Below are 60,948 nucleotides of genomic sequence, written 5' to 3'. Positions count from 1 at the left end.
TTCCACGATGTGGTTGAAATAAAAGGCGGCATCATCGCACAAATTCATTGTTCATAGAAGTGAACGAAACCAGGAGCTATGAAGCACTGAAACCAGTCGCCAGCAAACAAAGTACTGATGCTGACTGCAATGCGGCTGTCCTCGAGCAGGAGAGACGTGTACTGGTTGCCAGACACTGCGTGTTTAAAAGTTAAAGCTGCGGCTTTACCCCGCCAGAATCCGGATGTGAAAAACGGCTTGGCGTTATCCGTCCGCGCGGCTACTGGTGCATCCAGACGAAGGACCGAATCTGGATTTGCAGGGCCGGACGGCGCGTCACGTGACCTCACATCAGCGATTTGCCTCGTCCGCGCCTCGTCCGGGAGCCGCGCGGACGGATAACGTCAAGCCGTTTTTCACATCCGGATTCTGGCGGGGTAAAGCCGCCGCTTTAACTTTTAAACACGCAGTGTCTGGCAACCAGTACACTTCTCTCCTGCTCGAGGACAGCCACATTGCAGTCAGCATGAGTACACTTGGTTTGCTGGCGCCTGGTTTCAGTCTTTCATAGCTCCTGGTATGAACAATGAATTTGTGCGATGATGCCGCCTTTTATTTCAACCACATCGTGGAAGCGTTTCCCACTTTGTGGGACCTCAGCCGTGCAGATTATGCGGACACCGTCACAATCAGGGAATAGTGACTCTCCTGCAAAGAAAAAAAAAATCTCAGTCAACTGCTCGCTAGCAGACTACAAAAAAGTAGGACGTGTACAACTACATCTGATATCTGGTTGTTTCAGAGCAGTAAATGAATAGAGTAGCAGCGAAAACCAATCACACTCAGTGGTGTAGTTAAATGTAAAGAGATCAATATTATCTTATGCATGTTGATGCAGAAAGTCGGTGCCGACAGCAAGGCCATACAAAACTTGTGCGCACTCGTGATACCCCTTCCACGTGAACCCTCTGGATCTGCGTTACATATTTCGGGCGCGATTGAGCTTGTACACTACCACACGAACGTACTTAAAGACACTTGTGTAGCGGCCTTCGATCTCTGTAATAACTTGGAAACGTGTGATACTTACCTGAAGCAATGTACCGCAGTGTGACCTGCAGCACGGTGTAAGAGTATATTTCTTACACCGTGGTTTCCGCTGATATAGAACGCCGCATAACGGTATCCTCCCTTCGTATGCGGGGCCCCACGCGCGAAAGCCAGTTGCAGAAACTTCTCTCAGCTTACACGAAGCAGCCTCCGGTATTCGTCGAGGTCACTCTTCAGGAGCTCTTCGTAGAGCAGGTTTTGGACCCCCAATTATTTCCTTCCCATCCAGTCTTTCCGCCAACAACGCCGTTTTCGTGGAAACAAATCAAGGTCCTCGTCCATCTCGAACAGAACAACAGCCATCGCGGCCAAACGTCGCTCTTTGCTGGCCTCCATTTTGTAGGAAGAAACTCTCAAACCAGTCTGCTGCTAGCCAGCGCAGAGGCTGCGGTCGAGAGTAATCCGGCTCGGTGGCGCTGTCGTCTGCTAGGGCTTCGTCCGCCGTGTGGATGCGCCTGCAGCCGGACGGTCCGTGGTATAGTCGTCCGCGTCCGCTAAAAATCCGGATTCGGTCCTTCGTCTGGATGCACCATACCGGACGAGGCGCGGACGAGGCAAATCGCAGATGTGAGGTCACGTGACGCGCCGTCCGGCCCTGCAAATCCGGATTCGGTCCTTCGTCTGGATCACGGAGGAAGATTATTTAGGAGTAGAAACTCCCGTCAGCGCGGGCGCTCGCGTGCGACCAGATAACGTCACATTATTATGCGCCGACGGGGGCGCATGCAGTGGCGGCGCCTTGCGGCACGTCATGCAAGCAGCAGCGAAAAAAAAAAAAAAGAGCAGCAGCCCGGCGGATCGGTGGTGCCGCTCCGGCGCGTTCTTTGCGGCGGCGCCCGCGTCTCCCGCGCTCAATGTAGACGACACAGGCGTTCGGCGTTCGCTTCAGCGTGCACGCCGTAGCGTTGTTTTTGTGGGCCTTTAAGTCAAACAGTAACTGTTCTTGTCGGTGTCTGTTCGAGGGCCGTAATACTAACAGCGCTGATACGTGCAGTGTACCCTTGTTCGGAAATTTCTAGCCTAAGATGGAATGCAGGTGGGATGCGTGAGTGCCCTCAGTAGAAGTTGTGAGGCGCGCGCCCGAACGGGAGCAACGCGCGCGGCCGCGAACAAGAGAAACACATGTGACCGGTTGCCTTGGCAACCAAGACGGCGGTAATTTCTTTCTCAGTCGCCAGGTGCCGCCAGCATGATAGTGGCTCCGCGGGCTTGTGACATTATCTGGTCGCCGCAACTGGCGGAGTTTCCACTCCTAAAGGTTTCTTGCTCCGTGGTCTGGATGCACCATAAACGTCGCCTCCCTTCCCTCCCCCTCCCCCACGGCCTCTCGCGCGTTGGAAGAAGGCGCGTTTGCTCTACATATATGGTGATTGTAAAGGAGATAAGAGACGCCTACTTCTGCAGCCCTTAAGCGAGCACGGCGCAGAACGCGCGTTTGTTCTCCGCCGTGCGTTCACTCCCCGTGAAAGACGCGCCCCTCGCGCCCTTTCACTCGCACTTACAGCGTTCGGCACGCGGCGACGATTTCTTCTCCAAATTACGTCATACGGAACCTCACGGCGACGGCGACGGCAGAAATCTGCTTCTGAGGGTCCATATAATTGCTATCGCAATAAAAATATACGGTATAACTCCTCTCAAGCTGACTTTCGACAGTAATGTGATCAACATTCGAGCAATGTAGCCGCACGCCGTGTTTCTGAAGTCACGTTTATTGAACAAATGTAGTAGTCAGTCTGAGACTTCCGTTACTTCGGCTAAATGCGACGTACTCTGGTATCGTCCCGTTTTGCAATGGCACTCTCTTGCCCTAGGTCGCCCATGAGCATGGCGGCATGAAAACAACTGCATTACGCTGAAGCCGGGACGACGATGGAATGACGGCGGTATAACAACGAATGAATGATGACGATGCAGTGATGACGATGGCATGATAACGACATGAGGAAATTGGGACGACGACGAGTGTATGGTGACAGTGGAGTGACGATCATTGCATCACAAGACCTGTATGGCAAGATGGCAGGACGAGAGTCGGATGACGAAGCTGGAGTGAGGAAGATGACACGTATACAACGGCATTACGACAATGGTCTCACAATGAAGGCCCGATAGTGACTGTTTGATGATGACGGCATTACAAGGGTGCCAGAATCATTATTGTATGGCGACAGTAATCAATGTAAAACAATGACGACGAAAGATTGACGTCGATGAAATGACAAAGGCATAATGACGACGGCATGACAGCCGTGCGATAACGTGACCGAAGTGATGACAATGAGAAAACAATAGTGACGTCAATGACATGACGACGGCAGGGTGACAACAATGGCGTGATGATGACGATGCAACGACCACAATGGCATCACGGCCCCGAACCAAGTGGCCCAAGCTATTGGAAATGTGTACCGATTCGTCGGAGTAGAAGGCATCACGACGACAGAAGGAGGATTGTCAGATCACGAAGCTGGAACGACAACGATTGAACTATCACGACGGTATCACTGTGGTGGTGTGACAACGAATGAATGACGACTATGGCATGGCGACGACGGCATGACGAGTGTCGGATGACAAAGCTGGAATCACGGCGATGCAATGACACCGACTGCATCAAGACGACGGGCCCACACCTAGTGGCCAAAACTATTAAACAGCTTGGGCGACTGGGTCGTGGCGGAATGTGTGATGACGACGTCATGACGAGAGTATGATATCCCGAAGCCGGAATTACGACAACGGAAAGATCACAACTTATAACCACCAGGAGCACATTCCTAGTGCTCCGAGCAGGTAGGCAACTTGGGCCATTGCGTCGGCGTAAGAGGCTACCTAGCTAGCTAGCTAAATAGAAGATAGACTGATAGATATGTAGAGAGGCTCAAAACAGCTGAAGTATGCAAACAATGGTTTTCTTATTAAAATGTAAAGTGAAATCGTCGCTTAATTTCGCCATCGCAGTGGCGCACGCCAAGAAAGGGCGGCCAACAACAACAAAGCAGCGATTGCGCCTTATCCACGATATCGAGGTGTGTTCCGCATCGTCCTCGCACGAGTCAAATACGAAAGCGCCGAAGGCGCGGGCGTGACCCGTCGCTTGGCGGCTTTGCCGTCTCGGCTACGTTGCAAGCGCCGATCGGTCCACCAGTGCTGCGGGCTGAAGGCGATTGCGATATGGTTGCCGCCCTCCGGAGCAGCAACCTAGTCAAGGTTCCCAGTTACCAGCAAGGAATTCCGCTGCCTCCCCGGCCAAGTGGGGATCGTTTGGTCAGACCGGACAGAACGCCCCCTCTCATCGGGATTTGCGTCCACGGCAGTCTATCTGCAAAATTGTGAAGTCGTTCTCACGTGATACGCACTCACCACGGCGACAGCCGGAATTTCTCCCCAGTGTAAATACCCCTTTAAGAACGTACATTGGACAATAAAAAGGCTTCTGAATAAATATTTATCAGAGGGAGTGTAAGAATTAATATAGAATTGCAGTGGGAGAATATTGAACAACTGTGTATTAAAGTCAGCACGAGAAGCCAAATTTAAGTGCAAAAAGTATTCTGCCTCGAAATTGAAGGCCAGCCCACATGACAGAGAAAGAAATAGTTCGAATGGACAATAAAGCGAAGTACAGAATCAACTTAGACTGATAATGTATTCTTTAAAATCCAAATTTTATTCATTTCACCACTGTAGGCGGATTATAACAAGAAAATATGAAGGAGAAATTTACCACTTTATAATTTTGCGCCGAAATCCCTGGGCCGGTACTTCAATCACGAATAAAGGATTTTTTTTTCATATTTCAGCCACTATGGGCACAGCGGAAATTTTTGTAAGCTTGCTAAGTTTAACGTTTGTTTGATTTAAAATACAATGTCTTTCATCGAACCCAATAAAAAATAACCAGGCCAAATCAGACGATGGCCCAATTCATGACGTCACGGATAGTTGGTGCGGGAATTTCAAGACACCCTGTTCGAAAACAGGGGGACCATCTGTTTTCGCAGACACCATTTTTTCCCACAATTTGTGTTTTGCGGCACATGAAAACGGAGCGAAATGTGGCGCGATTTTCTCGCTAATCGGGAGATCACGAGAAGCAGTGCGTGGTGGACCCGTGGGCGCGATTCACAGCAGCCGCCCGGACGACGCGGGCTACTCTGGCGCCATCTCGTAGCCACCGTCGCTGCAGTGCACGTCTTGCGCGGCACTACGCTTTTCTTCTCACGCTTTCGCCATACCCTCTTCCTCCGCTTGCAGCCTCATGCTCATGCGGCACCCTCCTCCTCGGCCTTCCTCCTTGCGCTCTCCCCGCTCTTTTCATCCCCCACTGCGCTCCGCATTCGCTCTTTCATCCACTGCGCTCGTTCGCTCGGTTCATTCCAGCATAGAATTTCATTTCTCTTCTGTCGTCGCAATGGGGAGGCCGCGTTTACGGGGTTATGAGCTATTGCTTAAAGCAGTATGAACCCATTAGCGGTGCATCACTGCATACTTCGCACTTCCCCTGGTTTCACGGTAGTAGAGCTGCATTTCGCTCAATGGGTCAGTTGACATTTACGCATAAAATTTAATTCACCGCTCAAACTGAGCCTACGATTTAACTCGTGCTAACTGTAATAACTATTAAAAACAAAAACAGTAAGAAAGACGTTCATAATGGCCAAATTGCTGAGGGAGTTAAAGAAAAATATGATGTTTTTGCTAATACTTCATGGTAAAAGATATCATCAAAATTGTCCCAAAATAATACTAGTGACGGCTTTGCCGAGACGGCGAGTTTTTAAACACAACATTGTCATAAACTTTGACGAAACCATCAAACTAAACACATCACTAGTTATTTCCATACACAGATCATCATGTATTAGCATACATCACTTCACATCAGCACCATACACCAGCATAACATTTTATTACAACGTTCGCATTGTAATAGTTGGCGTGCCGTGATCCGTCGGTGTGCCGTGATCGTATTGTGTCTAGTACCTTGCGTTGTGGTCGCAATAAGCTAAGTTCGAATCCTGGTCACGGCAACATATTTTTTTTCTTTCAGTCAAATGCAGGCATGAGGAACGCGCCTCTCAGTGTTCGTCACACAGCTAACGGTAGTACGACAACCGGGTTTCGCAGTGCGAGCACGCTGTGGCATTTCTTCCACCTCCCGTCCTTCGGTGCGCCGTGATCGTATAGTGGTTAGTACCCCGCGTTGTGGCCGCAATAATCCAGCTTCAAATCCTGGTCACGGCAGTATTTTTTAAATCTGTAAGCATTTCTATGATTACTCCACGAGAAAACTGTCCGAGCGTCTGTTCGACCTCCGCGTAAGACGATCGCTCTCAATATTGACCCTTTTCGCGGAGCAGTTTGTCTTCGAGAAACGAGACGGTGCTTTGGCGGCGCGCCATAGTTTGTCTCAACGAAAGTGCAACAATACGAAATCGTCACCGTTTCTGCCCTGCTTCTGTGCCATCAGTTGTCGAAAATGCAACTGGGTTTTCGCTCACGCACTGTGCTCCATTCATGCTGCAAAATGATGAGCGGTGGTTTGAAGACGTGTGCAGTAGTTCACTGCAAAACTAGCGAATGGCATAATAAAGAATAGAATGAACATGTGTGACCAAGTTCACGGACTGTTGCTTCATACGGACAGCCTCTGTTGCCGGCCCTTCTCAATGTACGACTTTCCTCGTGGATAAAAGAAAAAACACTTATCCGCCAGCGTTGTATCGCTAACCTCGAAAGACAAGACTTCAACCTCGGGACGTCGGCAAGAGTGAGTACCGCTCGTTAAACAATGGCAAAGGGAGTAGCGCTGCTTCCTGGTATAGTAAGTTTCGCGCACGTTATCTACACACATCTACCGCTACTCGCACGCAAACTTACGCTCACTATATCGTCAACGTATTAAGAATATGTGAATGGGCGCACACTTGAATCAGTGGGCCAAAGCATGGGTGACAGCGACTACACCGACAGCACACCAATGACTGAAGGTGAATGTTTCGTGACGGTCCACAGGAGTAAACGAGTTACCAGCGATACTACATATTTGCTACATGCTATTACAAAGTACAGAACAGCTACGTTCCAAGTCTTGTGTGCAGCAAGAACAAATCTATAGCAAGTGAGCACACCAGCGAGCAATTAGGCAGAAAATAATCAGACAGTGACCGTTCCGACGAACTTCACTGAGTCAGAAACTTGAGAAGCCGCTGCTTCAATGTATTTGCCAAATAAAGAACGAAAAGCAAGACACTGATCCTGATTCAATTCATAAACGGAAAGCATGGAATACATTTTAGCCTCGCTTTTAGAACACGCACCATATACGCTGCTCGCGCCATTTGGACAAAGCTTAATAAGCTCCGAAAGCGCTTTTACGTGTCCTCTGAAGCTCTGGCCAAAGCTTCGAGTCGTCCACCCAGTCAGCGTCTACGATATCTCCCGAAACAGAGGTTTACTGAGCCACGTCGGGCTTCATGTACATCCATTGTAAACACGTAGGCAACGGAGGCAGCTGAGGCAAGCAATGGACGTGTCTCCACGTGAACAAACATGGCAGCGCCCACGGGACAGCCGCGCAAAGGGTCAATAAAGCCAGCTGTGGAAGAAGACGACGAACGCGCCAGCAGCGGCACCAGCGCGTCTCTCTGTCCTCGTGACGATTGCAATCAGGCACGCACTATGCACACCTTTAGCAAGCCAGAACTGCGGAGCACCCGTGGCTTCGGATTGGAACGTCATCAGCGCACCTAGCGCCACCAGTAGTTTGCTTGCCTCATCAGTTAACGTTGCGCCGCCTTCCGCAGTATTTCGTGTCGCTGCAGCGCTGTCGCATTTACTGTAAAGGTGCCAATACGACCGCTGCCGCTCAGCATTGCTAGGATTACAAGTAGTGTTGAGTGTGAGCACAAAACACCACGTCCTTACTACGAACTGCTTACGCATCATTAAAATAAATCCTTGGGGAGATTCGACATAATTTTTTGCTTTCATTCAAACGCATGTATAACTAACGCGCCTTTCAGTGCTCCTTACACAGGTTACAGTCGTAACGCAACCGGTTTCGCAGTGAGAATGGGCTGTCGAGCCTGCTGCAGCAGTGTCGCAACACTCGGTACATATCCCCGCATGGGTCGAAAACTGGCACAAGAGTGAATGCGAACGGGTCAGGGGCGTAGCCAGGGTGGTGGGGGGGCTCTTTATTTCCGTTCTAACATGTGCCCTACAGCAAGATAAAAAACAAATTTATAACAGCATACAAACATTGACAACGACATATGGGTGACAAGAATGTAAGAAAATTACAATTCATGACCTGCTTCACACTTCAAAAGATGCTCAGCAGTCTGCAAAGTTGCAGCCCTGATGTTTCTTTTACGTGTAACTATGCGGATTAATTTTTAATTGCACAAAATCGTCATAACACTATTGAAAATATATTTGCCCTGGACACACCAAAGATGCATGGGCCCGCAAAAACAAAATTGGCGTGCAAGTTGCAAGTTGTAGCAGGTAAACGTATACGTACCGTAAGGAACTGCACCGTATCTGCGGGCGCTGGTCAAGGCTTTAACGTAACCAAAAGAGCCACGAGCGGTGCACACGCTATGCAGACTCGATAGAACTTGCGAAGAGAACCATAGAGAAAGGAATTCGACCAGAGGGAACACTCCCATAGGGCCCAGCGGCCGAATTGACTGCAGCGTGCCAAGCGGTCGGTGTCAATCACTTACATCACTTCCGGTTTCGGTTTTGGGCGCGCGTATTTTGAACGCAAGCTAGCACGCCGGCTGCGCCCCCCCCCCTCCTTTTTTTGCTCTTCGTGCAGAATCGGTTTATTATTTAGTAAAAATGATTTCGAACGATCTCGTAAAGTCCCATCGAATCTGTGCCACGTGCAATTTCACAAAGTAGACGCAAGACCTTTTGTGCAATGAGGGAATATTCATTTTGCTCTATATAAAAGCTCGTTCCGCGCTTTTTGTGCGTTCATCCAACGTTGTGACACCAGCAGGTAAGGCAGTAGTTCCTGTATGAAGCTTCACCGGACGGCACCAGCTGAAAAAAAAGTAAATTACAAGCATGTTACATTTGCAAGCACGTAACAGCATGTTACAAGCATGAGTCATTTTGGTATTTAGACACAGGAATACTGCGTGTAGAGGCGAAACGTGCGAAAGCGGTGAATGGACGGCATTACAAAACAAAAGCAATTCGCTTTTACATACATGGCGTAGAAAATACCCGACTCATCCCAAACATATATGAAAACATCTGATTTCCAAGTGTTCCCCCATTCCCGGGCATTATTTCTTGCACTTTGGCTGCACAAATACACGAGCGACTTCGCGTTTCCAAAACTTGGCCTCGGGCGACGCGACGGTACGCTACATACATAGAGACGGACGCAACAGGCACTCAAGACAAATGCGTGGGTGCAATGCCTTTTTTCAGTCCTCTAGAAGACGTAATTTTCGAATTACAAGTTTCTGATATGTTCGTCGTTCGCGCGTTCTGCCGGCGCCAGCAGCACACCCCATGTTATCACTCTTGGCAATCGCCCAACGCGTTTTCAACAGGCGTGAGTACCGAAATGAGGTGTATGTTGTTGCGGAGCCACAAAAACGTCACAGACTTGTCCCTCTAATGGCATCTTCGAGTGGTCGTTTCAGAGCGCTCTGGCCGTGCTACGAAAGTGGTGAAAAACGACTTTAAAGCTATATTACGACAATAACCGGGCATAGAACCCAGTGAACCATTAATGTACCATAGATGTCCATAGAACATCATGTTTGAGACATTGCACACATCCTATAGATATCTATATTTCTCCAAACAACGTTACAAATACGTACCATGGATAATCTAAGTCCCATCCAGATCACGTTGCTCTAACGTTGAAAGGATGTCGCAGCTGGACATAAGTAACCTCTAATAGATGTTATTTTTGGGGACGCAGGAGGTCCATAGAACCTCTAGTGGATTTTTCCTGCTGACGCTATAATGAGCTGTATACCTGCGAGTGCCACAGTAGATGTACTATTGAATACAAATGAAATGCGAACAGCAGAGTGTGTGGCCAAAACGTAACTAAAAGCAGAGTGTGGCGTCGGTCAGCGATGATTGTACACATGCATGTGGTTTCGATGCGGAGTGCAGGGCTGCTTGTCCTAGTGTGTATTAGCTCACCTGTATTTTGTTGGAAGCTTGTATTCTCACCCCGCCATTGCAGTGCCATTCCTATCTGTGATTACTTTTAAGGTGGCTAGCACTGTTGTTGCGCATCCAATGCAATACATTTTTCGTGCTATTCAAATTACGATTAGACACTGGCAGCTTTGATGGTGGTAGCAAAAGCAAAGCAATGCACGTTAGCAAGCTGGCTGCATGCCAGCTATATCACGCTACAGATGTAGCGATGGTGCTAGTCACCATAACACTGTACTGCCAGGTGGGTATGGCACTGCCCGAGGAGAGATGAGAAAACAACTTTCGGACAAAATACGGGTGACATTTATCGCAATAGGGCGAGCAGCGCTGCACTCTTCCTCGAGAACTACATCCCCACGCACGCGCACAATGACTGGCCGACGACATGCACAGTATGCCTTAGTTATGCTTCGGCCACACACTCCGCTGTTCGCATTTAATTTGTCCTCGATGGTACATCTGCTGAGCCACACTAATGGCACAGTCGCCCCCATTGTCGGCATGTAGCTGGTGACTTTGCTTGAAATGTTTTGTTAACGTGTAAACGTGTGAATGTGAAAATATAAACTGCAACACTTAAGGTGAAATCCTTAGATGGCTCAATGGTCGAAAAATCCGATGTCCAGCGTCGCAGCACCAAAATTCAATGGCACCAAAATTGGGGATTGAACCTTCGACCTTTGGTGTTAATTAGGTCGAAGCGAATTAAGGCACAGTTCATTAAGATAGAGTTAATTGAGGTACTCTAACCCACGGCCTTTGTTGGGAGTCGAAACCACTTGGAGATATGGGCAAACCGGCCACATCTCCAAATTATCTCCAAGTTGGATTCCAATTGACATGGTGAAGGTAGAGTCGAACCCACTACCTTAGGTATTCATTAGAGCGAAGTTACTTAAGGCAAGTTAATTACGGCAGAGTTAATTAAGGCACTCGATCTTTGGTGGAAGTCGAACCCACGACTTTTGGTGTTAATTAAGACAAAGTTAATTAAGATACAATTAAGGCACTCAAACCCTCGACCTTTGGTCGGAGTAGAGCCCGCAACCATTGGTGTTAATTATGACGAAGTTAATTAAGGCACAGGTAATTAAGGCACTCGAGCCCACAACTTTGGGTAGGAGAAAACAATAGAAGTAACAACGCATGCGAATGACAAATAATTTAATTAATGCTTCGTGAGTGCGCAGGCTTCTGCCTTCATCCTCTTCAGTGTTCGCTAAAGTGACTGTCAACATTTATATATAGTTCTAGCGCTCATCAAAATGCGAAAACTGTGCTAAGAAAACCGTAAATCCGCATTTTGATCATTATGCATCATTACAAATCCTGCAATGGATAATTGAAAAATAGTGAGTTCAGTAAGCACTAGGTAAAGCACACCAGTGAAACTCACAATGTCATACCAATGTTACTTTTTTATTTATACAACTGATAAAGCTTTATTACAAAAATGATCGGCCCCCAGCCACGCACATGTATGAAATTATTCATTACATGTTCTCGCTGTATACAAACAGGTTAAACGCGGATCTAAAAAAACACGTAATCAAAAACAGATTCTTGAAAATTAAACTTTATTAAAACACAAGTAACGAGTAGGCACAAAATGACTAGTAGGCACAGTACCACAATTATAATTAAAAAGAATAAAACTGATTAGTAAGAGGTAGTATCACATACTAATTACTGACCAAAAGTGCATGGCCTGCTTGCCAGCACCTGCTTCTGGGGCCATCGGATTCAAGATAGAAAGCCAGTACTTTCTCGCTGCATTGAAAAATATATGGTAAAATAAATTCCACGCAAGCAGAATCCAGAGATGGAATGTTCATCTTGATAGGCAACTTGGTCAGGCAGCTTCTCAGATCAACAAAAGTGCCAATAACATAATGCTGCCAGAGACTTAGAGGTAGGCAGTGCAAATGAGAAATATCCCTGACACTTGATGAGGAACGCTGGAGACCAAGCGATACAGACGTGTGCGAAAATTAACCATCAAAACATTGCCTCCAGAACATTCCCGTAAGCGTTCCGCAAGGCGAACAAACGTACCACAAATAGCAGTCAGAAGCACAGCTCTAAATTGCAGCACGCAACTGTACAGCTCTGCCTAGTATATACGTACTTGGGCCATGGTCAACGACACAAAAGTCGAAAAGACACAAATAAAGCACACGCTGCTCTCGCCCGGAAGCGTATTGCTGCGCACTTGCATCGAGGCGCGTGTTGCTGAATTGATATCAGTGGCGATGCGAAGTCAGAGCTATTGCGAGTTCAAGCTTCTTTTTTTCTTTATAAACTGTCGCAATACATCAGCAAGTTAAAGGTTACGTATTTTCAACAATGTATTAATAGATATAACTGAAAAATAAAGCATCTTTGTATGAGAAAGAAAATGACGTAACCGAGACCGAAAGCATAGCGAAAAAATGGCGAAAGTATTGGCTTTTGCGCGCGATGTCCGGCAGCAACGTTACTAGACCTCCAGCAGTGCGTGCAAAGGTCGTGCTAAATTGCAAAATAATTAATTTAATGCTTTTGCTCTCCTATCTTCCCATTGTTAGGCATTAGAGACAATTTGCTTGTATTTCTGCGTCAGAGTGCGTGCATCGACTCATAACGCACAATGTACGATCAATGCACGAGAGCTTTGAATGTGCAAGAGATGTCCGAATCATAAGGATATTCGACGTCCTCTGGATGACCCTTGACTGCCACGTACTAGTCGAACATACTATAGATGTAAACTGGACGTCGTTAAATGTCTTGGATATTTGGTCTTTTGTGGTACATCCAATGGATATTTCTGGTTCACTGGGAAGTGATGATCCTGCTTCGTTATCATCAGAGGGACCCGTTTCGGCAAACGATAACGCTTAGTAACCGTTTTACACGACCTTTGTAGCGCTATCAGAGTGCTCTAACACGACCAGCCGAAGATGCCATAAGATTCATTACACGCCAAACTAACCTTATCACCACGACCGAGCTGCTTATCGCTAACTGCGTCACAGCACGCTGTGCGGCCAGCGTGCCTCAAAAGTACCCCAGAAAGTAACGAAATTACTTTTCAGTAATGTCTGGCGTCAGAGAAAGCGGCACAAATTTCTCCTAGCAAGATGCACTAGACTACACACCACGGCTGAGTTCTCGCTAACTGCGACACGGCGCCCTGTGCGGCCAGTGTGGTTCAAAAACCGAAATAAGTTACAATAATCCCATAGGAAGCGTCGGAAACATGTCGCAGCACGATTCATTACCTCAAATTACCTGCGCCAGGATGGCCGAGCTGTTTTTCGCTAACTGCTTCTCAAGTCTCGGTCCCGTGCCGTAACCCTAATTGCCTCGTAGACTGTGAAACAAGATTCCTTACCTTGCCGTAGTCCAATAGTGCAGTGGTGTCTTGTCCCAGTGCAGAAGGAACGCAAGAATACGCCGAGAGCCCAATAAACCAGGTTACATTAAAAAAAAAAAAAAAAAAAAGAAGGAGACAGACGGGTCGCCGCGCGCGAGCGCTCAAACGCGCGCGCAGCCATCCTCGCTGGCTTCGGGGGAGCATAGAGAATGGAATTCAACAAGAGGGACACTCCCATAGGGCCCAGCGGCCGAATTGACTGCAGCGTGCCAAGCGGTCGGTGTCAATCACTTACATCACTTCCGGTTTCGGTTTTGGGCGCGCGTATTTTGAACGCAAGCTAGCACGCCGGCTGCGCCCCCCCCCCTCCTTTTTTTTGCTCTTCGTGCAGAATCGGTTTATTATTTAGTAAAAATGATTGCGAACGATCTCGTAAAGTCCCATCGAATCTGTGCCACGTGCAATTTCACAAAGTAGACGCAAGACCTTTTGTGCAATGAGGAAATATTTATTTTGCTCTATATAAAAGCTCGTTCCGCGCTTTTTGTGCGTTCATCCAACGTTGTGACACCAGCAGGTAAGGTAGGAGTTCCTGTATGAAGCTCCACCGGACGGCACCAGCTGAAAAAAAAAGTTGTCGCAGTTTCACCTTAAAGGCGAAGCATCAATTGCGATAGCAAAATTGTAGAGAGCTATACGGATTAATGATAGTAGCTTAATCAGCTGTATAAACTTGGACATGCAGCAGCACCGGCAACACGCAGAACTGTTGTCGACGCCGTCGGCGTTTTGCCCGCGTTCGCACAAAATGGGTGCGGCGTTGGTGACTGTTGCCGGAGCCTCTGATATAAATAGGCACTTGGTGCCGCAGCTAAACGTCGCCCCCCCCCCCCCCCCCCGGCCTTTCGCGCGTCGGAAGAGGGCGCGTTTGCTCTACATATATGGTGATTGTAAAGGAGGAAAGAGACAGAGACGCCTACTTCTGCAGCCTTTAATTGGCGCTGAGCCGTGCTCCCTCAAGGGCTGCAGAAGATAGCGCCAACCCTTTCCCTTTCCCTCAAGAACCACTTATCATCATCATCTGCAGCCTTTAAGGGAGCACGGCGCAGAACGCGTGTTTGTTCTCCGCCGTGCGTTCACTCCCCGTGAAAGCGCGCGTCCCTCGCGCCCTTTCACTCGCACATACAGCGTTCGGCGGCGCGCGGCGTGCGCTGAGCCGTGCTCCCTCAAGGGCTGCAGAAGATAGCGCCAACCTTTCCCTTTCCCTCAAGAACCACTTACCCCGCGCGGCGACGATTTCATCTCCATTGACGTCATACGGAACCTCACGGCGACGGCGACGCCGACGGCAGAAATCTGCTTTTTAGTGTCCATATAATTGCTATCGCAATAAAAGTAAATTACAAGCATGTTACATTTGCAAGCACGTAACAGCATGTTACAAGCATGAGTCATTTTGGTATTTAGAGATAGGAATACTGCGTGTGGAGGCGAAACGTGCGAAAGCGGTGAATGGGCGGCATTACAAAAAAAAAAAGCAATTCGCTTTTACATACATGGCGTAGAAAATACCCGACTCATCCCAAACATATATGAAAACATCTGATTTCCAAGCGTTCCCCCATTTCCGGGCATTATTTCCTGCACTTTGGCAGCACAAATACACGAGCGACTTCGCGTTTCCAAAACTTGGCCTCGGGCGACGCGACGGTACGCTACGTATACATAGAGACGGACGCAACAGGCACTCAAGACAAATGCGTGGGTGCAATGTCTTTTTTTCAGTCCTTTAGAAGACTTAATTTTCGAATTACAAGTTTCTGATATGTTCGTCGTTCGCGCGTTCTGCCGGCGCCAGCAGCACACCCCATGTTATCACTCTTGGCAATCGCCCATAGCGTTTTCAACAGGCGTGAGTACCGAAAGAAGGTATATGTTGTTGCGGAGCCACAAAAAACGTCACAGACTTGTCCCTCTGAGATTCATTACACGCCAAACTAACTTTATCACCACGGCCGAGCTGCTTATCGCTAACTGCGTCACAGCGCGCTGTGCGGCCAGCGTGCCTCAAAAGTACCCCAGAAAGTAACGAAATTACTTTTCAGTAATGTCTGGCGTCAGAGAAAGCGGCACAAACTTCTAGAAAGATGCGCTAGACTACACACCACGGCTGAGTTCTCGCTAACTGCGACACGGCGCCCTGTGCGGCCAGTGTGGCTCAAAAACCGAAATAAGTTACAATAATCCCACAGGAAGCGTCGGAAAGATGTCTCAGCACGATTCATTTACTCAAATGAACTGCGCCAGGATGGTCGAGCCGATTTTCGCTAACTGCGTTTTAAGTCTCGGTCCCGTGCCGTAAGCCTAATTGCGTCGTAGACTGTGAAACAAGATTTCTCACCTTGCCGTAGTCCAATAGTGCAGTGGTGTCTTGTCCCAGTGCAGAAGGAACGCAAGAATACGCCGAGAGCCCAATAAACCAGGGGCCGTATTCTGTAACGCTTCGGTTTTCGAAGGCTTCGGTTTGCGTGCAGCGATTGGTCGCCGCCTGGGTGACGCCATCGCCTCAGGGCGTGAACGCATTTTTTGATGACGTCATGCACATGTCAATCACGGGGAAACTGAATTTGTCGTCTGCTACAAAGCGAAGCCGCGCGCGCTGCTTCATCTGATCCGAAGCGCGCTGTGCCGTGTGCAGAGCCTGTGCGTGCCGTGTGCACGGGCGAGATCGCGGCACTCAGAGCAAAATGGCAGCGTGTCCGGTGTCTGTGGCGCCTGTTCTCGCGCTTTTAGCGAGCCTGTGTGAGAGACAGCGACGACGTCGACACCGACAAGAGGCCTTTGAGATGACGGACGAGGAATTCAGGCGACAATTCCGACTCTCGAAAGAGACAGTGCTCCGCCTGTGCGAGGAACTTGAGTGTGTGTTGGGGCCGCAACGCGCTAGTGGCATTGACACTGTGACAAAAGTGCTCTGTGCGTTGCGTTTTTTTGCGACTGGAAGTTTCCAGCAGTCCGTGGCCAACGAGGAAACTGTCGCCCTGTCCCAGCCCTCAGTTAGCCGCATAATTTTTTCCGTTGCTGAAGCCATTGCAACGGTCGGCAAAGCAAAGGGATGGGTGAAGTTTCCGACGGACACAGAAAAGGTGGCGGTCAAGCAACGCTTCCTTGAACGTGGCAAGCTCCCTGGTGTCGTCGGCTGTGTTGACGGAACATTAATTGCCATCGTCCGGCCGCGAAAAATGAGCCCCGCGGAAACCGAGGCGTACTGGAGCCGCAAGGGATTTTACGCTTGAATTGCATGGTGGTAAGTAAACAATTTCAAACACAGTCCTTGGTCTGAATCGTTAGCGGGTCCATTTAAAGTATACAAAGAGCACCTGTGACGCGAAATTAGTTGCGTGGTGTCGAGTCCCCATGGATGGTGCGAGACGAACGATGTTTCTTAGGCTTGAAAAAGGCGCGGGGAAAATAACCCCCTGTCGCATAGCTAGAAATGTAGCATACCCGAACTTGTTTGCGGTTCAAATGTTGCTGAGATTACGGTCAATGCTATCTAAATAATGCGTTTATGGTCGTGTACGGACGTCAATTCCTGACGAGTAGCTGTGTAGCTTCCGTGGTAGCAGTGTGTAGCCTGTGTGGTATCAGTAACTACATAGTGAAGTGGCATGTGATGCGGCTTGTGCACGTTAATGTGAAAATGATGGATACATGCTTTAGCGTATCTTTACGAATGCGTAGGAATTCCACACAGGCTAGCATATCTGATCACTAGTGTATTTCGGCATTTACTTTGAAATGAACATATCCGTGCAAGCAGCGTTCTCTAAAGCACTCTGTTTATACGTGTTATCATCCTTAAGCAATGGGCAACAGAAGGTGAACGCTGAAGAGACCGTTTGACTCCCTCTCGCAGGTGTGTGATGCGGACCTAAGGATCGTGGCCATAGACCCTCGCATGCCAGGATCATGCCACGATTCCTTCGTCTGGAGGCACTCAGCATTGCGCCGCCGCCTGACGTGTGGCCTCCTGAATGACGAGGAGTTTTTGCTTGGTAAGTGTAGCAATGATAGTTCACATTTCCCTTATGTGTTGTGTAGGTTCAATACGAACAGGATTTTTCATATTAATCTACAAATAGGAACTTTATGCCGTGCGGAAGACACACTATTAGTTAGCAATGCGTTTGTTTACCTTTCATTTATACCCTGCATCAGGCAGGCATTTCTGTGCTGCAATACATTTTTTTTCTGTTTGCAGCGGTTCCTATCAAAATTTCGCACAATGAATCATTGACATCTCAAAACATTTTTTGTAAATGCAGGAGATTCGGGGTACCCTCTGGAGCCCTGGCTTCTCACTCCTGTGCCCGGACACCCGACACGGCTGACAGCAGAGGGGCGCTACAATGAAGCACACGCCGTCGTCAGGAATGCGGCTGAAAGATGCATAGGCATCCTAAAAAGCCGTTTTAGGTGCCTGCAGAGGTACCGTACGCTGCACTACTCACCCCGCAAAGCAGCCACCATTGTGGCGGCGTGTGCTGCGCTTCACAACCTCTGTCTCCAGGCAGGGATCCGCTGCCAGATGATCCTGAAGATGACGACACAAGCTGTACGAGTGATGCAGCAACAAGACAAGTGCAGCCACCACAGGCCCCATCGCTGCCCTTGGCACAATTGGTGCCGCCTCCACGCGCTTTGTTCGAGAGCGCCAAGCAGGCTCGCTCTGCAATAATTAACATGTTCAGGTTGCCTCGCAATCTTCACATTGCATATTTGCAGAGCGTGCGAAGACGGATGCGCCGGCAAATGAGGCGGCGGCAAACATGAATGCACATATTGTTCACGTCTCCAACGGGGTGTGTGCCAATTAGCAATAATATTCCCCCGAGTTTTCTAGGCTTTGTGTTAGCCTTTTGGCAAACATTCATTGACAACATGTGCCACTGGAGAATAATGGAAAGTCTGCGAAATTCAATGTGCTTCGACAATCTCTTTAGCTCTTGTAGATGGTGCCGCTTGCATTGATGTTAGCGAAGAACACTATCCATGCAGGCAACATTTTGCAAATAGAGGTTACATGGCACAGTTGGAGACATTTTTCCTTGGAACTGCCTCGCTCAACATAAACTTGACGCACTCGATCGTGCACATGCCATGTGTTACGACGGAACAACCCTTATGGCATGAAGGTGACTGCGTGACGATGATTGAATAAAGACGAAGGCGTAACAAACAGTAAAATCACTACGACGAAATCAACAGTACCGCGGAGAAGGCACGACGGTGATTCATTGACGATGCAAACGTGGCAGTGGTAGCAAGATGACTCAGTGAATGTTTGTGCATAGCTAACTTTCTCAAAGTCGTGGGCATGACGACAGTGGAATCACTACGAGAGACCGTCACGACAAGACAATGCAGAAATGACCTAAGCGCGTCCTGCAGGACCTAAATAAAGTTTTTCCAGTCTATTCCAAGTCCAATGAAGTGTTTGCTCATCTTGACAACAGACATCGCTCCGAAGACCTGACTAAATCATTCAGTTGGCAGTAGTGACATGCGGTGTCTACGAAGGGCAGGAACGTAATCAACGCGAGCTTATGACTCTCGCTTACTGGGGATACCTCGTTCAAGGGGATCAATTAATTGGAAGACCGTTTGCCAATCACGAAAGAAGTTCCACGGGTTACCCCATCTTTTCAGTTGGATGAAGACGCGTATGTGTCCCCGGACATCTAAAGGCATCACATACCTATTAGTACTGTTTCATGCAGCTTGGGGCGGCTTGTCTAAGAAGGTTGCAAGGTGCCGGTAACCTCACACCTATTTAATAGGCAGCAAGAGTCTCGTAATCGGAATTAACCAGACAAATCGCTCCACCAACTAAGAATGGTCCATGCACCACTACCCACAGAATCAAGGCAACACAGCCAGCAGCACTGGCAGAAAAGTTGAAGGAACCCTCGCTTTAATAACTGGTTCCCGTTTGGCAGGCTCTGCCCACTCGCAATATGCAACAAGTGCTCCCAGTGAATTGCGAACCTAACTCAATTGCATAACTGTCCCCAACTGGCTTGTTGGGTTATGTGGTCACTGACCACCGTGCTACCGTAAGTGGTGGCCGCTGCTGTACTTTCGATGTGTCTGAAGTACACTGAAAGAGATTGAGCATTGTGAAAATATATTGAAGAGCATGGAATGTTGTTCTGTAAACTTTATTGCTTCTTTATTGTACATATAATGGCATAAGACTGATGTATTACAAATAAATTTGCTCTGTTGCAACCACAGCACAGGCCATGGACTGAATACATTATACTCCCACATGAAGCACCCTTGTATTAAGAGTTGGTAAAGCTATAAATCCACATCACAGTCGAGTATGCATCATGTCGTAGGATACCTTGGCAAGAGATATTGAAGTCGTTTCACAGTTGAGTATGAAGCATGCAGTGGGATACTGCAGCAATAGATACTGAAGTCTTATCACAGTCAGATGTAAAACATGAGGTAGGATACCGCAGCAATACATGTCCACGTCGCATCACAGTTGAGTATGAAGCATGCAATGGGATACTGCAGCAATAGATACTGAAGTCTTATCACAGTCAGATGTAAAACATGAGGTAGGATACCGCAGCAATACATGTCCACGTCGCATCACAGTTGAGTATGAAGCATGCAGTGGGATACTGCAGCAATAGATACTGAAGTCTTATCACAGTCAGATGTAAAACATGAGGTAGGATACCGCAGCAATACATGTCCACGTCGCATCACAGTTGAGTATGAAGCATGCAGTGGGATACTGCAGCAATAGATACTTAAGTCTTATCACAGTCAGATGTAAAACATGAGGTAGGATACCGCAGCAACAGTAAGCCCTACACGTCGTCATTGCGAGTTTAAACCTTTGTGACCCCATTACTGTGTGCGGCACATGTTCTCGGCCAACAAAACAATGCAGCTTCGCTTGCACACACTGTCAAGACTAGATGAAAACAAGTTTCCTTTAGGAACAAAAAACTGCTTGGCACACTACATGCCAATGGTACAAAGGCAATGGTACAAGCGAAGAAAGCCATGTGGCTTTACATATTTATGGCGCATTTCTCTCACTGCTGGCCGCATTTCCAAGCGACTGATGCAACAGTACTAACAATGCTGGGGCCATCCTAGTCAAGGTGCGGAGTTCCTGCAGCATCATGTCATTCTGCTGCACTTGTCGCTCTGCAGCAGTAGCCAGGCGTTCCTGGGCCAGAGTTTGGCGGAGCAAGGTGTCTCCCACCTGAGCGATGTCAGCAGCCTGCTGAGCTATAGCATCGGTGAGCGCCCGGACACCAGTCGCGAGGTCCTGCAGAACCTTTAGTGTAAAAGGTGCAAAGAGTTAAAATATTTGTGAAACAAAAGCCTCACGAATAAATTTTAACGTTTTCTTCACTAAAGTACACATCACGTGCACCCATGTGCAGCTACACAATAGCAATACCATGCAAAGCTTAACAAAAAAGTGCTCAAAGATATGCGTAGTTAGACTAAGGCTTGCCTCAACGTTTAAGCGTTCATGTAATGTGGACACACATTTGCGCAATGCAATTTTTGTTTTGAACAGGGCCATTACATTTACTTTCAATGCTCGAAGATCAAGGTTTCCCACGACGTACACCCACGAGCAAAAGTGTACAGACCAGGGATTCCGCGACACAGCCCGTTTCCTCCTTGTTAGGTTATGCAGGTTAATCAGGGAGAAATTGTAGTTGCTTTCATCGACCGTGTGGTATGTATACTGATGCTAACGGGTCTACGTGCATAATTTGTTTCCCCTGGATGTAATATACAAGGCTGCAGTGCAATGGTCCAGTGCATACATTCGCGCGTAATCATTGCTACACAACCTAGTCGCCCTCTCTGCAATAAAAAAGTTAATAAGGTTTTTTTTTTCAGTGTAACTGTGAGCATTAAAGTCATATCCACAGTGGAACCGTTATAAGAAAGTTATATGAAATGAATGAAGCATTATTGTTACATTGTTGCCAAAGGTGTTACTGAATTTCGACACCACTGTTAAGTGGAGCAATCACTGCAATAACACAATGCTGTGCATTTTGGAATGTGTATCAGCAGTTCAAATGCAAAGAATGTTTGCACTTTTATCTCTCTACATAAGGTGATCAGTGTGGCAACACATATCAGAAATTGTTCTTACAGTTAGGTTCTGGTCATACAGGTCAACTGAATGACCGTAACTCGCAGACAGATCTGCCACCACCTCATCCATTCTGGGGGACCTGCTTCTGCTTGGGACACCCTGCCGTGGGCCTGTAAAAAATGTTTGCGGTGACGTCACCAAACTGTACAGTAAAAAAATGGTGTCGCGTAGCCAAAACCATTTACTTTTTCGCTCGTGTGTCTACTTTCCATGAGGCCCATCCTCATTTTAAAGAAATCCTGCTAGCAGTGTCAGCACCTCTTAAGAAGGAATGTGCATTCAATGTCCAAATAAGAAGGAACATAGTCTCTTTCACATGTAAAGGAAAACTCGGAGCACCTTGCAAGGCGCTCCGAGTTTTCCCCTTAGTGTGAAACAGACTGTACATGTTTAAACAAAGCATTAAAGGAGCCCCATAACTAAGACAGAATCCGACATGTTCCAAGCTGTGTGAAAATAAAAGAACGAAGACGGTGTATGGAACCCTCACACTGCACTTCCATACTGCGCCTCTCCACCCCTTCACTTTCGAATCCTGCTGCTATCGCTGCCTGCCGCATGGGACGGATCACATCTCGGGTGGCATGGTTAAACGCATAATTTTAAAATTATTTCAGTAAATTTCTACTATTTCTACTAATCACAAATACAATTTCCTCTGGTATAAATTGGTAACATTTGCATTCCTGTCTCATCAGTACTGAGCTGCACATATTGTACACAAGTGTCATCAGCATGGTGACTTTTAAATTGTGATGTTATTGTAATGCAGGCTGCACGCAACCAATTAAGTGTGCCATAAATTATGCACACATAGAGGTTTCACTCACGTTTCCTACTACCGCCATCTTCGCCTTCCGAAGGCGCGGGTCGCTTCACGGGCTGCTGAGGCTGCTGCTGCAGGCGTGCTAGGAAGAACCAAAAGACATTGCGACATAAGGACATCAAAATTAACGCTCAGCATCAAGTACAAACTTGTACAACCATTGTCACGCTAGTTAATTGTACTAAATTCTCTTAACAAATTATTTTACCTTGAATCCCACTCGTACCCGGTTGTTCACCAACGGACACACTACCGCTGGGCCGGCTCTCGGCAGCTCTTGGCTCTTCGCTGACCTGTGCAGATAGCATTGTTTACTTCTCATTGGTGGAAAAAAGCATTAAAACGCATTTCATATGGCTGAAAATGTTGGCTTTACTAAAGCTCCTTTGGCTGCCTGGTACACAGCTTTTCGCCGCACCGATAATTATAACTTCTCACTGTTTTCATGAGCTGTCTGATGTCGCCTAGGGAAAGCGCGTTCAATGTCATTGCTACAATAGTGAAAGCGCGTTCTCGCTTATACAACAATATCAAAATCTTTAAAAATCATAACTAAAACAAATATCACTCGCAATGAACACACTGCTTGATGGCGAAAACGTGCATTGCACCCCTGAATTAAGTGATTACAACGCCTCCGGTGCAATTCTATGCGGCATCTCGCGAACTGTACGGAATTTACTCGGTAAAAGGTCTGAAAGAAATGCAACACATTACCTACCTCTTCGGCGTCTTCAAAAAAATTGGGGCATACTCCAATTGCACTGGCTACCCCTACCAGCGAAAGGATACGCCCGCGCAGTCCAGGCAACTTGCCACCCCCAGTGCCCCTGCAAGAAAAGTCGTTAGCGCATTCACTGCTGACCACATTACCCGACCTCACCTGTGCTCTGCGGCGTGAACAGCGGCGTCGTGGCGGGCGTCGTGCGTCTCCTTGTTCCAGAAGGCGCGCCACTGGTGCACAGTTTTCACGGCTGGGCCTTCATTGTTCAGGAGCGAGACGAGTTCCTTCCACAACTCTTCTTTGCGCGCTGCCGTGAGCTCCGGGTTCAGAGCACACGACGGTTTGACGAGGTAGGGGTGACGTTCCATGAACTCCACCAATATCTCCCGCTGGCGAGCAGACACACGTGGTCCGAGGCGGCTGCCTTTGTGCGAGGACATCCCGCTTCAAAGGCCACACGAACGGCGGAAGAAAAAGCCTCACTCCGTCAACACTACGTAGTATACGGCAAACACGCAGTTCGTTTCGAGGCACTCTTATAGTCGCTAGCACGCAGCAAACAAAAGAAAACGGGGGCACAAAGCTCTTCGTTAAACCACGACGAAAATCATTGACGAAAATGGCTTCTCCGATGGCTCAAAACTTCTGGGAGCAGCGGAACGACAAGTTAGCGTACGACGTCCCACCTAGCGGCAGAAATGGGTTAACCGAAGTAAACAAAATTTGCTAAGTCGTTCGCCGCCAGTACAACTCACACACGTTTCATAATGAAAAATGTAAACCTCATCAATACCATCAACAAAACATTTTTTATTTACCACGAAGCGTACGTAATTTGCTATATTTTCCCTCGGTTTGTGACGTTCACTCTCACAAAAAAACCTGCGCGCCGATTGGGGTCTGTCCTTCCACACGTTTTCAGTACGTCAACGGACCGCCCCAATGTGACGCCACCACCAAACCGAAGCCTTCGAAAACCGAAGCGTTACAGAATACGGCCCCAGGTTACATTTAAAAAAGAAAAAAAAGAAGGAGACAGACGGGTCGCCGCGCGCGAGCGCTCAAACGCGCGCGCAGCGATTCTCGCTGGCTTCGGGGGAGTGTCTGGCGGAGGACGCATGTATCTGGCGCGTCATTGACCTGTGGCTCGGTAAGGCAAGGAAAATGAGTCGCAAAGCTTAAGTTCATTTATACGCAAAACGTTTTAGTTTTCGCGGCAAAGAATTAAAAAAATAAATCAATGCCTGTTAACTTAAGTTCACTTTCTTTTTTTTTCGATGCTCGCGGCAGCTAACGTTCGGTGTCAAAAGTATAGCGTGACGTATGGTGACGTGTTTCCTGTTGCCAGTTTTTGCCAAATGTCCCCTCTTGTCGAATTTCTTTCTCTATGGGGGGAGTGTCTGGCGGATGACGCATGTATCTGGCGCGTCATTGACCTGTTGCTAGGTAAGGCAAGGAAAATGAGTCGCAAAGCTTAAGTTCATTTATACGCAAAACGTTTTAGTTTTCCCGGCAAAGAATTAAAAAAATAAATCAATGCCTGTTAACTTAAGTTCACTTTCTTTTTTTTTCGATGCTCGCGGCAGCTAACGTTCGGTGTCAAGAGTATAGCGTGACGTATGGTGACGTGTTTCCTGTTGCCAGTTTTTGCCGAGTGTCCCCTCTTGTTGAATTTCTTTTTCTATGAGAGAACCATGAGCACCGGCGACTGAAGGCTTGCGAGCCATGAGCACGGCCCTTTGAATCGCTCGCGGTTAAAGTCCCGGAAGCTCTACTCGCGGTTAGGGAGCCTACGTGCAAGCGCTGGTAACTTCAGCGCGCCCCCTGGTGCGGTCAGATCTGTCGCGCGCGGCCAGAGATGTCGGCGACGATAGCTGGTATCGCAATTCCGGCTTCACCGCTAGTTCACGCAAAGGGAAAGGGAGGCGCGGCTCTGATAAGGACGGCGAACGGGCGCGCACGTGTGCGCCCGGCCGTTTTTCTTTTTTCTAAACTTTGACTAGAGAGTTTTAGTTTAGCGTTTTTACGCTCTGCTTAGCTGCTGAGCAGAGCGGAAGCACGAATGCGCATGCGTCCTCCGCTTAGCCGCAAGCGGGCTAGCGGAACGGGAAACACGGTCCGCTTGCTGCGTAGGCGGAGCGCGGAGCGTCACCGCTAGCGAAGGTGGTCGATGCCCGCGCCCTCTCTCGCGTGTGCATGGAGTTGCTCATTCAAAGATGGCTGCTTCCAAGGAGATGTTGACCATGCCGTCGGTTTCAACTACGCCATGTTCGTCTGCGCAGCGCACGGCAAGAAAGCGGTTTCGTATTGACGAATATTTGTGTTTGTTAAAAGAGGTCGTTTCTGCCGACCCATACGGAAACCCCGCAGCGTGGGAAGATGTGCTGAGAAATGTGGTGCGCGCTGTGCTGCGTAACCTGACCATTCGTGCAATCAAAGAGCGCGTAGACCTGCTCGTCGGGTACTTCAGACAACAGGACACAGTCAACCTAAGAAAGTGAGTGTTCTGCTTCTTGTAGTATTGTATGCACCGTTTGTTCAGTACACCATATATATGACGAATAGCCACAGCGTAACCTGCTCGTTTTCTCTGTAGATCCGGCACTGAGGAACAGTATGGGGAGCGCGAACGTCTGCTCCAAGAAATGTCGGATTTAATGCGCAACGCAGGGTTCGTGCAGAGGACCATGCCGCGAAAAGGAAACGGCAAGGGGCGGCGGCGGCCTACAACATCCATGCCGTCAGCAACAACTCGACAGTGCATGGCGCGAGAGCTGCGAGATTCGGCCATGGCATCAATGGCCGAAGCCTCGGACGACGGGCAGATAAATGGCAAGTTATCTGGATGGGGCACAGGCATTTAGGGATACGTTTTTTTTTAATTTTGAAGTCTGCAAAGTGCTCTCGGCTTCAGTACATTCTATTACTTTCCGATTTCCGGATCGTGATTGACGCCGTGCAAGTTTTGGCTAGTGCTTACGGAATGGCGTATTTCAGGCCGCCTATATTATGAGTACTTATTTGGGAAATTTTCATTGCAAGTATTGCATTTTTGGTCACATGCTGGCAATTGTGCTTCATCATTATGTGCCGTAGGGCCTCTTCAGGCCAAAATCTTAATCCCCCATTATTTTGTACTATACAAACTGTTGTTTTTGGATCAGTCATTTTATTCTGCCTACAGAGAGAGATGAGAAGAATGAGGTTTAAATGATTTAATTTGCTGCTTCGTTATGTTCATTAACTCATTAAAAATAAAAGGCTGCTTTAACAGGCAGGGTTCAGAAAATTTAATTTGTGCTCCTGAATTTCTACTTCGAATACCCTTTTATACTGCCCATAAGAAAGTTATCCCTGTGCCTTGCTTTCGTGTGTGCAGATGAGGATTCTGCTTCAGACTTGCTGCGGTCTATGTATGACAGCGAATGCACACATCCATCAGCTGCAGAAATGGATGTTCGGGGCAGACAGGACCCTTCTCCAGACGGCAGCTGCGTGAGCAGGCTGACTCAAGAAGCGGCAGCCATTCAATCACGTATGTGCAAAGTACACTGAAAGCACAATATTTTATTCTCTCATTCACAATGTGTACAACAGGCAGGGTGTTTTTTTTTCTCTATGGGCAGAGGACAAACTCACATGAGAAGCAAGTGCAATCTTGCTACTGTGCTTATTTATATTCATGAAGGAGATAGCATCACTACAGAAGGAGTTTCTCACATGACAGTGTTTGTGCATGTGCAAAAAGAAATTACCAGGGTGCAACACAAGTTAAACAATTTAATAATTTGTGTGCAAAAGCTCTAGCACTATGCAACATATTCAAGTAGCAAATAAAAAAGAAAACCAAAAATAAAACAAAACACTAATTAATGTGCATGTTGATTAACTCTGCAATGAATAATAATGCCCTTGTAGCACTGGACAACACACAAACAGAGGAGGCCACAGAAGACAGCGATGCGGACCAGCAAGCCCAAGGACCCAACCACATGCGCAAAAGACGGCGACGCGTACAGTCTGCCCCAACAGGTATGGCAAATCAAACTTGCATGATTTGTTAAGGTGAATCTTCTGACGCCTAGCTTCCTTTGCATTAAGATTGTATACACACACTACATCCCTGTTTTTTGTCATTTGTATTTTTCAGTTTGAGTAGAGGCTTAACTTTCATTAGAGACGAATGTGATAAGGCGTTGGTGAACTATGTGATAGCCTGCTGCTGTCGCATTTGTGGGACAACTGTGACAGCAGCAGGCTGGGACAAATTAATGGAGAAGTCTGTTAGCATGAACGCAATTGGTTTGTTTTTCTTTTACAGGAATCAGAGGCCTCCAGACTATGGGGCTGGAACTTCTGAGAAGAAGAGAGGAGCATGACTTCCTACTCCGCCAGAAAGAAATTGAACTCCAGCAGAGAAGGCTGGAGTACGAAGAAAGGTGCCTGGCCCTACAGGAACGCAAGCAGGCGTCGGAGGAGGGGCGGCAGAAACTCGATGCTGAGCGTCACGAGGAGCACATAAAAATGCTTCACAGCATTAAGACTACGCTCGAGGCGCAGGAAAAAAAAATCTCAAGCCTGTTTAAATAAAGTGGTCGCACTGTGTGGAAGGAGGTGACTCAGTTCTGTGGCCTCAAATAATCCTCCAGCTGTGGGGGTTCAACTCCAAAATACTGCGATACCTGTGATCCATACATACAGGTGTGACAATTTTCCAGTATAGTACCAACTTTGTACATCCGTGAAACATTTTGTCGGTTCAGCTTCTGTTTTTTTTCGAAAATCCAAGAATGCAAACAGACCTGCTATCTTTCCGAAACCCCATTCAACTGCTTGCCTTACTGTGCTCATTTTCTTGTTAAAAGCACACTGTGACACGGTTATGTTAGTCCCGCCATAAGGTTTCAGCAGCAGAGGTCGCAAGGGATAAGCGGGATCACCGTACAGGCAAAAACTGTGCCCTTTGACAAGCTTTTCGAGCTTTTGATAGGTCTTGCTTCTGCGGAGGATACCTGGAAATATAGGAACACATAAAAACATTTTACTACATAATATCACTGATGGTACCTTTATAGGTGTTATTCCTGATGTCAATTTAAATTGTAAACATGTTGCAACATAACAAAGAAAACTGGCTTTTAGCATTAGAATGCTAATTAGAACACGTCAGTTTTTTAACATTTTGGCCTTCCTAAATTCAAACACGCCCTTTTCAGCGCCACATTGACAATTGCATCACCACATGATACAAAATAGTTATCTCACGACGTCTCTCGTGTGATGAGTAGCAGTTGAACAAGGAGTTTAGCTAACAGAGTGTAGCTTCAGCTAACAGAGTGTAGCTGAAGCCGTTTCAACAAGGGGACTAGTCAGCAAGTCTGTGCCTTGTCTCGCACGGGTGTGACTGCATTATGCATTTGAGTCACAGCATGCAGCAAGTGGCGCTACATAATAAAAATAGCCAACACCATGAACTTACCTGCATCATGTCGACTGACCACATATGGGCCGTTCAGCTGGCAGATAATGCCATTGGGGCACATGATCGACTGGTACTTAAAGGCATGAAAACGTTTGTGCCCCGAAAAGAACAGCTTCTGGTCCTTCGATGGACGACAAATGGCCCGCGCTGTCCCGTCGATGAAGCCCCAGCAGTTGTTGAGCGGCGCCCCTTTGGAATAGACGGCCTGCGAGTAAACGTGATACAACTGAATACGAGCACACCTTGGCAGGTAATTGATCGCTTACCTGGGAAAAAACTTCCAGTTTAGGAACGTCCAGCCATAAATGATTGTTGACATCTCGTAAAAGGTGGCCGAAAGTGCTCTCAATGTGTGCGAGCACCGCATTAGTTGCTGAGGATATGACGGAATAATGTCGCCCGAAGAGCGGCTCCAGTTCCCGCAGCCTGTTGGGATATGCCAGCCGCCGCAGCGTTAGGCACAGACTCTCAACTCCGGGAATGTTGACGCACTGCGGCGTAGACACAGCTTCCGGCAGTCGTAGTGCACGATGCCGCCTTCGCACATCATGTTTATCGAACCGAAAGTACGTGCGGAATTGCCCGCTGTCCATGCCGTCGATGTCGAGGAAGCCATGCAGTGACAGCGGGTCTCGGCGCGTGTACTGGAATACTTCTAGGCACAACAGATCTTCTATATCTGAGAATTTCAAAGTAGACATAAGAAAATCGTCCTCCAGCACACTTCTGAGCGGCATCACTACTCGTGCGAGCGCGAATAACTTCTGTAATGCACCTCCAACTGGTTATTTAAGCAAATAAAGTGAACACCACAGCTAACAAAAACACCACCAGCGCATTGGCATCAGAAAGGATTGGATTGGATTCGGAATGCAACCTCGCTGGCTATCACGTGGGGTCCACCAAGTCGAAGCTTCATTTTCCATTCGATAAAATGGACCGGTAACGCATTACAAGCACCCGTCTAGATAATTCATGAAGAAATAAGTTATATATTTTGGTTGTACTTTGTAAAAGTGACAAAACGGTTTTTTTATTTTGTTTCACTACGCTGAATTTGTCCAGAGGGCGCTGCAACTACGAAAGGTCCGCTCCGCTACGCTACACGCACAACTAAAACGTGAAAATCGCCTGCCGCTCCGCTGTGGCTTAGCGGGGCAACTCGGAGCGGAGCGGACCGTAAAGACGCTCAACTAAAACACTTTACTGTCGCGACAGACCACGGTGTAAGATATACCTTACACCGTGTGACAATCTCACGCGTATCATGCATCGCGCCGTGGCACGGGTGAGTTTTGCTGGCCGCGCGGCAAACACGTTGTCGACGCGGCGATCGGAAAGGAATCAAATAACCCCGCAGGATTTTTCTGCTTATTTACCCAAAGGGGGAAAGGAGCGAAAGGCTATAAGATGCGATGTTAATGGATTGCATATGGCTTGTTAAAGTCGCGCGGAATGTAACGTTGCGCGTCAGGCACGCGCATTTTAAATCTTTTTCACTTTCACAGCGCACGCCCATGCATGTCGCACATTTTCAGACAAAATACATCTAAAGAAGTTCTTGAGTTAGACGCTCTCAAGACGTTAACCAATGTATAATCCGGTGACGCCAGAGGTGGGATGTTACCACAGCTGAAACACAACAGCATATTTGATCAACCGTACTTCCTGCTACATAATGTTTCCAAGAACATCTATTTAACGTCTTCGCGTAGACCAAGACGTCTTTAGCCGTTTTAAGCCGTTCCGAGAAGTTTTTAAGACGTTCTGTATTTCGTGGGACCTCTAACCTAAGCTGCTTCGCATTATCGCGGGCGGAGCCGCCGGCGTTGCCATTCGTTGTGCAATCCGGAGAGGACAGGAGCGTCGGAGAGGAGAGGAGGATTGCCGAGAGGAGAGGAGATGAGACAAGGAGAGGAGGGGGAGGAGGATGCGCATGCGCAGAGGAGAGGAGTGTCGGAGAGGAGAGGAGGAATGCCGAGAGGAGAGGAGATGAGACAAGGAGAGGAGGGGAGGAGGATGCGCAGTGCGGGTGTGGATGCCTCACGGCAGATGGATGGATGGAGGGTGGGAGAGAGTGACATAGCCCCGACCATAAGTTACTTCGCATCTAAAAAAACATTACGCGTTCTTGCACGTATCTAAGTTTTCTAGCGCAAAGACGCAGCGAACAAGCTATTGCTATGGAAGTAGGTATAGCCTGGTCACATGTGCATTTTTGCGTCTATATCCGTCCTTGACTTGTGAAACGCACTTCGCCGCGACGAGGACGCGCCATCTACGCTTAACGGAGATTAACGATTCACGTCTTCTCCGATCGGGCGGGTCGTCTCAATGATGCGTTTTCGAAGACTGGTCCATTCAGTGGTGCGACGAGAGGCCGTTGCTCCAAACGCCCACTGTACCTGTCGTACTTACTGTGTTTTACTGCTCTTACTTTACTTTTTACTTAATTTCTTCAGAAGCACACGCACACGCGAGGGGGGGGGGGGGTCCCATGTCTGTGATATCCATGTGTAGAGTCCGCTGAAACTACCGATATTTATTATCGATCACGTCACGTAGAAGAAAGCAGACGCTTGCGCCCCCCCCCCCCCCGGTCGGACCGGTGAACCCCCCCCCCCCCCCCACCCAAAAAAAATTTCTGGCTACGTCCCTGGAACAGGTAGAGGTGGCATAATATTCCCGTGACTGAGCGACCTGGGCTGAAGTCGGGGATGTACTTTCGGGCCATGTCAACAGGATGAGAGAAGCGTGACTGGCGTTGGCGATAAAGAAAATCTAACGGAATGATCGGCGCAGGCCGATCATTACGAGCTACGATCTCCGTCGGAACAGAAAAATGCTCGTAGCATTACTGCTTGAAGATGACACATGGGGAAAAGGACACGGTCGAGAGAATTTGCGGGCAGGAAACAGACCCCGGCTCCAGTATCGACAAGAAAGTTGACTCTGCTGGTGGTGTCGGTGACGTTAAACGAGTAGTCGCCATTACTGCTCCCCGTCGTAGTTTTCCGGCCAGGGCCACGGGCATGTACAGCGCTCTGCGGCAACGCCGAAACGCTTATGGTACAAGGAAAAGCGATGGCCGCGTTGCTGGCTGAGTGAGCGGTTCGGGAACGAGGATCGAGTACAGCAGCATCTTTGGCGAAAGAAGGATCGCCCGAACTACACTTGCCATTTGGATTGCTTTGCGGAAGCATGGATGCAACAAGTCGCTGGAGGCTGTTCTAGTCTTGGCGCAGTGCCATGATCGCGTTAGGTGAATCATCGGACTGACATGGGTCATGCGGCGAAACCACAGAAACGTCAAGAACGCGCGTAGGTACAACAGCTGGTGCGGCGGAATAATGTGATTGTCCTGCAATTTCGATAGTTCTGTCAACGTGGGCAGCGAGAGCTGACAGGGAAAGGTCTGACGCCGGGCCAGGATCATCAAACAGAAGAGCTCACTCCACTGGCAACATACCAGGAAATCATTCAACACTACAGACTCAATCGCAGAACACTCCCATCACCACACCCACAGCTCACGAAGACGAAAGCGACAGCACTCAGATTGCTGTAATCCAACGCGTTCCCACACCCAACGAGACTACAACTCCTTTTCCGAACTATGTCAATACTGCGAACAGCTGGGAACACTCCACTCGATCGTTTCCAACCTCCTCTTTTTTTATTCCTTGAATTTTTTTTCGTGACTGCTTTTTCTGTTCCTTATTCTTCCCGCATTTCATTTCCCCTTCCCCTTTCCCCAGTGCAGGGTAGCAAACCAGAATCTCTTCGGGTTAACCTACCTGCCTTTCCCACCACGTTTCTCTCTTTCTCTCTCTCGGAACGCTCCGGCACATTGTTATAGAGCGTAAGAAAAACCCAGACTTGCCTCCTCTGCCCCCTTACCCCACCCCCAAGAGCAGTGGGAGACGTTGCTGTCCAGGTCCCGTCACTCTTACGAGATCGTGTTGGTTGAGAGGGTTGTCGTAGCCAAGACAGCGCATGGATTCTCGTGAAGAGGGAACCACTCCAGCAAATTAAGCCATCCTTGTGCTCCTTAATGTTGTCTGCTCTCTCTCTCTCTCTCTCTGCACGGATGCTGGTAGACGCTGCAGGAAAACTACTACTACAACAACTACTACTACTGCAGGAAAAGCTCCCACGCAGGCTTCACGGCAGCGCCGCTAGATAGCACCGAGATTTCTTAGGCAAGCGCGAAGGAGGAGTCCCGCAGCAGTTCACGCTTCTCACAAAACTCGTTTCGGTGATGGCAATACCTTGTTTCGCTATATTGATGCAATGCTAAACTCATTACTGTCGATAGTCATCAGGAGATAGGTTTCATGCATTTTTATTCCTTTAATGACAGCACGCATATATGCCCGAAAAAATCTTTATTTTAAATATAAAGGCGGAAGACATATGGGAAATAAGCAAACTCAACGAAAAAAAATGCCTTGCAGAAATTTTTTTGCCAATAGGGGTTCGAAAACCCCAAGAAGAAAACTGGAAGTGGGCTTCACCGCAAGCTGACTAAGACTTCGTTTGAGATTTGTATAGACTGCACTCTTCGTATGTGAACAATAAGTGTACATTTCATTAGACAGCTTTAGCGGAGCGTTGCTTACGCTCCGCTCCGCTAACATTTCACGCACTCCACTGGCTGCATGAACTGCGTTGATTTCGATTATTTGACACTCGAAAACCTCTCTCAAAATCCTCCAAAACTACCCCGAAAACCGGGGGGACGCGGAACTGATCTGGGTACCGGCTCACTCTGGCAACCCTGGGAACGAGGCAGCTCACAGTGTGGCTCGAGGATCTATCGGCCGAGCCGTGAGCAATGACTCGGGCCCGGAACGCACAAACGAAGCTCTCATCAGTTACCAAGAAATCACCCAGTACTTTAAGTTAGCTAGACAAACGCTCGCGCCACCTCACAAAAGTCTTACCAAAGCTCAAGAGGTTATATGGAGACAACTCCAAACCAATACTCTTCCAAACCCAGTCCGAATGCACCACATCAACTCAGACGAATTCAAACCCGAGTGCTCGAAATGTGGTCAGAGAGCCACAATGGAACACATCTTTTGGAACTGCCCCGCAGATACCCACCCCCCGGAAGAACTCCAGAAGCTTGTAGGCTCGCAAAAGTGGGAGACCCTGCTGGCTAGCTCTGATCCGGAAGTACAAGTCCGGGTCGCAGCGTGAGCCCAAGAGGTCGCCTTCAACACAGACTGAGGGCCATCTGGTGGGGTCGCAGAACCCATCACTCCCAGTATCGAGAATAAAGTTTTATAACTGACTTGACACGCGCGTCTTCCAGAGACGCCGGCCACGCGCTCTCAGCGTGGCTGTAAAACTAAAAAGCAAGCAGTAAACGCACCCTAACTATTCTAGTACGCTGTAGCCTAACGCTCCGTTCAAACCAAAAGTCTAGGAGCGTTGGCTCAAACTGCTTCGTAGAGGAGCGTCGGTAGCGTTCTTTGTTCCGCTGCCGATTTGACCGTTGTGCACCAGCGCATTAGCGTTCCCGCTAGCGTTCCGCTGAGCAGCTGTGCTCAAATCGTTAGGATACTCCGGTCTGAGCGGAGCGGACCGTGAACGCTCTGCCAAAACTGTCTATTTGCTTTACATCACAAGTGTGACACCAATGCAGCCAGATATTTGGATCGGTCTGTCTGCTCTGAACTTGCTTTCACAAAACCGCCGAGTCGCGTGCCAAGCTTCATCTTCCTCGTCCAGATTTTCTGCTCTAAACCAACAAGTGACGCTTGCTGCCTGTCATTCAATGTTTGCGGAAGAAATTTAGCCAGAAACTTCGTACTCAGTACCGCAACTCGGCAAGATAAAAAAAAATCAGGTATGTTGCCTGCGGGTAGCACGTGTCAATGAAGGCCTAAAAATACGTATAGTTATATATATATAAGTTGGCATCCACAACCGCAAGCGTGACCCACCAGTCTTCGCTGGTCTGCGGGGACATGACTGCCAGGAATGGCGAAAAAACTGCAACCTGGCAAGTGACTTCAATAAGTAGGGCAACTCACAGAAGTTGCGCAATGTCCCCTTCTGCCTCACCAATGTCGCGAGAACCTGGTTTTGGAACCATCAGCCTGATCTCCCCGACTGGGAAACGTTCACGCAGCAACTTCGTCAGATGTTCGGTGCTTCCGCTGTCCGTACTGAGGTCGCGAAGAAGAAGCTTGGTGCGCGCGTCCAGTTCCCCTGGGAATCGTACACATCATACATTGAGAATGTGCTAGCTTTGTTCAAACGTGTCAACGTCACCATGTCCCTAACCGACCGAATACGGCATATTATTAAAGGCATAAACACCGTCGCCTTTAGCGCACTCGCTACACAAAATCCTGCCGCCATCCAAGATGGTATCGCCACTTACCAGCGCCTATAGAGAGAGATAAAACTTTATTTTGTCCATGATGGGGTCTGTGGGCGGCGGGGGTTGGGAGACTAACCCCCAGGCCTCCCCTTCCTCAGACGGCGGCTTTCTGGCGGCGTCTTCGGCCATCCGGACGGCCCAGAGCTGCTCTTCTGGGTCCAAGCTGAGCAGCAAAGTCTCCCAGTGCTCGGCCGTAGTTATGACGTGTGTAGTGTTAGTGCGGTGAGTGTTGGTGGGTGTAGCTTTCGGGCATGCCCAGATGATGTGATCGAGGTCAGCGCGGGCCTCGCAGGCTTTGCAGAGTGGGGAGTATGCATCGGGGTAAATTCGGTGGTATAGCACGGAGTTTGGCAAAGTTCGCGTCTGAAGAAGTCGCCAAGTGGTGGATTGTGATTTATTCAGTGTTTTGTGTGCTGGTGGGTAGCGTAATCGCTCTCTGCAGTAGTGGATGAGGATTTCTCTGAATGTGACCATGCGGTCGCGCGCGTGTCCGCGGTGCAGAACTAAGGGCTCATCAGGACCGGAAGACGCAGGACACGGATGATGCGCCTGGTGTGCGAGAGCTCGGGCGGCATCGTGGGCGGCTTCGTTTCCAGCCAGACCCGAATGACCAGGGGCCCAGATGATCTGTGATGACCAGGGGCCCAGCGCCTAGAGGAACGTTAATCTCTACGGCTATGCACGGATAACACAGACCTTCATCTGCCTTCAGCATTAGAATTGCGCACGATCATACGTGATATCGTTGGGGCGAAACTCCACGGGCGGTGATCTTCCTGTGCGACAGAACCTGGCGTCGCCCCTTCTCCGACAGGCTTACGCGAGATAATCAAGCAAGAGATCGCCTCTGCGTCGCGTCTAACGTGCTCCGACGGCCCCTGCGTTCGACAGGTGCCAACATATGCCGACAGGTGCCAACATATGCCCCTCTGCCAACGGACCACTATGTCCCTGTGGCTTCATTGTCGCCACCAGTGCGCGTACAGCCCTACCGCTCCGCTTCCTACTCGACCCATTTGCTACTACTGTGGCTACCGAGGGCATATCTCCCGGTTTTATCGACGGCGTCAACAGGATGAGCAACGTGGTTATACACCCGAAGAGCGAACAGGCGTCCGTCCAGCAACGGGCTGCCAGAGAACCTCCTACCGCTCTTCATTTCACCGATGACCCTCTCCTCCGTACCCTACCAACACGTTGTCGTTCCGTATCACCTCTCCGACCTGCTTCTCATGTCTCAAACGCCCACTCGGAAAACTCTCCAATGCAGTTATAGGAGGGGAAACTGCACCCACCGGACAGGCTACAATTGCTCCAGAGCGACCGTCGAACTTGATGTCAGTGTTTGCTGAAGGTGTGCCCGTCGAAGCTCTCGTTGACGCAGGTGCCGCCATTTAGATTATTCGCGCAGACTTTTGTTCCCGCCTCCGGGAAATGATGACGCCTTATTGCGGCCCGTATCTTCGTGCAGCGACCAACGTGGTTCTTCGTCCCATCGCGCAATGTACAGTTCAAATATTCATTGACGGAATACGTCATCACATTGTTTTTGTTCTGTTTCCCGAGGGTTCCCACGAAGTTATTTTAGGGTGGGATTTCTTGTCTTCGGCGTCCGCTGCTATCTCTTTTCGCGAGCGACTCGTACAACTGAATCCCACCGGCTACTTTCTTTCTGATTATGAAGAACGCATGCGCCTCGTCACCTCCTCCGATTATGTTGTTTCGTCATCTAGAGAAGAAATTATAAGTGTCAATTCCAGTAACATTTGGGATGGCGACGTTCTCATTCCTCCCTATGGTCACACGCTATCTAGAGGAATTCTTATTACTTCTGGCCTTATTCGCTTCTCTCATGGCTCTGCATTCCTCACCACCTTAAACAGAACTGCCGAACCTCTACCTCTACCCTATGGATCAAGTGTCACTTGCACTGTTGAAATACAGCCTAATGGAGTTGGTGCCCTTTCGACTGTGCTACCAGACTCAATGTCATCGCCACTCACTGCCTCTTCCTCCCCGCTGTCGGCAACCATATGCCCTGACCTGACCCCTGCCCAGAGTCGCGATCTGATACACTATTAGAAAAAACATCGTTCCTTGTTCGACATCAATTCGCCAGCCCTCGATATGAGAGCTGCTGTGACTCATCGCATACACACTGACGGCTCTCGCATTGTTCACCGGCGGCTATATTGTGTATCTCATAAGGAGCGCGATATCATCGAGGAAAATGTATCGGACATGCTTCGACGGAATATAATACTACCTTCCTCGCGCCCCTGGTACTCTCCAGTTGTTCTAGTCAGAAGAAAGACGGTTCAGTATGTTTTTCTGTCGATTACCGTGCCCTGAAACAAATTACGCGCAAGGATGTTCACCCTTTGCCACGGATCGACGACGCACTAGATTCTTTACAGGGTGATAAATATTTTTCTAGTCTTCATCCGGCTACTGATAAATACCGGTGTCAGAGTCCGACAAGTAGAAAACCGCTTTTGCCACCCCAGATGGGCTATACGAGTTTAATGCGATGCCCTCTGGGCTCTCCAATGCGCCTGCCACCTTCGAACGCATGATAGATAATGTCTTGCGCGGTTTAAAATGGAATTTTGGTATCTCGATGACATCGTAGTGTATTCAAACACGTTCCCAGAACACCTGCAGCGTCTTGAACATGTGTTAACCTGCCACGCAAACGCTGGCCTACAGCTCAACGCGAAAAAATGTTCTTTCGCAGGCAAGACTATAAAAGTTCTGGGGAAGTTAGTGAGCAAAGAAGGCATTCGATCGGACCCTGAGAAACTTTCCGCCGTCCTTGCGTTTCCTCGTCTTCTGCGCCAAAAAGACCTGCGCAGTTTTCTCTGACTGGCTTCGTACTTCCGGCGCTTCATACGCAACTTCGCTGCGCTTGTGTCTCCGCTCCAACTCCTCTCAAATAACGCGCCCTTCGTTTGGTCCGCCGAATGTGAAAGTGCCTTTTCGACATTCAAGTAGGCCCTGAAGTCCGACCCGCTATTGGGCCACTTTGACCAAAGTAGAGCTACTATCATTCACACTTACGCCAACAGTCATGGTCTCGGCGCTGTTCTCCTGCAACGTGACACCCCCTTGCATGAACGAGTCGTTGCTTACGCCAGTCGGGCGCTGACTGCTGCCGAGAAAAATTACGCCATCACCGAACAAGAGTGCCTTGCAGTTGTTTGGCCAGTGCAGAAGTTTCGGCCATACCTCCATGGCAGCAACCTTACAGTCGTCACCAACCATAACACACTGTGCTGGCTATAGTCGCTAAAGAACCTATCGGGTCGCCTTGGTCGCTGGGTGATCCGTTTACAGGAGTATGATTTCGATGTTACCTACATGTCTGGAAAGAGTCAATAGGATGCAGATGTTCTATCTCGTGGCCTTTGCGGAGCAATAAGGACTCGGCATCACCTAGTCGTACTGATGTACAGCCCGAGTCCACTTCATCACCCTTATCCGCCTCAACGCTCGACTGGCTGAAACCTAATCCCCAATTTGTCCTTGTTTTCCATCGACGTGCCGACCCATACTGCCGAACTATTCTCGACCGCATGCAAGGTTCTGCTTCACCTCCGAACGCCCGACTTCGTCGACAACTTAAATAATTCAAGCTTCACGATGGGGCTTTGCATCGCTATATTTATCACGTCGATGGCAACAAATGGGTACCCATCATACCACGTTCTTAACAACGTGAGGTGCTTGAAGCCTTTCATGATGATCCGACGGCAGGTCATCTCGGATACCACAAGCCAGAATACGAAGTCGGTGCTCTTGGTCTGGCCTCTCCTCTGCCGTAGCCACGTACGTCGCATCACGCGTTCTTTGTCAACGCCGCAAACGACCCACGACTCCTCCTTCTGGTCTTTTGCAACCTCTTCTTGTCCTGATTCGCCTCTCTAGGTCATCGGAATAGGCTTGTACGGTCCTCTTCCCAAGACCTCCAATGGCAATCGCTGGATTGTTACGGCCGTAGACCATCTGACACGCTACGCCGAGACAGCTTGTATTCACTCTGGGGGTGCCACTGAAGTCGCCGATTTCTTTCTACGCAACATCCTCTTACGTCACGGAGCTCCGTGCGTTCTCCTCAGCGACCGCGGCAAAGCCTTCTCTCTTCTTAACGAAGTTCTGCGCGCCTCAAACACCGTTCTCAAGACCACTTCGAGTTACCTCCCGCAGACCAACGGCTTGACAGAGCGTTTTCATCGTACCCCATCGGATATGATTGCAATGTACATCAGCCCCGGCCAGACCAACTGGGATGCAATCATGCCGTTTGTGACATTTGCTTACAATACGGCTGTGCAACACAGCACTAGCTTTACTCCATTTTTCCCCGTCTACGGCCACTCACCTAGTTTCGTTATGGACGTCTCGCTCCTTACGGCTCCCATGTCCTCATAAAAGCCCTTCTCAGTACAATTTTTGTCTCACCTCGAAAAGTACCGTCATCGAGCCCGCATTAACACCGACATGACTCAAGATGTTCGGAAGCATCGCTACGACTCGACTCACCGTGTTGTCACTTTTTCCCCATGGAGACGAAGTTATTCTATGGACTCCTGTGCGCGTTCCCGGTTTATGCGAAAAATTCGCCAGCTGTTTTATTGGATCCTACACGGTCACTGAGCAGACTTATCCCGTTATTTACTGAGTCTCGCCCCTTAGAATTTCTTCCAACCACCGTTGCCGTGGTACAGAAATTGTGCATGTATCGCGCTTAAAACCACACACTCACCGAGTTTCGTCATAATTCCGCGCGACCAGACGGCCGCTTCCACCGCGGGAGGGAATTAGTGTGAGCACGACCCATGACTGACTCTTCTGCATCTATACACATCATCATCACTTGTAAAAATTCCTCATCTGTATTTATCATCATCAGCCACACAGCTCGTTCTTCGTCATAGCACGAGCTCGGCTGAAATAAACGGTTCCTTATAATATATATATATATATATATATATATTGCTACGGGGACAGAGGTTTAAAATACATTTACAGCTATGATATTTACAATGCGGCCACTGGCATACCAAACATAAAAGATGGATACCCAATCCACGCGACATCAGAGAGCGTCGTCGCCTTCTGTACTGTCCTCAGCTTCGTCTCTAGCAGCGCTTGGTAACATGACTCCCGGTGGCGAAGGCGCCGTCTCGATGCTGGCTAGATCGTCCGAGTTGTATCGCTTGAGACGCAAAGGCCAACTCTCCGTGACGGTGTCCAAAGGAGGACCATAGCACCAGGGTTGAAGTGAGCATCACGGTGGCGGGCATCCGTCGTTGCTTGGCCTGCGAAGTGGTAAGGCGCAGGCGTGCAATTTGACGTGCCTCTACAGCTCTGACGATGGCGTCACGGGCGTATTCTGACGACGAGCCAGGAACGGCGGGAAGGAGGGTGTCAAATTGCAACGTGGGATTTCTTCCATACAAGAGATAAAACGGAGAAAAACCAGCAGAGTCATGTCGGGAGGAATTATAAGCAAATGTTACGAAGGGCAGAGTGGCGTCCCAGTCATGATGGTCGGCGGAAACATACTTAGCAAGCATGTCTTTGGTAGTTCTCTTAAGACGCTCTGTGAGGGCGCTGCTCTGAGGGTGGAACGCGAACACGAGTGAAGCCGACGGGAGCGGACGTGTCGAGTTGAGGTGCCATTTCAGCGCAGCAGGAGCAGCGTGCAAAAGAGATAAGTTTTGTTATTTATATTTCACTTTTTGGTTTTTTAGGAGGGTTAGCTTAGCCAAGCAATCTTTATAAATTATTTTAATGCTTTTTCACTTCCTTGGTCTTCTCGCTTAGATAAAAGTAGGTAAAGAATTTTTTTTTCGCCACATCTACGCCTCGTTAGTGCGAGATGATGGTTGGTACTAGGGGGAACCCACGCGTGCGTTGTTCTGAGTGCGAGCGTTCCTACGGGCTGGAAGAAACGCGGTTTAAGTCAGCACGCGAAGCGAATGGTGCAGATTTTATCTGTAGGATGTGTGTGCTAGGGTCGCGGCTAGACCGCCTAGAGCAAGACAAGGATAAGTTAGCTAAGCGGGTTGGAAAGCTAGAAAAGGAACTTAAAATCGAGCAGAAGCAGAGGAAGGAGGCAGAAGAAAAGCTAGCTAACGCAGAAATCCAGCTGAGCGCCACCATTCTGCAAAGCAATGATGAACGCATCGAGGCGAGCACCGCGAACGGAGCTGGCTCCGATGCGAGTGCAGAGACAGCCGAACCCTCCACGCCGGGAAGCAGTGGCGGAAACGTCAGTGATAGTCACGAAGGGGATACCACTGACGCGGCCGGGGAAGAAAACAAAGCCAAGGGCAAGGATAAGAAAGGAGGGGAGGGCATTGTGACTTCGGGGGCAGCTTTCGGCGGTGAGGGGGAAGGAAAGCGTCGAGTTGTCTTTGTTGGGGATTCCAACATGCGTAAAGTAGAACCGGCGATAGCAGAGAGGGTAGGGGCAGACGAACGAGTCCAGGTTAGCGCGCTTCCGGGAAGGCCGATTAGAGAGGTGATAGCGAAGGCCAAGGAACGCATGTGGGACACAATGGAGGAGAGACACTTAGTGGTGATAATGGGCGGAGTGATTGACGTACTGAGCGGACGAGGAGCAGGGATCACAAAGCAAATAGCCAAAGGGGTCACCGACCTGCGGAATGTTTCAAAGGAAGTACAAATCGCGGTGTGCACGGTGCCAGAGGTTGAAAGGCAGGGTTATAAAATTGAAAGGGCAGTTCTTGCAGTAAACAGGGAAATTTGGACTCTAGCTAAAGCAATGAATTTTACGGTCATTGACATCAACCGAGAAGTGCACCGAGCCGGCCGCGAAGGCGCTTTTGTACGTGACGGGATACATTTTAGTGAAAGTGTAGCAACACCGGTCGGACGTCGATTCGCGGCACGAGCTGTAGCTTGTTTAGGCGGGCCCCAGGCAATCAGGAAGCAGGATTGAGTATTGAACATAGCGAAACACCAGCAAAGGGCAGGATTAGGCGACCAGGTGTCAGGAAAAGACGCAGAAAGGATAAGAATAGAGAGGGTAAAATTTGCTACATTAACATGCAGGGTGGTCGCAAGCAGGAAAAATGGCTGGAAATTCAAACGCAACTGAATGATGAAGCGATTAGCGTGTACGCCTTGACCGAAACGCATCTACGAGATTTGGAGCAGCCGCCTGTTATTGACAACTTTGTTTGGGAAGGGTGCAACAGAATGACCGGGTCAAGGAAAGGCGGAGGCGTAGGCGTACTAATTAGGCGAGGTCTGAAGTGGCGAAGGGTAAACGAGACATGTAAAGAGCATTTATGGATTAGTGGTACATGGCAAGGTAAAAAGACGTGGCTGGGAGTAGCTTACCTATGGACAGGTAGTGATAGCAGAGAAATAAATAAGGAATTGGTCGATTGCATTAGAAGCGATATTAATGAGTTCAGTAACTCGGGACAGGCGATATTAGTGGGAGATATGAACGCGCACATGGAAGATTTAGACGGATATACTGATTACAACGGCTCTCTAGTGCTGGATTTGTGTGATGAGCAGAACCTTATAGTAGTTAACAGGGAGAATAAGTGTCATGGGCAGGTAACGTGGCAATGCGGAAACAGGCAGTCATGTATCGACTACGCCTTAGTCTCAGAAATGGTCTACGAACAACTAGACCAAATGATAATAGACGAAAATGGAAAAATTAGCCTGGGAAGCGATCATAGACGTTTAGCATTAAAGTTTGGGCGAGATACCAGCGCAGAACATGAACCAATAGCATCATAGTTTTAAAAATAAATGACGAGCAAATAACAGAGATCGCAAACAACATAGAGAAGAAAATTGAGGCTTTTCCTACAGCAGTCTGGGAATATAAGGAACTGGTGGAGGTTATGCAGCATGAAATAAGGCGGACACGGCAAAACAATTGTTGCATTGGAAAGAGGAAACCACGTAAGTGGTGGAACAAGGAAATTAAACACGCTATAGAAGAGCGTAAAGAGGCCTCTAGGGTTCATCGAGAAGCCAAAAAGTTGGGATTACAAGAAGAAGAGGTGCTCCTTAGATGGAATACATACCGAGAAAAGAAAAGGGTTGCGAGTGAGCTCGTGCAAGAGAAAATTCAATCCGCAAGTGAACGTTGGGTGCATATCATTCACAAAAGAGACAAAGGCGCCCAAAAACGATTCTGGAACCATATAAAAGCACTCGGAGCTCCAACTAGAAACTCGCAAACGGCTATAAGGGATGAAGACGGTAACATCTATGACGGCGATGATGCGCTGCGGTACATCACAGACGTTATCAGGCATAACTTCGGCACGAGAAAAAACGTAGTTCAGACAACAGATCCAGCAACAACAGAGAGGCCTGAGAGATCAAAATTTAGCATAGAAAGCTTTTATTGGAAAAAGGCAGCAGAAAATGTCCCTAACAACACGGCAGCAGGACCCGAAGAAATCCCAATACAGCTAATCAAAAACCTCGGTCCAAAAAGCAAGGCACTGCTGACTAATGCCATAGAGCAAGTGATTAGAACAAAGAATATTCGCGTTGGATGGCGTGAAAGCAAGATGAATCTCATCCACAAAGGCAAAGGAGATAAGGATAGGACGAGCTCGTACAGACCAGTTACAGTAACGTCGGTGATATTGACGCGAAATAAGTTGGCACGTGGTGACACTGGCCCCTTGAGGCGAGAACGACGAAGTTCGTGGTTGCGCGCGCGCTCTCCGAGGTCCAGCCATTATTAAAGGCTGACGTGTTTTTTTGCCTATCTGTTGCTGGTGAACTATTCTAGCTGTAATAGCTGGGTGACATTTCTGGTGGAAGTGCTGGGTGCGGTCGATGTTAAGATCTCCGGAGCGTACCCCAGACCTAAACCCGGCGAGTAGTTCGGACGAGCTTACCCCTGTGCACGTACGTACCAGCCGGCGTCTCCAGGGACTCCAGCCACAGCACGGTCTGCTACCCGAACGAAGTAGAATGACGAACCAACCACCTCCTGCCGCTACTGCAGCATCGCACGTGGTCGTCAATCAGATCCGGACGCCGAATCATTTCCACGGGAGTGCTTCAGAGGACGCCGACGACTGGCTTGACCATTTTGACCGGGTCGCCAACGTCAACGACTGGACCCACGAGCGTAAGCTTCGCTACGTGTACTTCGCTCTTGAAGATTCCGCTAAAATATGGTTTGAGAACCACGAGGCGACACTGACGTCATGGGAAGAATTTCGTCGGCAGTTCCTCAATGCCTTCGCCAGGGCGGACCGGAAGGAGAGGGCGGAGTTAGCACTGGAGTCGAGAATTCAAGGCCCGAATGAGCGAGTGACGGCGTACGTAGAAGACATGAATCGGCTCTTCCGACGTGCGGACCCCTCTATGACTGAAGCAAAGAAGGTGCGCCACCTAATGCGCGGCGTCAAAGAGGAAATCTTTGCTGGCCTCATTCGAAATCCGCCGACGACAGTGGCAGAGTTCCACTACGAAGCCACCTCCATGGAAAAGGCCCTTTAACAGCGGGCCAGGCAATACAACCGCGACGCCGTGATTTCAAGGGAGCTCTCTGCCGTTACCCTCGGCAACGACGTCGGCGCCTTGCGAGAACTCATCAGGGCTGTCATCAAGGAGGAACTGCAGAAGATGCAGACGACCGCTGCCTCTGTGGGACAACTTTCCATTGCGGAAATGGTGCGCGCCGAGGTCCGACAGGCCGTCCATGTTCCTGAACAGTACGAGGCACCACAGCAGAGACCGCGTCCTGAAATGAGTTACGCAGAAGCAGTACGTCGTCCACCACCCTCAAGCGCGTATAGCATGGTACACCCCGCTCAGCAATTGGACGTTAGCTTCAGGCCTCGCAGCACACCGCACATCGCAGAAGCAAGAACTAGGAAGAGCGACGTCTGGCGCACCGCAGACTACAAGCCCCTTTGTTATCATTGTGGCGAAGCCGGGCACATCTACAGAATGTGTCCTTATCGTCATGTGGGGCTCCGAGGATTCGCACCAAATGCACCTCGTCCACGACCTAGTGAGCGGCCGCCGGAAATAGAGAGTTTCGTCGCGAATCGTCGCAATGGTGATCAACGATGGCACGAGCCCCGTTCGTCGTCTCCTGCTCGTTACAGGTCACCATCACCAAGCCAAGCCTTCTCTCGCGGCGCTCTCAGACGCCGCTCGCCAAGCCCGGCGGCTCGGGAAAACTGAGTTCAGCGACCTCCGGAGGTGAGGCCGCTGACGTCGACTGTGCGCAAGATCCTCCACTACGACGACAACGACGAAAACAGAACGACGCAGACCTACAGACACAGTCAAACACCGTACGAGAGGTAATAACGTCGAACATTCCCGTCACCGTAGACGACGAAGACATAACAGCATTAATCGACACTGGAGCGGACACCTCAGTTATGAGCATGGACCTTGCCTGCAAGCTGAAGAAAGTTTCTACCGAGTGGACTGGGTCGCAGATTCGCACTGCAGGCGGCCATCTGCTAACCCCGGTAGGAAGATGCACAGCGCGAGTGAGCATTCGTGGGTTTACGTACCTCGGAGATTTCGTTATCCTCCCAAGCTGTTCGAGGGACCTAATTCTGGGAATGGACTTTCTGCAGGCTAATGGAGCCGTGATAAACCTACAAAAGTCGCTGGTAACGTTTTCAACGGCGCAGGCCTTAGCAGGGAGCAGCACTGACGACACGTATGTCAACGCCTTGAGGATTGTCGACGAGAACATCACGGTGCCGCCAAGGAGCAGCGTATTGACCCTCGTAACCTGCGACGCATTCGACAACTATGAGGGTATTGCCGAGGCAAATATCCCGCTGTTGCTCGAAAGACACATCTGCATCGCCCGGGGCCTTGTTCGAATACAGAATAAGTGCTCGCAAGTTTTGCTGACAAATTTCAGCCATGAGTATCAGCACGTCCCTCAAGGTACAGCTGTGGCCTTTCTGAACGGCATTGCTGACTTCTCCGACGTCGGCACGTTACAAGTGACTTCACCGGATGTAACAACTCACGCCAGCCTGAGTACCCGCGTCCACATTAATGCTGACTTAGCAGATGTACAGAAGAATCAGCTACTGGGCCTAGTGACAGAATTCTCTGGCTGTTTTTCCACAGAATCTAGAGTCCAGCGCACCTCCATTACGCAACACCGGATAGTTACAGAGGAGTCGGTGCGGCCTGTTCGTCAGCACCCGTACCGCGTGTCACCTATGGAGCGGGAGGCGATTAAGCGTCAAGTTGAAGAAATGCTCAATGATGACGTCATCCAGCCGTCGACAAGTCCGTGGGCGTCCCCTGTCGTGCTAGTAAAAAAGAAAGACAACACGCTCCGCTTCTGCGTTGACTACAGACGGCTTAACCGAGTCACCAAACGCGACGTTTACCCCCTGCCACGGATCGATGACGCTTTGGACCGTCTGCGCCATGCTGAGTTCTTTACTTCGTTAGACCTAAAGTCAGGGTACTGGCAAATCGAAGTGGACGAGCGTGACCGTGAAAAAACCGCCTTCGTGACTCCCGACGGGCTATACGAATTTAAAGTCCTGCCTTTCGGTCTCTGTTCCGCTCCTGCTACGTTTCAACGAATGATGGACACTGTACTCGTCGGACTAAAGTGGCAGACGTGTCTAGTGTACCTTGACGACGTTGTTGTGTTTTCCAGCACGTTCGATGAACATCTCACCCGACTACGAAGTGTCCTTACCGCAATACGCAAGGCAAACCTCACCATCAAGCCTGAAAAATGTTACTTTGGCTTCCGGGAACTCAAGTTTTTAGGCCACGTGGTCAGCTCCCAAGGAGTACGACCAGACCCAGAAAAGCTCGCTGCCGTTGCCGAGTTTCCTCACCCTAAAGACAAGAAGGCTGTTCAGCGGTTCCTGGGCCTCTGCGCTTACTACCGCCGTTTCGTTGAAGGCTTCTCGAGGATTGCTGAACCTCTCACGAGACTGACGCGACAAGATGTGCCCTTTGCGTGGACGGAAGACCAAGAGCTGGCCTTCACCGAATTGCGCAAACGCCTTCAATCCGCTCCAGTGCTGGCGCATTTTGATGACACCGCGCCAACTGAAATTCACACAGACGCAAGCAACGTAGGACTCGGGGCTATTCTGGTTCAATGGCAAGACGGCGCAGAACGTGTAATTGCGTACGCGAGCCGTAGTCTCACAAAAGCAGAAGCTAATTATTCGACCACCGAAAAAGAATGTTTAGCAGTCGTGTGGGCCATCAGCAAGTTCCGACCTTACTTATACGGCCGGCCATTTCGAGCGATCAGTGACCACCATTCGCTCTGCTGGCTTGCCAATCTACGAGACCCGTCAGGTCGCCTCGCTCGTTGGAGCCTCCGCCTCCAGGAATACGACATGACTGTTGTCTACAGATCGGGCCGTAAGCATAGCGACGCTGACTGCTTGTCACGTTCTCCTATTCCTTCGACATCCTCCGACCTGGAGCTAGATTTGCCGTTTCTTGGTGTCGTCGACGTGGTGCGCATGGCTGACTACCAACGTGCAGACTCTGAACTGCTTCCAGTCATCCGATATCTCGAGGGAGCTGACGTTGTTGTCCCACGCCCACTTTCACGAGGATTGACATCGTACTGCCTGCGGAACGATGTCCTGTACAAGAAAAATTTCGAGAACAGCCAAGAAACGTTCCTTCTCGTCGTTCCGACTGCGCTGCGCGAGGAAGTTTTACAGGCGTGTCACGACGATCCCTGTGCCGGCCACTTAGGCTTCGCGAGGGCATTAGCGCGCATACGGCGGAAATACTATTGGCCACACCTATTTTCGTCGGTTCAGCGCTATGTGCGAACGTGCCGTGACTGTCAGAGGCGTAAAGTCCCACCCGTCAAGCCTGCCGGCCTCCTTCAGCTTTTGGATCCGCCTCCGGCGCCGTTCCAGCAAGTGGGAATGGACCTTCTTGGTCCGTTCCCCACGTCTTCCTTGCAAAACAAGTGGATAATCGTTGCAACCGATTATTTAACTCGCTATGCGGAGACAAAAGCTGTGCCGCGGGGAACTGCTGCTGAAGTCGCCAGCTTCTTCGTCCACAACATCGTGCTTCGTCACGGTGCACCCGCTGTGCTCATTACTGATCGCGGTGCAGCGTTTACAGCGGAGTTGTTGCAACAAGTCGTCACGCTGACGCATACTGACCACCGAAGGACCACAGCCTATCATCCCCAGACTAACGGCTTGACAGAGCGCCTGAACAGAACATTGGCCGACATGCTATCCATGTACATTGATGTGGAACACAAGACATGGGATGAAATTTTGCCATACGTGAGGTTTGCTTACAATACCGCTGTGCAGGAAACCACCGAGTTTACACCATTCGAGCTCGTTTACGGACGTCGCGTTACAACCCCCTTAGACGTCATGCTCCCGGTAGACCACGGAGCCACAAGTAATGACACCACTGAGGAGTTCGTCGAGAAAGCGGAGGAAGCTCGCCAGCTTGCTCGGAATCGCATCCGCACCCAGCAGAATACCGACGCCTGCCGTTACAACCGGACCCGACGGAACGTCCAGTACTCACCAGGCGACCGCGTGTGGGTGTGGACACCTATCCGACACCGTGGGCTCTCGGAGAAATTGTTGCGCCGCTATTTCGGCCCCTACGAAGTTGTACGCCGCCTCAGTGATGTGAACTATGAGGTGGTGCCTCAAAGCTTTGATCCTAGTTCGAACCGACGCCGTCCCCGTGCTGAAGTCGTCCACGTAGTACGGATGAAGCCGTACTACGCACGCGAGGGATAAGCAACCCTCACAAACCGCTTCAGCACTGTGCACATTCCTGTATGTTTTTTTTTCTTTCCATGTTGGCACTCTTGCCCATATTGCTCGCCCCATGCCCTTGAAGCGGCCGGGTCGGTCGCTTTTGAGAGGGGAGCAATGACGCGAAATAAGTTGGCACGTGGTGACACTGGCCCCTTGAGGCGAGAACGACGAAGTTCGTGGTTGCGCGCGCACTCTCCGAGGTCCAGCCATTATTAAAGGCTGACGTGTTTTTTTGCCTATCTGTTGCTGGTGAACTATTCTAGCTGTAATAGCTGGGTGACAATATATAGAATGGCAATGCAAGCCATAAAATTAGAACTGTCGAAGTGGGTGGAGGAAAACGGTGTATTAGGGGAACTACAGAATGGGTTCAGGCCAGGCAGACGCTTAGAAGACAATATGTTTGCACTAACTCAGTGCATAGATATTTCAGTAGCTCAGAAAAGACCTTTATGGATAGCATTTCTAGATATTAAAGGAGCTTATGACAACGTAGACAGGGAATTGTTGTGGGATATTCTTCAATATGAAGGCATAGATGACGATTTCCTGGAGCTGCTGAGGGAGATATATCGAGACAACCAAGTACAAGTGGCATGGGAAGGCCGAAAAGGAAATGAAATGGTGGGAATTCACCAAGGATTGAAGCAAGGGTGCCCTCCGTCACCATTGTTGTTCACGCTTTACGTCAAGGACATAGAAAGACGACTGGAAAACAGCGAATTAGGTTTTGATTTATCCTACATGCGTAATGGACAAATGGTGCAACAGAAGGTCCCTGGACTGATGTAAGCAGACGACATTGTGCTACTAGCGGACAATAAAAAAGATTTACAGATACTTGCGAATATCTGTGGGAACGCAGCGACAAATCTAGGCCTTAAGTTTAGCACAGAGAAATCAAGGATTATGATCTTTAATGAACACACGAGTAACTTCGTGGTGTCAATTCAACAGCAAGTAATACCCATAGTGAAGCAATATAAGTACCTCGGCGTACACATAAACGAAGGAAAGAATTACTCAAGCAACCACCAAGATAATCTGAAAATAAAGGGGAAGCGGAATGCAGCAATTAATGAAACACAGAGCACTGTGGGGCCACAATAAGTATGAGGTGGTGCGTGGAATCTGGAAAGGAGTAATGGTGCCAGCGCTAACATTCGCAAATGCCATTATATGCTTAAAATCGGATATATTGGCGGGTTTGGAAGTTAACCAAAGATCAGTAGGCCGGTTGGCTTTGGGAGCACACGGTAATACGACAAATGAGGCAGTGCAGGGTGACATGGGTTGGGCCTCTTTTGAAGTCAGAGAAGCACAAAGCAAAATTAGTTTTGAAGAAAGGCTCAGGAACATGGATGAAAATAAATGCGCGGCTAAAGTGCACAAGTATCTCTACATGAAAAGCATGGACACAGAATGGAGGAAGAGGTCAAGGAAGTTAGCAACCAAGTACAGGACAATCGAAACTGTAAATAGACAACCAGGGGTCATCACAAAGAAAGTGAGAGAAATAGAGACCGTGAATTGGATGCAAAGAATGGAAACGAAACAGACAATGGAGATTTACAAGAATGAGAAGAAAGAAATTAGAAGGGAAAATCTGTACAATAACACAAAGGGCAGTGCCTTGCTATTTGAGGCTCGAGCCGGTTGCCTAAGGACGAAAACATATCGGAACAAATATTCGGAACTAGATGAGACATGTGTATGCTGCAATAAAGATCCAGAGACCACTCAGCACATCCTAATGGAATGCGACGGGATCCACCCAGCGAGAACCGTAGGTAACGTGCAACTGCCAGAAGCGCTTGGGTTTAAAGTGGAAGGAAACATAAACAGATCAGCCGTAGAGATCAGCAAGAGACGATTAGAGTACTGGTGGAAAAAAAGCAGGGAAAAGATGGATACGACCTGATCTCTTAAAATCATAGGCAGTGGTACAAGCTAAATTTTTGAAAAAGAAAGATAATGAGAGGTATACAAAAATGCTAGATAAAGAACATGTATAGTATACCTGATTAAATGAAGCAGGTTAGGTGACTATTTGTCGCCGCCCCGTTTCAAAGGGGATGCCAATAAATCATTATCATCATCACGCCGTTGTCCACTTGTGCTTTGTAGCGCAGGAGTGCAAGAGGTCCTGGACGACCTTCGATATGAAATAGCGGCCCCGGTCTGTGAGGAGCTGTCGAGGAGCGCTGTGGGGACGTACAACGTCTTCGAGAAGGAAGTCGGCGACGTTGGTTTCACAGCTGGTTGGAAGCGCCAGGGCCAAGAAGGTCAAGACCAACCCTAAAGAATGGCTCCGTTGGTACGTCAAGGGGTTGAAGGCGGCCAGCTGAATTATACATTTTTGAACCATCACGTCGACGGTGCAGGCTCACGTGGAATGTGCATATAATTGCTTTAACAATAAAATATTTTGGGGAGCACTGGCACACAAAGTGGCACGCAGCCTGATACACAAAGGCATCGTAATGTTGAACACGCTTTGATATTCCGATATCTACACTTTTCATTTATTTCACTTCATATAAGCGTTATTTGCATATTGTAGGTTTATGCCTCAGGAGCGAAGGAAAAATTGGGAGGACGCTTAAGCTTCGCTTTTAAGGATGGAAAGATCACTGACTGCTTCTAACGCTTCCCGACAACTGCAGCTTAAGCAACCGTAATGGTTACCGGTAAATACTGGCGGTGAACGCTATGGACAAAGGCGAGCTTTCTAGTAGAAACGCGGCCTCTTTCTTTAGGGGCGAAGCTCCTTAGTGTTGAGACTTGTCCCCCGTCGCGCCATTGTAGCCACGCTAGTAGTCAACGCTCCCGCTAGAGGCGCAGATGTGCTCTCGTTTGATTTGATTGGCGCCCACTAGATGGCGCTTTTTCTTTCGCCGGTCGACACTTAATGCGCTTCGATACTGCTACCCTGTTACTATGAACACCGAAGAAGACTCGTTTGCGGCGCTCGCTCCACTCGCTCTTGGCGCGCTTCCTTTCTCTTTCGCCGGTCGACACTCAATGCGCTTCGAAACTGCTACCCTGCTACTATGAACACCGAAGAAGACAAGGCGGCGGCGGAGCGGAGGGCTCGCAAAGCGGCTGCAGCGCGCGCTCGCTGTCAAGAGCCTGCGGTGAGAGCTCGCGAAGCGGAAGCGGCGCGGGCTCGTCGACAAGCGGACTCGGAGCTGAGGGCCCGCGAGGCCGAAGCGAGACGTCGGCACCGGCAGCAAGCACAAGCCACCACCGATCCCGCAGATATACTTGGGCGTACCTCGTGAAATCACCGGACCTCGACCGACGCCCTTCACCAAGGCGAGCAGCGACATCCGCCGGACCGACTGCCACGGAGTGTGCCCCGAACACGTTCTCTACATGGCCATGAAAGTGATGCGGCACAACGTTTCCGAGAAGCCGATGACGTTCCGAACCTCCGGAGCTTCGCCCACTCATCATAATTCACTTCGGGGAGATGGCGATCATTTTTTTATTTCGAAAGCTTGCCCTTAGGCATAATACAAAGCATATCAAAAATACACGAACAGACTGCAAAAAATCTAGAAGTCAAAGATGATATGGTCCATGAATCCAGCGTTCATGGTCGGGTGGGCGGCCAGGCCGAAGGCCTGTTGCCCGTAGGTGGCGGAGACGGCTTAGGTGAAGTCCTGGGTACATCCAGAATAGGTGTGCCACTGTCACATTTCGAATTGTAGTGTCACAAAATGGGCACGATGTATCATAGGGACCGTGGTACTGGTGTGCCCAGAGAGCGATCACAGATGGGGAGGCGCGACCTCGACACGCAGCCTCCGTAACGTAACCTCCTCTCGGCGGGTTAACCCACCAAGGAGGCCTGACCCACAGAGTCGTATAAGAGCTCGTGTGGTACGTCGGAGCCTGGGGTGATCCAGCGGATATTGCACAGCCGCGCCAAAAAATTTGCATAATTTTCAGTTTTCCATTTTCGTTTCGTACTTTTAATATTTCAGTCTGAGAAGATTTACCATAAAAGGCATGCGCTGTGGGTGCTTTGTTTCATGACATTTGTTTGTGGATTGTCATTCTCAAAATTCCGACGAATAGCTTTGCCAAGAATGCAAGCCAAGGTATCAGCCTGTTATCATCCTGTTCAAATATATTTGGAGTGCCTGCGTGGTTGGGGATGATTTTCTCGGCAGTGGGCGCCAAAGCGGACGCCTACACCGACGTCAGATTTTCTGCGACACACTATCGCGTTAAAACACGGCTGACCCGAATCGACGCCCGAATGGAACCGCGAGCCGTGGCTTCACGTCCCACGGACAGGCGCTGTCTTTATTTTCTTTTCATGCGGGCGCGCGCTATCCTGGTTCTACGCGCCGCCCAAAGGAGGGCGCTACAGGGCCCCCCGCCTAGACTGGAAAATGAAACCGGACGGAGGGCCGACTGTGGCACTCTAGCACGAGGTCGGGCGGCGATGCGAGGCTTTCCGTCGCAGTCTCCACGTAAGCCGGCTTGAGGAGGTCTAAGTTGACGGTCTCTTCACGGCCGTTCTGTAAGAGGGTGGCAGTTTTCGGGGTGCGGCGGAGGACGCGGAATGGTCCGTCGTAGGCCGGGGTTAGCGCTGGTCGGACAGCGTCTCGGCGCCCGAGAACGTTTATTGAATTGGTCAGTTTGGGGTGCACGAAGATTGTATTGCAGCGGGATGGACGGGGTGGAGTGAGTCGGAGACCTTTAACACAGTCCAGGAGGTGTTGTAGGAAGTGTTGCGGCTGGGCTGGTAGCTGCATTGGTGTAAAGAAATCTCCGGGGAGGCGCAGAGCACTACCATACACGAGCCCTGCTGCTGAGCACTGTAGGTCTGCCCAGAGGACGGCTCTTAAACCCAGGAGCACAAGGGGCAAGGTGTCAACCCAGGTGGCACAATTGAGGTGGGTAGTCAGGCCAGTCTTCAGTTGTAGGTGAAGGCGTTCCACCATGCCATTGCCACAGGGGTGATACGCAATGGTACGGCAATGTCTGGCGCCGAGAATGCGATTAAGACAAGCAAACAGGGAGGACTCAAATTGGCGTGCACGGTCTGTTGTCACGGTGCCAGGACAACCCAAACGAGATACCCACGCAGAAATGAAAGCGAGGGAAACCGTCTTAGCGTTGATGTCATGAATGGGAACAGCCTCCGGCCAGCGTGGGAAAAGGTCGACCATGGTGAGTATGTAGCGGTAACCTTGAGACACGGGTAGATGGCCCACAATGTCGAGGTGAACGGGGTCGAAACGACGGCCTGGAGGAAGGAAGGCTTGGGGAGGCAGGGCAGACACGTGCGCGTCCAAGCGCGCACATGAGCGTTAATTCCGGGACAGACATAGCGCTGGATGAGAAGGCGCTGAGTAGCCCGAATGCCTGGGTGGCATATGTCGGGTAGAGAGTGGAAAACGGTGCGACGTAATGAAGCCGGCACAAAAGGGCGGGGAAGGTCTGCTGAGACATCGCACCACAAGGGCTCAGGCGAGCATGGATGAGGCACAAGCCGTAGTCGGAGAGAACGGGGGTTCTCCCGAAAAGCTGTGAGTTCTCTATCAGTCTGCTGTGCGGAAGAAAATGCGGCCCAGTCGATGATTGGAGATGCAGAGTCAACTGCGGCAGTACAAGAAAGGACATCTGTGGCGGTGCCGTTGGCACCTTTCACGTGGCGGATGTCGGTTGTAAATTTAGAAATAAAAGCGAAATGGCGGAGTTCGCGTGACGCGTACTTGGATGAGTTGGTGCGGAAAACATACGCAGTGGATTATGATCGGTCAGCACCTAAAACGGGCATCCTTCCAGAAAATGCCGAAAGTGCTGTATCGCAATGTAGATAGCTAGTAGCTCTCGGCCGAAGACGCTGTAGCGGGTCTCAGCAGGAAGTAGCTTCCGAGAGTAAAAAGGCAAAGGACTCCACTCGGAGTTAATGTACTGCTGTAAGATGGCTACGACGGCCACGCTGGATGCATCCACCATAAGCCGAGTGAGGGTGTTGCTGCGCGGATGGTAAGAAGCACGGCGTTCGCGATTGCTTACTTGGCAGCAGCATAGGCGGCCTGGGCTTCTGATGACCAAGAAATGGCAGAGGACGGGCCGGTGGTTGACCGAAGGAGGTCGGTGAGCGGGCGAAGCAGCTCTGCACAGTGCGGTACAAAGCGCCTGAAAAAATTCACAAGCCTCAGGAATTTGGCGTAACTGGCGCAGTGTGTAGGCTGGGGATAATCCTGGATGGTCCTGACGTTGGACACGAGAGGGCATATACCTTCGGATGATATGTGATGGCGTAAAAACTCGAGCTCAGAGGCGCCGAAAACACACTTGGAGGCGTTCACAACCAGACCGTACTACTGAAGACGTTGGAACAGAGCACGTATGGTAAACATGCGCTTCGGCGTAGGGCTGGCGTTGAGGACATCATCAAGGTACGCAAACACAGTAGGGAGGCCCCGCGTGACCTAAGACATGAACCACTGGAAGGTTTGAGCCGGATTGCGGAGTCCAAAAGGCATCCCCACCTACTCAAACAAACCAAAGGGCATTGTGATGGCGGTCTTAGGTATGTCGGCGGGCTCGATGGGAAATTGGTGGTAGGCCTTAACCAGGTCCACTTTGCTAAAAATGGTGCATCCGTCGAGACGTGACGTAAAATCTTGGAACTGAGGCAGCGAATAGCTGTCGTGGACAGTCTTTGTGTTCAACGCTCGACAGTCTCGGCATGGACGACAGTCACCGGGATCACCCTTGGGCACTAGATGCAGCGGAGAAGCCCACGCGATGGATGACGGGCGTATAATGCCGAGCTGCAGCATGTGGTTGAACTCCCGTTTGGCGATAGGTAGACAGTTCCCAAACAAGCGGCGTGGTCGAGCGGCTAGTGGTGGCCCACGGGTGACGATGTGGTGTGTCTTTGTATGTTTAGGCGGCTGAGTGAGGTTGCATTGCTTTGTGAACTCCGGAAAATCTTCCAAGATTTTTTCGAAAGGAGAGGAAGGTATTAGCGTGGTGATACCCATGGGTGCAAGGTCGGACAGGACTCCAAAGATGGAGAGACGAGTCAGACCGTCTGTGAGGCGACGACGCCGCACGTTGACGTCCAAGGCGAAGTATGAGAGGAAGTCCGAGCCGATGATCGGGTGAACCACGTCTGCGATGACGAAGACCCACCGAAAAGTGCCGCGAAGGACGAAGTCGAGGGTGAGAGATTGGAGTCCATAAGTCGCTATAGACGAGGCGTTGGCAGCACCAAGCGACTGCCCTGGTGCCCTGGAAAGATCAACCTTATTCTGGGGAACCACGCTGATTTCCGCGACCGTATCTATAAGGAACCGGGTGCCGCAGAACTTGTCGGTCACCATAAAAAGGCGGCAGGGATGAAATGCGAGACCACATGCTGCCGTCAGTAATCCCGGTGGGCGTTGGCCGGCTACGAACAGGGACGTGTGCACTTCGTGGCTCGGTGTCGGAAACGCCGGTGGTACCAGCAGAGAGGTGGAGGGCTGGGACTCCGAGCTTGACGTGTGCGCGAAAGAGTGCGATGACCATGACGAGGCGAACGGCTCTCCTGAAGGGGGCTCCGGAGTGTGGCGAGTAAGGTGGCGAGCTCGTCGATGCAAGCCTCAAGGCGCGATATCACTTTTTCTGTAGATGGTAAGACAGCGGTGACAGACGGGGAGGTCGTCTCACGAACCTGATCGGCTAATTCGGCCAGGCGGTCGAGGGTGACGTCACCGGCCGCCGCGAGGACGAGGCGGATAGGCTGGGAAAGGCGTTGGAGGAAAAGCTCGCGAAGCAACGCTGAGTGGGTGGGCACATCGCACTCCCCGAGAAGCTGTCGCATCCGGCGCAGCAGTTGGGAGGGACGCTGGTCGCCAAGGTCCTCCTGGGTAAGCAGCTGCCGGAGGCGGGTGCATTCCGACGGCATGTATCTCTCCAGCACCTTGGTCTTGAGGTGCTGATATGGTGTAGCGCCCGTGGGGCTGGAGAGGACGTCCGAGAGCTCGCCGGCAACATCAGGAGGAAGGACTGAGACGACGTGATAGTAGAGCGTCGTTTCCGAGGTATAGAGGCAGAACTGTGCCTCGATCTGGTGAAACCAAACTTGCGGGTTCTGGAGCCAGAGGGTTGGGAGGCTCAGTTGCACCGACGAGACGTCCTGCGGACGTGAGTCCTGTTCAATGGAGGGTGCGGGCGGATCAGTCACTGTGTTCGTCCTAGGTCACCACTTGTTGGCTTATGCCTCACGAGCGAAGGAAAAACACGGCTGGCCCGAATCGACACCAGAATAAAACCGCGAGCCGTTGCTTCGCGTGCCACGGACAGGCGCCGTCTTTAGTTTCTTTTTATGCAGGCGCGCTATCCTGTTTCTGCGCGCCACACAACACGCAGCTGCCAAACCACACGAGGTCTTACATTAAGGTTTCTCCACTTCTGAGGAATTTACACCCACAACACAATACAGGCAGAAGGTTGACTAGGACCTCTGCCCTCCTGACACACGCACGCGCGTCGGACGCATGTTTTGTCGATGCCGATCAATACGAGCGTTCAGCTAGCAACACCTCCCGCTTTGCGGTCGTCTCCTTTGACACCAAGGGCCGGGTACTTTCGGCCGCATCAATCATTACCTCGTCGCCCGGTAAGGCAGAAGAGCTAGCCCTAGCATTAGCACTGTTAGATCCAAGCAAAACGGAAGTCTACACTACTCGAGATCGGCAGCCAGAGCATTCGCATCTGGGGATTTCTGTAAGGAAGTCGCCAAGATACTCGATGGAAAAGTACTTGTACATCACACCATCACCTGGTTCCCGGCCCATGTAGGGTCGAAAGTAGGGGGGCTTGTCAGCGCCAACGAATTGGCCCATGCTCGGGCGCGAGGTCTCGCTTGCCGCGCCGGGCTATCCGGAGCCGGTGACCCGGGCGCAGCCCGCGACGGGTCTGCTCCGATGGTGGCGGAGACCGAAACCCCCCGCTTTAGGCGCATGCTCTGCACCTTTAATGAAGTCACAAAACATTATCAACTTGCTCGCAGGGCATTTCCGTTGCCCCACCGAAACCTATCACGGCCTAAATCGGTTACGCTTAGGTTATTACAAACGCACTCGTATCCCAGCCTCTCGATCTATATTCGTTTCGCGGAGGTCTCCCCTTCGTGTCCCGACTGCGGCGGATACAGCGATTGTAACCATGTGCTCTGGGAGTGCCCCTCTTTACAGCACCACACGGAGCAAGGGATCTCGCAATACACATTTTATTCACTGATGAAGTCATGACTGGTTCCATCAACTCAAGGCAGTTCAGAAGGCCCACGATGCGGCGGTGAGGCTTGGCCTTCACGTCCCGACGTGGGAGCGGCCCGTGGTCCTCCCTCCATGAAAATGGGGGTTGAATACTTCAAGACGTCAATAAAGTTTACTACATACCTATCTATCTACCTACCTGCCTTGCCTGCCTTGCCTGCCCTGCTCTGCCCTGCCCTGCCCTGCCTTGCCTTGCCTGCCTGCTGCCTGCCTGCCCTGCCCTGCCCTGCCCTGGGTCTGCCCTGCCCTGCCCTGGCCTGGGCCTGGCACGGCCTGCCCCGCCCCGCCCCGCACCGCCCCAGCCTATGTTGTTGGGCAGGGCAGGGCCAGGGCCCTGCCCTGCCCTGCCCTGCCCTGCCTGGCCTGCCCCGCCCCGCCCTGGCCCATGTTGTTGGGCAGGGCAGGGCCAGAGCCCGCCCTGCCCTGGCCTGCCCTGCCTGCCCTGCCCTGGCCTGCCCTGCCCTGGCCTGCCCTGCCTGTCCTGGCCTGCCCTGGCCTGCCCTGCCTGCCTGGCCTGCCTGCCTTTCAATGAAGTATCACAACATAGTAGCAGCGCTTGAGCGTAGTAGACCTCATGTTGTTGTTGTTGTTGTCGCCTCAAAACATGGCTCGTGCCCACGAGGGGGATTGGCCACACTGGATAAAATAAAACATGCACCTAACAACGAACAAAGGGGTAAAGGTGAATAATCAAAATTAAGATTTTGGCAACTCCTTAACACAGTTTTTAGGATGTCCTATACATAAATTAACTAAATAAAAATTAAGAGAAAACAAACTACAAAAATAAACAGAAAATAACATGTCCCACGTTCGGTACCCTAGCAGCCCAACCTTCCGGATGCTTCAATAAATTTGTGTACAGTAGTGATCATAGAACCCTGACTTGTGCCTAATTGACAGGCCCCAAAAGACAAAATGTTTGGCGTTGTAAGTGCCAAACACCAGATTACTGCTTGGAAATAACAGAAACATTCTACGGAGGGAGGCGAAGCGGTGGCAAGAAAGAAAGAAATGGTCAATAGTCTCCGGTTGATTACAAACCGAGCAGAGGTCAGTGATTGATAAACCGGATCTATGAAGATAAAAATTTTGGCGGGGAACTCTGCAGCGGAAAGTTGACAGCGTCACCTCACATTGGCGTGAAAGGCACTTGCTCGTGTTCCACCGAAATTTTAAATGTTGAAAATCGTCTGAAGAAAGTATGGATGAGTCATGGCAACTCAGCAATAAAAGGCGTTTAAATCTAGCTCCTGTTATAAAAGAGAAATCAGGAAGAATATTTATGACCGGACCATTTAGTGATGTCAAGCGAGCGAGTCAGCTGATTTATTTAAAAGATTCCAATACGTCCGGGGACCCAGACAAAGCGGACTTCGGATAAATTTTCTGGGGCAAGAGTCGAAAATATACTCAGTAGGTATGACTGATTATTGGAAGTTAAATGTGTACAGACCGAAAGAGCATCTGTAACAACTATTACCTTAGAATTCTGTGGACCCAATTTTCGGATGGCAAGAATAACTGCCAGAAATTCTGCAAGAAATATTGGAGTGTAATCAGCGAGACGGAGAGCAAAAGACCAGTTGAGTTGATTCGAAAAGATGCCAACACCAGCCTTCTCTAAATTTTCTGATGCGTCCGTAGAAATAACCAAATGAGACGGAAATTAACTAAGATGGTCTTGAAGGAGACCTTCAAGTATGCGCGCAGGAAGAAGTTTCCTGTGTTTTGGAAAAATATCATTAAAAGTGAGTTTTATTTTGAATGAATTAGATTTTGGAGAAATCAGGCGCGGTAGGCTAACTTGAAGTTTTGATAACAGCGATTGAACAAAAATAACTTGTGGCTGTCGGTAACGCCGCCAACCTGTTCTGAAAAATGATTCTGGTGAATTGATGAAAACGGGTTGCAAATTGGAAAGCGGTGTATCATAAAGCTTCAGGAAAGTCAGGACAGTAAGTTGCTTAAATCTGGAATGAAGCGGAATATTTCCAGACTACAGATAAAGCACATTATTAGCCACAAAACTTGGCAGCCCGAGGCAGAGACGCAGCGCTTGCCTTTCCAGTAGAATTAAAGGTCTTAGCTTGTATGCTGCACATCCTGAAAAAAGAACACAACCAAATTCTAGAATGGGGCGTACGCAAAGCTTATAAATCATCAGCAACGTAGTTCTACGCATCCCATTGTTTTTATTGCTGAACCGGCGCAACAATGCCATTGCACGTTCTCCTTTATTAGCATTTGCTTCTATTTGCTGCTGCCAGTTTAGCTTACCATCATAAGTTATCCCTAAGTACTTCAAAGTTGGAACTTGCGGAATCGGCTGATTACGATAATGAAGAGAAATAGAGACAGGATTTGACAATGGAAACACCAGTAGAGCGCATTTCTTTACGTTAAGCGAAAAAGACAGGCCGTCCAGCCAGGACTCGAGTTATTCAGACAAATAAGATTGCAAAATTTGGTATAACGTATTAATATCCCTTGCTGAGGAGAAAAATGCAATGTCATCAGCATAGAGA

General features: G+C 49.7%; 2 protein-coding genes and 1 long non-coding RNA gene across 3 annotated transcripts; all 3 read right to left on the bottom strand.

Moving 5' to 3' along the window:
• Window positions 1-14,150: 14,150 nt before the first annotated feature.
• LOC125942949 (uncharacterized) lies at window positions 14,151-16,916 on the bottom strand. The gene is made up of 2 exons (XR_007465437.1): window positions 16,065-16,916; window positions 14,151-14,284 (listed from the first exon to the last, which is right to left on the bottom strand). It is a non-coding gene; the product is annotated as an uncharacterized LOC125942949 (long non-coding RNA).
• Window positions 16,917-20,568: 3,652 nt separating this feature from the next.
• On the bottom strand, window positions 20,569-24,263 carry LOC125942947 (uncharacterized). The gene is made up of 6 exons (XM_049661222.1): window positions 23,591-24,263; window positions 23,429-23,537; window positions 22,916-23,000; window positions 22,712-22,789; window positions 21,879-21,991; window positions 20,569-21,035 (listed from the first exon to the last, which is right to left on the bottom strand). The coding sequence occupies exons 1-6, from the start codon at window positions 23,869-23,871 to the stop codon at window positions 20,772-20,774; spliced, it is 930 nt and encodes a 309-aa protein (XP_049517179.1). The 5' UTR covers window positions 23,872-24,263; the 3' UTR covers window positions 20,569-20,771.
• Window positions 24,264-53,512: 29,249 nt separating this feature from the next.
• On the bottom strand, window positions 53,513-58,807 carry LOC119439943 (uncharacterized). The gene is made up of 5 exons (XM_037704904.1): window positions 58,769-58,807; window positions 56,812-57,291; window positions 55,654-56,695; window positions 54,245-54,384; window positions 53,513-53,653 (listed from the first exon to the last, which is right to left on the bottom strand). The coding sequence occupies exons 1-5, from the start codon at window positions 58,805-58,807 to the stop codon at window positions 53,513-53,515; spliced, it is 1,842 nt and encodes a 613-aa protein (XP_037560832.1).
• Between the last annotated feature and the right edge of the window lie 2,141 nt (window positions 58,808-60,948).

Source organism: Dermacentor silvarum, chromosome 2 (assembly GCF_013339745.2).
Source record: "Dermacentor silvarum isolate Dsil-2018 chromosome 2, BIME_Dsil_1.4, whole genome shotgun sequence".
In the NCBI taxonomy this organism is placed as follows: Eukaryota; Metazoa; Arthropoda; class Arachnida; order Ixodida; family Ixodidae; genus Dermacentor; species Dermacentor silvarum.
Note: the sequence above shows the minus strand (reverse complement) of the source record. Positions and strands in the feature narration are given on the sequence as shown.

What these genes read in the sequence shown, in the direction of transcription:
- LOC125942947 (XM_049661222.1), bottom strand. Translation starts at nt 23,871, where the DNA reads ATGTCCTCGCACAAAGGCAGCCGCCTCGGACCACGTGTGTCTGCTCGC. An exon ending in TTTTTGAAGACGCCGAAGAG is followed by an intron (nt 23,001 to 23,428) that starts GTAGGTAATGTG and finishes CTATCTGCACAG; the next exon opens with GTCAGCGAAGAGCCAAGAGC. An exon ending in TGTATGACCAGAACCTAACT is followed by an intron (nt 21,036 to 21,878) that starts GTAAGAACAATT and finishes TTTACACTAAAG; the next exon opens with GTTCTGCAGGACCTCGCGAC.
- LOC119439943 (XM_037704904.1), bottom strand. Translation starts at nt 58,807, where the DNA reads ATGGGCCAGGGCGGGGCGGGGCAGGCCAGGCAGGGCAGG. An exon ending in GGCAGGCCAGGCAGGGCAGG is followed by an intron (nt 57,292 to 58,768) that starts GCAGGGCAGGGC and finishes TCCATTGAACAG; the next exon opens with GACTCACGTCCGCAGGACGT. An exon ending in ATGACATCAACGCTAAGACG is followed by an intron (nt 53,654 to 54,244) that starts GTTTCCCTCGCT and finishes ACCCTCTTACAG; the next exon opens with AACGGCCGTGAAGAGACCGT.